The 72,089-nt window shown below is 37.5% G+C and overlaps 1 protein-coding gene, 1 long non-coding RNA gene and 1 pseudogene across 5 annotated transcripts; 1 reads left to right on the top strand and 2 right to left on the bottom strand.

The window, feature by feature from the left end:
- Positions 1-6,201: 6,201 nt before the first annotated feature.
- On the top strand, positions 6,202-9,133 carry LOC120076231 (PKS-NRPS hybrid synthetase cheA-like). Its single transcript, XM_039029995.2, has 3 exons — positions 6,202-7,086; positions 7,230-7,358; positions 9,095-9,133. The coding sequence occupies exons 1-3, from the start codon at positions 6,202-6,204 to the stop codon at positions 9,131-9,133; spliced, it is 1,053 nt and encodes a 350-aa protein (XP_038885923.2).
- A 10,760-nt stretch (positions 9,134-19,893) lies between these two features.
- LOC150036776 (uncharacterized) lies at positions 19,894-27,761 on the bottom strand. Of its 4 annotated transcripts, none has more exons than XR_016528915.1 (3): positions 27,500-27,760; positions 26,054-26,667; positions 19,894-25,756 (listed from the first exon to the last, which is right to left on the bottom strand). It is a non-coding gene; the product is annotated as an uncharacterized LOC150036776 (long non-coding RNA). The 4 variants fall into 4 exon arrangements; XR_016528914.1 differs by having other exon boundaries at positions 26,054-26,659; XR_016528916.1 differs by having other exon boundaries at positions 26,054-26,441; positions 26,530-27,754.
- A 2,833-nt stretch (positions 27,762-30,594) lies between these two features.
- LOC150036775 (uncharacterized) lies at positions 30,595-63,688 on the bottom strand (annotated as a pseudogene).
- Positions 63,689-72,089: the final 8,401 nt, after the last annotated feature.

The following is a 72,089-nucleotide window of genomic DNA, read 5'->3' as shown; positions in this document are numbered from 1 at the left end:
TTTTAGCCCGATGGTGGATCTGACCGGGTGGACCACTAGGCCAAAAAACAGAATCATGTTTTTTTTTTGTTTTTTTTTATTTTGATTTTTTATTGCATTATATTAATACATTTTCTATATAAAATGTAGGGGCAAGCCTCGTGTTTGGATTTGTTTCGGTGGCGTTTGGAATGAAAGGGAAAAGATTACGATGGAGGAGAGTTGCGGGGGTTTGACATTGAGTTGGGCACGACCTATAATGAATTGCTGACCGAAGTTTATAGGATAAGTGGTATAATGTCAGATGAGTATGATCTTGTTATAAGATGTATACTTCAATTGAGATCCAAACCCCCTGCATTTGTAATTCGGAATGATGAAGATCTACACACATTCCTTCCATGAGAAGAGGTCTCAGTAATACCTCTTTACGTATCCACGCTTCCAAAGTGTTCAACAAATCAAGGATTTCATCCAAATAATTCATATGTTCGACGAACTGAAGAAATCCCTTCAACATCTAGGCCAGTACTGTGGAAGATGGAGTCGGATAGTCAATTTTCTCCCACATATTTTAACCCATCACTTACTTCATCGCCTAGTAATTTGGTGACTCATAACTTAGTTAATGATGCAGACCATGGTTAATATTTCAATGATTGGTCTTGGAGGGAGAATGTCACACCCCGTCCCAGATTACCCTTTGAGCCTAGGAAAGGACATGACTGCAGTAGTTATCAACCCTTTTGTTGACACTTATTGCCTAATAACTCTTGCGAAAATAAATCTGATACCAATGAACAAATTCAACAACCAACTGATTAAGTCAAGGAGGAAAACAACAACTGATTAAGTATGCCCATTTTATTACAACAATGTAATATTTATACAACTCTAAGACTTAACTACAAAATTTACTACAACAACTGTAAAACCCTCTAGAAGTGTAACTGTGGCATGTGGCAGACCTTGACCTTAGCAGCACCCTGGAACTTCTCACCTTTCGCTACCTAGGAAGAAAAACATGAAATAACAGAATGAGCTTCACAAAGCTCAGTGAGTGGTAAGGATCTTCTAGAGTCTATTTCAACTCGTAAATACCAAGCATATCATAAATACGAGGTTAGTACCCAAACCTTCTCCTTGAATGAGTCTGATCAAAACTTCTATTTACATATACGGTAGGTAGCTAAACTGATCACTATTTAGAATGAGTATGCTGTCTACCTACACACACGGTAGATAGATAATTGTTATTAAATACAACACTTACTCTAATGCGTTTCCTTTTGTTCTCTATGTCTCCTATGTGCACATAGCTCCCCGCTCATGGGCTCAGAAGCTAGGCCCGTCGGTCCTCTGATCATCCCATACGAGGATCCTCCCACAAGCTCAGGAACTAGACTTCTCGGTCCCCTGACCATCCCATGAGGTTTTGCTTACGACTCAGGAACTAGGTCTATTGATTCCCTGACCATCCCGATCACATAATCTCATTCTCATGCTAGATACTCATTCATAACATAAACATATACAATTTACTCTAAAATATATGTTTTAAGACTTAAAGGAAAGTACCACTCACCTTGATCATTTAGAACCTCTCTCTAGAAGTTCCTTGATCACCTCAGGCTCCCTTTTGAACCTTACGATCCAGATTCAACTTAAAGCTCAGATTACTTATAGTTATAAGCATTATCTCGAGATACTTACTTCTACAAACATTCTCTAAAATGTCTCAGGAAGATTACCTCAAAATCTTAGCTCATAACTTCTCGTGGTTTGGCTGGAATCTTAAAAAAATCAAGGCTGGCTCAAGCTTACCTAACAGCTCAACTCTTCTATATTTTCCTCATTCTTCAGTTCGATTCCTTGGAGCTTCTTCTTCCGTAGCCCTACCCTAAAAATTAGACTCTTTTATCTTTCATATGGCTTTAAAATCACATAAAACACACAAATATTCTGGGAGAACTTCTCGTCCCAATTTGATGCTACTTCTTGTCTGACGACATCTCCTTCTCTTGGAACTTCATGACCAACGCATGGTCTTGCTACTAATGCGTAGTCTCCTCCCAATACACTCTTCTTTATGTCCTTTGAAGAGATTTTGAGTTCTCATCTGAAGTCCTTGGCCCTATTTATAGGCATCCAAGATTGCTCTAAGGCTGACACCTTCTACTTGATCGTATGTCCAAGTGTCTTTGCCTTACACTATTACCGAAATCTTGCATCAGCGCAACCTATGGTGTCTTGCTCCCCTTTTACCAATGCATAGCCCTCAACTTTGCATGTCTTCTTATGCATCCACCTCATTTGCTTAAAGCTTAAGATTTCTTCCCAATAAGTCACATGTTCAGATGACGTCCTTGAATGCGTCCATCCTTCATATGCGTTCATCCTTCATATGCGTTCATCCAATTTCATATGTGTTCAACTAGGATAATGACCAACACTCTTTCAACGCATACTACTAGCTTGCCCTATGCACCCATATGCCTTCGGATGTCCAATGCATAGCACATGTCCAACGCATAGCACATCACCAACGCATAGCACATCACCAACGTACAGCAACCTTTGGGTCAACTTGGTTCTCAACTTAACACCTTAAGGCATAGCTCAACTTCACCTAGGTTCTTGCTAACACATCCCTTATGACCAACGCAACCAACCTCATGAACCTTGTTACCGCAAGCCTTAGCAACACAAGGGCAAATCACTATGCATCCACCTTAGCTCGTTCCATCGCATAGCTTATACCTTAGCAAGGCCGCCGCATCCATCGTATCCATCACATCCATCGCCGCATGCCATCGCGTAGCACTGCTGCATCCATTGTATCCATCTCATCCATCGCTGCATGCCCTCGCATATTACCAACGCATTCCTTCGGCCGCATATGCGCACACCATCGACCGTATACCTTCGACCGCATACCGTAGGTCGCATACCATAGGCCACTCCACTGCATGCCCTCAGCCGCCCACTCTCGCGTAGCAAGGTCCCCGCAGACTATCAACGCATAGGATCGCACGCATGTCATCAATGCATAGCACTGTCATATGATATCAATGCATAGCACTGGGTGTATATCATCAATGTATAGCACTGTCGCATGACATCAATGCATAACATTGCTGCATAGCATCGACGCATAGCATCACTGTGTGACACCAACACATAGTGCTACCATATACCGTTGACGCATACCTTTGGCCGCACAACAACACATAGCACCGTCGCATGATGCCAACGCATCCCTTCGGCCCCAAACCATCAACCACATACTCTCGCGTCCAACGCATCCATCGCACCTGCCTCCATCGCTCCATGCCTCTATCCATCGCATCCATCGCGTCCATCACATCCATTGCACCGCATGCGCACGTAGTACTGCCGCATCCATCGCAACCATCGCATCCATCGCATCCATCGCGCTGCATGCGTTGTTCTAACCTCCCCAAGCATTGGCTGCCGCATGTGTTTTCTAACCTCTTCAAGACCTTGGCTGCTGCATGCACTACTAACCTTTCAAATAACCTCTCAAAGTCTAATGGCTAACGCATGGCACACATTAACACATTTGTCAAATACTTAGTCATATTTCTCCATGGCTTCCAACGCATGGTTACTCTTGGCAATGCCTCTTGCCAATACTTCGGCCAATCATGCGTCCAACCTTACAAATGCATGGTTGCCTTTTCAACTTATGTGTTAATGTCCCCTAACTGTTAACGTATAGGTCCTTTTTGACCTTACACTTAGCCAATATTTCATCAATTAAAGCTTAACTCAAAACTACTCAAGGAAAATCTATTCAACACTTAGAAATTTCCTTCTCTTCAACATCGGATTTAACTTTCACTTAGTTAATTTCCTTAACCACCTGCTTAAGTAGGAAAAATAGAAATTCGAGTTCCACAGAGAATGACGATGAAGTGGAACCCAAGATTAACACCCATCAAACACCTCATGCAGAAGAACGAACAATCGAAGACTACGGAGGCTCGTTACATGCAACGGGTCGTGACTTGTCACATCCTTCTAGTAGAACAATCACCATGCCAGGTCAGTCTTATTCTTCTGAAGATGTGCATGTTGGGAATTTCCTAGAACTCGCAGTTCGTGTTAAGTATTCTATTTTATCAATAACAATGATTTGTTGATTTTTCATCTTATTATGAAAATCGAATAAACGCATCCTTAGCTATAGTTTGAATGCTGTAACTTAATGTAGTGACATAAATAGGATCAAGTTGACAGTATATAGCCTAAATGGTCTAATAAGTATATGGATGAAATTGGATATCTCATCCTGGTAACACTATTGGATGTGACCTACTCTATAGTTATTACAATAAGTTGTAAGGTGCTACAAATGATGTGATCCACAAATCATTCATGTTGAGACATGAGAGTGGGGGCATCCTATACAATGAGTTTGTATATAGACTGGACCACGAAAATAGCCACTTTTCTTTATAACGACCGTTTACTGTTAAAACTGACTATTTCATTTATTATATAACTAGGTTAACTCGATCTTAATCCTGAGCTAGCTATGATCTCCTATTTGTTCGGAATTATCCTTTGATCTGCAAACAGTGAGAGTAGTCCAACATCACTACTCAATAAGTTTACCATTTTGGTGATAAGACCGGACGAATAGCTGGGGACATAGCCTTGCAAGATGGAATTCACTCTTACCCTATTTAGGTTAGCAGATAGGTTGTTCTCTTAAGTATTGACTCCAGGTCTTGAACAATCGGGGCCCCGCCTTCTCATGATAGAGAAAGGATTTGATTCATAGTGATTATGAATTAGAATTGTTCATTAGAGGATCAGTAGGCACTTAAGGAACAAGATGTAGTCACAGAGGTAAAAAAGTATTTTTGACCTAGTTGTGATTATGAACAACCTGTGAAGGATCGACTTACTGATTATGGTTATTAAGTGGACATAATATATCACAGTGACGGGAGTTCAACTATGGGCTATAGTGAAGTGTCCCATTAGTTATCGAATGGGGGTTAGATCGGACTAAAGAGTTTAGCCGACTAATCTCGAATCATTGGAGCCCATAATCTGTAGGTCCGCGAGGTCCCCCTACTAGCTCGTAAATGGATAAGCTTGAGGGTAGCTTGAGAAATTAATTTGAAACGTTCAAATTAAATGGAACAAGAGAATAAATATTTAAATATGATTTAAATATATAAAAATGATTATTGTGCAAAAATTAATTTATGAAATTAATTTAAGAAAATAAAATTTTGAATTAAAATTATTTAATATCATTTTTATTTTAAAAAGAAAATGGAATTTCGTTTCCATGTTGCACAAAAATGGAAAATGGGTTTTTTCCATTACCATCATCTTTATGCTCACACAAAAAGCATTATCTTCTCTACTTTGATTCTCCAAGCATGAGTTGCAAGTCATGCACTCCATCTCTTTGCATGTTCATCAAATATATATAAAGAAGATTGGAGTTGTTGGAGAAGGAATAAAACATAATTTCGAGAGAATTTTTTCTGAAGAAGAAGCTATCTTCTTCAGTTGTGCTACTGTGAGTTTCTCTGGTTTCTTCACATCTTGAAGCTATTCTTGAGTCCCACAACCTTGCCTAAAGCTCCAAGAACATAGTAGGGAAGGCTTTGAGGTGGTTCACGTTGATAACAAGTGAAGACAGCAGCTGATCAGCCGTTTTCTTCAAGAGTTCATCACAGGTATGTTCAGAAAACCCACTTTTTGAGAAGAACATGCTTTAGTTTTTGCTAAAATTAGTGAATTAGAAAGCTTATGGATCCTTGATACTTCCGTTGTATGTTGTTTTACTCTTTCAGTTCAAGTTGGTGACATATTTATATCTAAGAAGGAGTTAAAGATGCGGTTATCTATGTTAGCAATTAGAGGTAATTTTCAGTTTAGGGTGAAGAAGTCGACCACAACATTATACAAAGTTATATGCTTAGTTGAAGAATGCAAATGGAGACTTCAAGCCGTTAAATTGAAAAATTGTGAAATATTTAAGATCTCTAAGTATGACAATGTCCACACATGTAGAAATGAAATATTGACTAACGATCATAGACAAGCTTCTGGTTGGGTTCTCGGACATCTAATTTCGTCGAAGTTTGAAGATGTTAGTCATTCATATAGACCGAAAGACATTGTCAAGGATATAAAACAAGAGTATGGTGTGAGTTTAAGTTATGACAAGGCATGGAAGCCAAGGAAGAAGCGTTAGTGCTTGTTTGGGTGTCACCAGAAGAATCGTACAAGAAGTTACCTAAATTTGGTGAGGCCTTACAAATTGAAAATCCTGGTTCAACCTTGAAATATGATTTGCAAGAAGATAAATATTTAAAGCACGTCTTTATGGCTTTTGGTGCTACCATAAGGGGGTTTCTGAACTGCATTCGTCCTGTTTTAATTGTAGATGTAACACATTTAAGGGATAAATACAGTGGTAAACTCCTGCTTGCGACTAGGGTCGATGGAAATAATCAAATATACCAAGTCGCATTCGATATATCTAGTGGAGAAACTGATGAATCTTGGGTGTGGTTCCTTCAACAATTAAGATGTGCAATTGGGCAAGTTCATGATTTGGTTATAGTATCAGATAGACACCCTAGCATAAAAAAGGCAATTATCACGGTCTTCCCAGAAGCTTTTTATGGTATCTGCATCCATCATTTGAAAGCTAATTTATTAGTTAATTTTAAGAATAAAGATATTTTCGATATTTTCGATAAATCAGCGAAGGCAAGTCGTGAGTCTGTGTTCAAGTACCATTGGAGTCAATTTGCAGGGTATCCAGGTGCATGCAAATACCTAGAGGATATCGGTCTTGAGCGGTGGGCTAGGGTGTACCAATGTAATAGAAGATACAATCAGATGACAAAAAATCTCGCCGAATGCATAAACGGAGTGTTAAAAGATGCACGACGGTTGCCAATAACTTCATTTCTAGACCATATTAGAGGTTGGTTACAAGATTTGTATTACAGACGTCGAACGGAAGCATCAAACAGTACATCAAGACTGTCGGACTATGTGATGACAATAATTCGTGACGCGGTGGACAAAGCGAGCAGATATGAAGTTTGATCAATTGACCAATATGAGTTCGAGGTGACGTAAGAACATGCACTTGTCGCAAGTTTGATTATTATGAAATCTTTTATTCACACGCCATTGCTGCATGCAGGGTTCAGAATATTGATCTTATCTCTCTTTGTTCATAGGTATACTCTATTGATGCAATATTGGCTGCGTATGCTGAACCTGTACGACCACTTGGATACTTTTCGGAGTGGAAACAATCATCGGCCTTCGTCGATGTTGAAACATTTCCTCCGAAAAGAGTTCCAAGAGTAGGTCACCCACGAACAACAAGATTTCCTTCTACAGGTGAATTTTATCAAGTTTACAGGTATTCTAGATGTGGTCAACGGGGTCACAACAAAACAACATGCAATCAACCTCTTAATACTACCAAGTGAAGTATGGATTTTTTTTTGAACTTGGATGATATTTTTGTGAATTTGGATGATATTCTTGTGAACTTGAATGATATTTTTGTGAATTTGGATGAGATTCTTGTTTTTTTTGTATGCGCCCGACCGAGAATTGGTGCCAATTTGTAAGTGCCCGGCCGAGAATTTGTATGATTTTTTCATTTTTACATGCTCTTGGCCGGGAATTGGTGCCAATTTGCATGTGCCCGACCAGGAATTTATATGATTTTTTTTTCATTTTTGCATGCGCCCTGTCGGGAATTTGCATAATTTTTTTCCTTTTTGCATGCGCCCCGCCGGGAATTGGCGCCAATTTGCATGTGCCCGGCCAGACATTTGTATGATTTTTTCATTTTTTTATGCGCCCGGCCAGGAATTAACGCCAATTTGTTGCGTCCGGCCGGGAATTTATATACTTTTATGAATAACAATAAATTATTACTAGCAAACCACTCCCAACTATAAACTTTAAGTATAAATTTTCATTTATCACTTCAACTATTAATTACGAAAAAAGTTTACAAAGTTCTAAAACAATGCTCTATTGCCCATATCTGATTGACATATTGTCTACGAAAATATTACATTCTATCTTGTGTTAAGTTGTCCATTTTGGACCCTATTACATCATATTAAAAAAATTTACATGTGAACATACCACAGTTACCACTCTCATGTTGTTGAGGCACGAAAGGTTCTCGACGTAGAGTTCAACAGTCAATAAGAAGATTATGAGATTCCATTACCGCACCAGTAATAAGTAGACTGGGAAAATTTTCGCACACTGATCTTATTTCATGTTCCAAGTCTGCATTCGAATGTAATGCGATCAATGAATCGAACACGCCTGGTTGGGCTTGCATTTTCGTTTTTATGAACATATATAGAAAATGGCCTAATATATAGCGTAACTACAATGTCAGATAATATATCGTAACTACAATGTTAGCTATAGCAAATTTTCGACGACACAAGCCTAGTTGACTTGCATTTTCGTTTTTATGAACTTAAACAATATGTCTATTACTTGCACGATAAGAGTGTTGAAGTAAATAAGGACACATATACACACAAGAGAATCTAAATTAAGGTTATATACCTCGTCATTCATCCATTGGGACGGTGTTAACAGACTATTAAATTAATTTTTATCCATTTGAGCGTATGCATTCCTCCGAATCAACGCAGCAGGGACTACATTGTCCATCCACTTTTGAAATTTAATGTTAAGATCCTCAGGTATGTCAACGAGGGGATTGTATTTCTGAAGCATTTTTTGCCTCTTCCCATACTTGTATCCTTCCACGGTGTAGTTAATTTCCAAGAAATTTTCCTCATTCGGCCACTACGACCTTCTATTACATTTACATTTTTCATGTCTTGTGAACTTATATCGACAACCTACACAATAAAATTTGTAGTGAACTTATAAGAATAGTTGTGTTCGATCGACCTTCACAAGGATGGCTACACTTCTATGTCAATTGTAGGGTTGATTAATCAAATAAAAAATAAAATAATTATTACAACAATAGGAGGTCATAGCATGGTCATGACGAAATATCCTAACTTCCAAATTTCATACTAAATAGGAAGATATAGATGATAAGAACAGACAACAAGGATCATGACAAAATATCCTAAATTTTGAATGACAATATTACATCAATAGTTTTGGTCGTTAACTTCTCAATGAGGTCATACTTCGTCCTTCCGTCCATCAATGGTGGACCCTTCATCTACAACATCATCACCTGGAACCGCCACAGGTACAATATCACCAACTACAACACCTACAAGAATATAACATACAAGAAGTATCATAATGGCACATCCTTACTTTTAATAATCGTCACAAGTACTTTTTGTTGATTATCACTGTCATTGACCTCCTTAATGTTCGAAGGTCCAGCAACATCGCCATCATTTGTGGGTTTTGGTTGTACAGGTGGTGCAATTGGTACAAGTGGAGGGATGGGTGCTTCCATAACAAGATTCATAAACTGAATCTCTTCCTCAGAAGGAACGAGTTCCAATGTAATTCTCGCCTACAAAAAAATGTAATCATGAATAAATAAACTAAGAAGCTATAATCATCAAGATAATTCTAACCCAAAAAAATTAAGAAGAAACATACTACATCTGACCCAAAGACTTCGTCTCTAATCACTCCATATGGAGGAGAATGTGAGCACGACCATCTCAAAATGCGTGGTATCGCATTGTCATTCAATCTGTTTGCAATGCGTCTGGATAATGATGAAACCATTTCATTTGCCCATACCTATATGAAATGTAAGTGTATATTAGTGGTGTACTTTTATGAATATTCATTAAATCAAACTAATTAAGTTACCTGTAAAGCATGGGGAAATCCGTAAAGACTGTACGTCTGTTGTTTTTCATCTGTATTGTCTTTATAAGCCCGTGCTTTATCTTTCAATCCTTGTTTGAATCGTTTAATTGTATTAGCAAAAATTTTCTTACTCCAATCCTCATTACAAAATCTATTCCAATCGTCTATGATCGCTAAATTTTCAAAATCCATTTGCCTTTTTCTCTCTCTACCCATCATAGTAAACTCAATAAAATAAAACAATGCAATTTTCACTGCATCAAAATCGTTTTCAAACTCAGGACTTGGAAAAATAGAGTCCAACTCATATGCCTTCATGCCCTCATTATCGTTCAGATACTTGGCTCTAATTCTAGCAAAAGAATTTTCTCCCCTCACATTTCTAGTTTGATGTTTTAGTCCTGTGATAAGGTTAAACTCTACTTGGCTGAAGGATATTTTATTTTCCATAAGATTAAAGCTAATAACATCTCTCATAGGTTCCTCTACCTCCCGAAGAAAAATATAATGAATTAGTAGTCCATTGAATATGATGTTTGTGTCAAGGAGATGACCAAAACATATTTGTTTGTGTCGGAGATAATTTTTTCTTAATTTTAGGGATAGCCTTTCCTACGTGGAAACAACATGAAAGGGGCCGTAAGAAAATGGTCATTAGGATGTACCTTCATATCTTAGTTCCATTATAACCTACATAACACATCATGATCATCAATGCATACTTAAATAATATAAAAAATTATATATAAATATAAATAAATAAATAAATAAAATGACCCGGCCCATACCCGGCCAAGTATGAGGTTGGGTGAAAAAAAGAATACCCCTACCCGGTCCAATACCCGGCCGGGCCGGGCCGGGCCAAATTCCAGAAGCATCCCCACGGCCTGCCCCCCTCTACTCAGTTCCCTTCCCCCTACACAACTATCGTCTAGTGTTTGCTACAGCTAAATGATCATATAGTGCCATCGTTTAGAAAATCCAACATATCGTTTAGTTCCCACACCACGATCGCTTAGCTCTACATCTAAACGATCGCTCAGTTCTATTGCGTAACACTTCATCGCATCGCTTAGCGCGCATCGTAGCTAAACGATCGTGTAGTGCCATCGTTTAGAAAATCCAACATATTGTTTAGTTCCCACCGATCGCTTAGCTCTACATCTAAATGATCGCTTAGCTCTACATCTAAATGATCGCTTAGCTCTACATCTAAACGATCGCTTAGCTCTATATCTAAACGATCACTTAGTTCTATCGCGTAGCATTTCATTGTATTGCTTAGCATGCGTTGTAGCTAAATGATCGTGTAGTGCCATTGTTTGAAAAATTCAACGTATCGTTTAGTTCCCACGCCACAATCGCTTAACTCTACATCTAAACGATCACTCAGTTCTATCACGTAGCATTTCATCGAATCGCTTAGTGCACGTCATAGCTAAACGATCGTGTAGTGCCGTCGTTTAGAAAATCCAACGTATCGTTTAGTTCCCATCGATCAAAGCTAAGCGATCGTTTAATACTAGACGATGGTACTAAGTGATCGTTTAGTCCCAATACCCATACCCTCTCTGCGCGCACCCTCTCTGCACGCCCCCTCTCTACCCAGTGCCATCCCTCTACCCAGTTCAATACTCGGCCGGGCCGAGACCGGGCGCCACCTACTCCTACCCGATTTTACCCCTTCCCCCTCGTCCTTTCCTATCTTTCCTGCCCATACTTGGTCGAAATACACTTACGGCTCGACCGGTCTACCACCGGGCACAATCCGTCTTCCCCAAATCTATCCCCAAGCAACCTCAAACTTGCTCACCCGATCACATACCAGGTCACAATGTTATGAAGTCCGGCCGGGTAAGTCTGATTTCCAGAAACACATTTTAGGCTTAAACTTATTCAAAAAATACCGAACATAATGTTTTTAGGGAAAAAAATAACATTTAACATAGATTTAACATAGATTTCAAATATTCACTCAAGAACATCTAACATAAATGAACACATTGAGTGAAACAAAATGAAAATTCATACCTTAGTTGAAAATGTAGAATGGGAAGAGTGAAATAGAGTGAGATTGAGGACTTTTGAAATGAAGAAGAGTGAAAGTGGAAAAAAAAAAATGAGGGTTTGGAGGGATTGAGTGAGTTTTGAAATGTGAAGGGTATTAGGGTAATTTTCATTCATTTTCAAAATTGTGGGATCATGAAAACATATTTTTTTAAAATGGTCAAAAAATCAAAATCAAAACTTGAAAAAAGTAATTTTTATCAATTGTAGTGAAGTCATGCCAAATGAGGAGGCAGTATTAGCACGGGCAAATGATCATTAACTTTCCACCATCAAAGCTACTCTGGTTGGTCTCAACTTCAAACCACCACAAAAAGAAACCTTTGCATCCTAGAAGGCAATTTTTCATCAAAGGCTGTCAGCATCCCTTTTATCTTCTCAATGATGTCTGAAATGACTTCCTCCATGTCCAGTTCTTTCATGCGAGTAAATGGTCGCTTCATGTCCAGAAGACTGATAAACTTCTTGCCATCTTCACTCCAGATTTCAAAGTAACCCCTTCTTGGTTTATCAAGATTAAGCAACACAGTGGTTCTAGGAACATCATTTTCTAAACCATTTTGCACCTGGATGGCCCTTTTCTTGAATGATTGGCACTGGTTGCAATGTTCAATCACAACCCTTCTGTTCTTCCCATCCTTGTTGAGTTTCTCCAAAGCAGCATCAACTTCCACCCCTTCATTTCATCCTCCTCCACCTTCCCATTCTCCTTCGGAGCACGTTTCCCCTTCTTACTCTTTGGCAACTCCGTCATAACCTCATCCACCGCCGTATCAGCCTTGGAGTACTCTACTAACCAAAAGAGCTTTGAGTCACCCTCGACGACACGAGGCCGACTTCTCCGCCACTGGCTCATCTTCTTGGTTCTTGCTTCGCTTCCTCGGCACCATGAAAAGCAAACCTGAAACCTTAGAAAGGATTACATCAGCTAAATCAATCAAAACTTGGTGTCTTTTGAAACAAAACCAAAAAGAAAACAAAATAAAATAAAACCCTTTAAATATTTTTCGAAAAAGAAACACGAAGATTCACCTAATCACCACAGAACAATAGAGAAAGCACATAACAATAAAATGATAATAAAAAACTCACTGATTCACTATTTGGACTGACGCCGAAAAGAAGAAACCACCGAGAGAGGAAAGAACGTTGAAAGAGAGAATTGCCGAGAAGAGAGACAGACACAGGGAGATGAATCACTAAGACAATGCGTTGGAGAAATTGGAAGAAAAAATAAAAAGAAGGGAAATGGGGGAAATCGGAAGATGAAACCAAAAGAAGCCAAAGAGAGGAAATCAAAATGGTGAAAGAGGAATAGAAATGGGGAGTTAATGAAAGAGAGTAAGGGGAAGAAGGGGTAAAAGAAATCTGGGGAAAAAGGGGTAAAAGAAATCTGGGGAAAATGGGAGGGAAAATGAAACCAAAGAATAATGAAATGAAAAGAGGCAAAAAAAAAAAAAAAATTCTGAAATATTGTCTACCTTCGGTGACATTGTAATACGTTGTTGAAAATTTGCAATGTTTAGTGGCACTGATTAAAACACCACATATGGTTTATTGTTAATAATGATATTCTGTGACATAATTTTTAATGTGGTTCTATAAATTATCTTTAAGCAACCAAATTTGTCTGTGATACTAAAGTTTTGTTGCTAAAAATTTTTTTTTTTTTTTTTTTTTTTTTTTTTTTTTTTTTTTTTTTTTTTTTTTAGTGTTAAGATGTGTTCTATATGTGTATTTTTGGGTTTGACATATAGTCTTGACTTAGAGGTTGAGCAGATGCATATTAAGATTGAAGGAAATCGAATTCGCGATTTCCATGAACAGTAGAAGAAAGATAATTCCAAATCACAATCATGAATGAACATAACATTTACAGTCGACTTCTAACAAGCGGTTATACAAAAAATATTGAAATTACAGCATGAAAAACTCAAATGAACAAAGAGAGAAACTCTACGAACATTTGAAGATGCGTCTCCACGCTCCGTTGCGCACGACCTCTCGAACAATAGAAACCTCGAATGCTCGATCTACATGACCGCAACACAGCACGAACTCTTCGTGCTCATCCACAACGATCGCCTCGGTCATGAACTCCTCAGCAATAGCACGAATGGCCTCCAGAAAACCTCAACGGTGTCGAGTTGAGTATGACACCACCAACAAGGCTACCTTGATATTCTCGGTGTGAGAATCCAGAGGGTGGGCTCTATTCAGACTTGGAATGAGGCAGACGAAGGAGGAAACACCAATCTCATATACGACTGGGCAAGTGGGAGATGGCGGAGAGCTATTGTATAGGTCGATGCCCAATCGTTTAGATAAATCTAAATGATCGTCTAGCAAAAACTATGCGATCGTTTAGCTCGGTCTGTCGCCTACAGACACTACACAATCGTTTACTTAGGGCAAGCGATCATCTAGCAAAACTATACAATCATTTGGTAAAGATTGCACGATTTTTTAGCTCGCCACTGCACGATCGTTTAGCTCACCCAGCCTTCGTTTAGTAAATCTGTATTTACTTGACGACTACCATGAGATCTCTTTTTTCGCCGAGAGAAATCTCAAAAACTTTTATCAACCTTTTGTAAAAACCTCTTTTCAAAATAGTAAAACCACTTTTCTTTTAAACTCACGGTTACCATGAATCTAATAACCACTCACTCATTTAGTTATTAAAGAAAAAGAATTAATTATCCAATAATTAATATTATTATAAATATAAATGATAACCAATTTATCATACTATATTTATAATTTATATTTTTAATATTTCATCTCATGAAACATATAAACCATAGTTCTTTTTCTATTCCATGGTACTTAATGTAAATCTCATTTAATCAATCCTCCACTAGATGTATCTCATATATCATACCGATTATATCATATATAATCAAAATACCTCTTGTCAATTTGAACATTTCAAATCAACATCAAGAACTGATCCTCAATTGAATCCATTGAGCTACCAAGAGGATCTCATGGACCTGTAGCTCGAAGCTTCAATGGTACGTGAATAACTGACTAAATTCTTTAGTCATAGAATCCACCATCCGTTAACTGCCAGGCACTCCACTAAAGACCGACAGTTGAATTCTCCTTACCACAGATATATTATGTGTCCATCTTAACCAATGAGCAGTGCGAAAACCTTTCATAGATCGCTCGTAAGTACAACTGGGCCAATAACCGTTATGCCCTTGTAGTTATACCTGTCTCCTTAAGTACGACTGATCCCTCTAATGAACATAAGTCATAGTTCTACTATGAATGAGTCTTCTCTTCCAAAGAGAAGTTGTGGCCACTTCAAGCCCCGGAATCAACCCTTAAGGGAGCAATCTCTCTACTTATCCCTGCTTCGGAAAAAGAGTGAATTCTATCTTGTGGATTGAGTTCTCAGCTCCCTGATGCATGGAAAATGGAGTAAATAAATATGTGTTCATTGTTCGTTCTCCATGCGCCGTTGGTCATGCGTTGGACTAAAGGATATACAATATGTGTCTGATGACCATGCATTCCTGCCACAAGTTTTCTTGCTCTCTTGCCAAGTATAACGGGATCGCAAGTTTCTCGGGGTGATCCGAGGTCGAACTCAAGAACTTGTAGCTAAATGTTATGAGGTAATATGTTTACAGCGAAGAATAAAAGAATATTGAAGTTTAGGACTATGCGCTACTCCTACTCCTAACTAACAGATTAAGCAATAGAAGTATGACTATAAGAGTTAGAAACACTGCAACTGTTAATGCGAATAAGATGCATGGGAAAATAGATAAAATGGTGGGGATGACTTCACCACATCAATAAGCTTGATCGCAAGGGTAACCCCAGCCAGCGCAAGCTATGCGATTATGCTATACACACTTGACGAAGACGCATGCAATGAATATGCGATAGTGTCGATAGAACTTATGTCTAAGTCTCTATTGTTGCTTACGTGCTCTCGTACATAAACAAGGTGACTGTATACCACCGTATCCTACTTCTGGATGCATGCGATGTGACTGCATACTTTCATATCCTATCTATAGGATACATACGATGTGTAATAGCAAACAAAACTTATTCTCAAGCTTCTATTCTTGCTTATGCATTCTAATCTGACTCTCTCAAGCCTAGATTTTATTTTTAGACTACTCTCCCAAATATGCCCAAATGATGAATGATGCACTCATAAGATAAGGTAGTCACATAAAACATTGTTGACATAAGATTATTCCTATCTCTAGGAACACTGCTTACTTTGCTTAATGCATTCCACTACTTATCCTCTCAGGCAGTTAGTCGCCGCTAATTAGCTCATAGACAAGCATTGCGTCCGCTCACAGACAAGCGTTGCCTCAGTCTCGCACTAAGCAAATAGGATTTTCTCACAATACCCATGTAACACATACCTCTCGGTGGTCTGCTACATGCTTCATATGTCTATGCCGTATGATTAAGTATGCGATAGTCTAGCAATCTTACTTAGTCGTTACAATGAAAGTAAGGATGATAAGAAGAAGTAAATGAAGATGGATTGAAAGAAGTAGAAAAATGCATTGATCACAAAATGTATTAATCTCTTAAGCCACAATATAATACAATACAGAGATAGAAGAGATATAGAGGGCCAGATGGGCAATGTCTTGCTTCCATCAGATGTGTGTCAAGGCTGCCGGTGGTGCCATAGATGGGTGGTGGAGTAGTCTCTCTCGAAATCTATCTCCGGCAGAGCTCTGGTCATCAGTCGGAATGGTAGGAGGAATGAAGAATTCTCAAGAATATCTCCTCACGCTTTCGTCTGGATCACAAGGATCTGCCCTAAGGCAGAAGCTCAGATTATTTAAAGTTATGCTCTAAGGCTTCTATTTATAGAGCTCGATGCCCGACAATATTAATGGTCCTTTTCTGAAATTTTGTAGCTAACGGTGTGATAGACCTACTCTGAATATCTGCTGCTAACGGTGTGGTAGGTGAAATATCAACATCACCTTTTGATACTCCCGAGGTATGCGTTCATGTTTGGTTTTTGGAGTATCATTGCATTCCACCACCCTTGCGGCCATCCCTTTATTATGGATATACTCTGTAGCCGCAACCTCTATGCGATGGACACATGTGGTTAATGGCTGTAACATCCATGTGTCAAACGTATGCGATCACCTTTTGCGATGGTGAGATTCACCGCATGCGATCGATTCTTGCGTTAGCTACAAAAATAAACATTTGGACGCAAAATCACGCATAATAGTGGGTTAGCCGAGATTTTCAATGCCGATCGACGCAAGTTCATTTTCTCATGAATTCTTAGTATAATCGCCGCACATTCTACTTAATAGCCCTCATAATTTTAAATAAAAGGCCTATAATAATGTACATTTCTGCCCATCATCACTCCCAAATCAGACAAGTCCCCATAAAGGTAGGCATATTGAGTTGGCAATTTGGCCACTCTCAACCATACTAATCAAAGGACCACCCTCAAAAGCAGGAGTTTCCAAAACACTCAGGATTGAGGTCGTGTCACCTATAGTCGTTTAGATGAGATGTAAGTCTCTAGTATCAACAGCGTTATATACAGAGTCTAATCATCTTGTGGTCCAGGTCTTATACAAACTCTTTGTATAGGACACCCTCGCTCGCACGTCTTCACATGAATGATTAGGATCAACCATCTGTAGTAGTTTATAACACTTGCAAACCTCTACAAAGCGGGCCGTATCTGTAGTGTCACCAGGATCAGATATCCCACCTTAATCCTTATACTACAAATCGATTTAGGTTATCACTTAAGGCATGATCCACTTGTATATCACATATACATGCTTAAGTTCACATAAGATAACCAAGGAGCTTTGTTTATTGAATATGAGTAAATGCCAGAATTAAATAACAATTATTTTATTCATTAAACAATGTGTATCTTTACAAAACAGCGAGACTCCAGGAGAATTAGGACACCAATCCCAACAAAGACTACATTTCTTCATGGGATTTTAGATAAAGAAATCTACATGGAACAACTAGAGGGTCTTGAGGAGAAAGGCAAAGAGCATTTAGTGGGTAAATGAAATAGGTCTTTATGAGTTCAAACATACACCAAGGCAGTGGTCTACAAGAAGTTTGAGTCAGTTATGAGGGAGCAAGGCTACAAAAAAACTACTTCTGATTATCATGTTTTTGTTAAAAATTTTTCGAATGATGATTTTATTATATTATTGCTTTATGTTGATGACATTTTGATTGTTCGGCAGGAATATTTTGAGAATTGATATTTTGAAGAAATAATTGAGTAAATCATTTGTCATGAATGATTTAAGGCCATCAAAGAAAATTCTTAGAATTCAAATAGTATGAGAGTGAGTATCCAAGAAGTTGTACATGTCATAGGAGCAATACTTGGAGAAGGTGTTGAGCGATTCAAAATGAGTAAAGCAAAGCTGATCAGTTCCCTTAATTCAGTCACTTCAAATTGAGTAGCTAATACATGTCATGAAATGCATGTTTTTGGATAATATTTATATACTTTTACTTAGTAAAAATGAGCATTTACATGTGTTTTATCCCATCATATAGTCTTAAATGGATAAAATGGTCTTATGAAGGTCCTATTAGTCTCAAAAGTTGATTTTTAATGTTTTTTTTTGTTGATTTTATGAACTTTGATATGAAATTTTGACTGATTTGAAGAAATTGTGTCAATGTGCCCACATCAAAACTCTAAAATTCAAAATTTCCCTCAATCGTCTACAAATGTTATTCTCACGGTCTAGTGCCATTCTTTTGTGTTGAAATTTCCTGATAAAATTTTGGAGTACCAAATTTGGCCTTCTATAACCGATATGGGCATATAAAAGGATGAGAAGCTTCCAATTTCAACCATCCACAATCCATCCACAACATTCAACCAAGCATCCACAATCCATCCATAACATTCAACCACCCTTGGATGAAATCTTACTTTCTAGTCAGAAAGCTTCAAGAACGAAAGTTCCTTTGAAATTTGAGAGTCTAGGTCATTCCTACCCCATGAAAACATGTGGAGGGATAAAATTCATCTTTGAAAAAAGGAGAATCACCTTGGAGAAAAATTAGGAGAGTGAGAAATTGCCTTGAGGCATCATCACATTGTATTTTTCAACATTTCTTAGGTCATTTCTAAACTTTTCTATTTTCTTTTCTTTTCATTTGTTGAACATTCATCGTGTAATCATGGTTATTGATAAAATGAAATCCATTCATTTGTTTGTAATCATCAGCTAAGTTCTTAAAGGGGTTCAGTTATGTGAATACCCTAAGGCTTTATGGCTTGACACACTGCTTATGCTTTATATCTATTTGATTTATGTATTTCCTTTATTGAGTTTATGGATAAATATCGTTAAGTTAAATTGGCCACTTAATTTATCCATCTAGTGGAGGTTAGGATAGAAACGGATTTCACAAAGGAATATAGGACTAAGAACCTAGAAATAGGACTATCATTTAGCCTTAGAAATAAGGGATACTATAGGATAAAGAAATTGCATGAAATTAACCTAAGATCCACCTAATCATAGAAATATAGGCATTAGCTGCTTAGAACTCCTAAAGGAACTTGACACAAGACCGAATGGGAGTAATCAATCTTAGATGCTTCAATTAATTAGGTGTGCTAGCGTCCATATCAATCATGCAACCACATTATGTAAAGGAAATTTAGCTAAGTTGAATTAATGGTATGGAAAGCCTTGATTAATAATTCAATGGTTCTTGAAAACAATTATCATGCAATGTTGTAAAAAGGTTATCTTAATAACCTAATTTACCTACAAGCATACTTAAGTCTCGCTCTTTGATATTAAACATACATAAATGCACAATTAAACTTAAGCAATCAAAGAATTAAAGATAATTGACCAAAAACTCTAAAATTCAATGCATAGAAATTGAATAACCATTCAAGAATGAAAACTACAACAAACATTCATCAAGAAATTCAGAAAATCAAAGTCTCATAACCAAGAAAATTAAGGTTCAATCCAAACCTAGACTAGAAAGACTTACCTTAGCCTTGCATTCTTAAAAGAATCTTCAAGAAATTACAAGCAAATTGAATGAATGAGAAAAAGAAGAAAAACTAAGGTAGAGAGATCTGGAAATTTTGGGTGAAAAATTGAGTGAAATATCCTCTCCTTTCTGCTGAAAATTGAAATTCATATTTATATCAGCTGCACAGCGTTGCGGCACCTCTGCCCAAGCGTAGGTTTTGTGTGTAAAGGTAATGTTGCAACACTGCTTTCCATCAAAGTACGCAATGCAGTGGCACCACAACGTTGTCTTCATTTTCTAAAAAATAACGCTTCTGCCTTTGAGTGTAGAGCTATGCTCTCCATAGCGTTGCAACTTTTTGTAACGACGACATCAAAGGCCGATTGAAAATCTTCTGACAGATCAGTTACCATATGAATTATTGCTTTCTGGTAGTCATCCAAATCTTTTACGTGCTCCTCTATGTGGGCAACAGAGCCCGTTGAGCTATCCCCACGCTCAAAACTGCCGAATCGTGAAACCTTTGTCTCTAGGGTCTCCACCCTTATCATCAGTTCTTTGACGGGTAACCCATCTAGGCAGGCAACAACCGCATCAATTCCGTCGACTTTCTCGGTAACTTCTTGCAATCGAGTTTCCAAGAAACAAATACTATCAGGGAGTTCCCTCAAGTAGAGCATTTGTTTTTCCATCTCTACCAGCCTATCCACATGGGACTTGTTCAAGTTCTTTGTCGCCGACATGTTTACTGATTTTTCCCTCTGTGAGCCGACTTGGCTCTGATACCAACTATCACAATCGCACTTTTGGAAGCTTCTCTTAGCGATTGTGCGACACTTGTTCCTAATATCGATAGACAATTTTGTAATTTCTTTCTTTTCTTATTGATGCTAATAAGGTCGTTTTCATCTCGTTTTTTATCCACTTAACCATTTTATCCCTTGGATGATTATTTCCTACAAAATATAACAATAAACACATAAAATTCATGAACAAGGGTAAATTAAACTAATAATTATAGCACTTTTATGGTGCTATCAAACACCTCCAACTTAATTCTTGATCATCCTAAGCAAGGTAGAAACATGCAATCATGCATAAAAGTTTTTGTTCACTTTTATTTTATGGTTCAAGACTCGAGTTTTAATAGTCTCCGAGATATACTTGTAATCACTACAGCAATTAAAAAAATAATTAATTGAGATGAAATTTTATAAGAACTTTTTCAAAGAAAATCATGAATGAATGAGTACAAAGCTTTACAATTTTAGGTCTAAGCATACTCGAAAATTACTTATCTAACTCCCAATTTTTTTCCCACTGCTCTCGGCTCATTTATTGGTTTTCGACATACTTTTCTTGCAAAAAAGGGTAATACTCTGATTAGGGATGCCTGATACGCAATTGAAAAGTATAGGACATTTATTTTATCTAGAGATGCTAGTTCTCACACACCCATTATAGGGACTTATACCCACTATTTTCTCATGAACGTCCTAACTGAGCACAATGAGGGTAGCTTGTTTCATCTCTATCCATACACTCACTCCATTTTTTTTATGTTAGCAAGCTTGCTTTTTCTTTTCTTTTCTTGTATTTTTTTCTAATTTTATACTTGAACTTACTTCTTCTTCTTCTGTTTTTAATATCACACACATAGGCTCTTTTATTCTCTTAATCTAGTATTAACCTAAAACAAGAGAGGTTACACTTAAAGCGAAAGTGGATTTTTTGAGGTGATAACAAAAATTCGAGTAAGATAATCCATTTCTAAGAATCAAAGATTCAAAATTATTCAAACAAAGTACTAAAATATGCATGAAATGACAATTTTTTTTAATACAGGCTCAAAATTATGAATGTTTTTTTCATACTAAGATTATGCAACTATAAACAAGTAAAGTGTATCATTAACTGTCATTGAAATGAACTGAAGAGACATAGCAAACAATCATGCATTTGTTCAGTCAGTTGATGAATCATTCATGCAAAATCCGAGTTTAGATGCTCAAGGGTTAACCATATACGCATCACGAATATATCATCAAATCATGAACAAAAAATTTCATCAACCAAATTTAGAAAGAATAATATGCGAACATGCGAAACTACACCAACTTTTAAATCATGAATTGTCCTTAATGTATGAAAAATAAAAATTAAAGCACATGGACAAATAAATGGAGGGAAACATAGAAGTCCTCTGATTTGGGAATGTTGGGATGTATGTCCTAAAACTTCGTGTTATATGTTATTGGAAATAATGGTTGATTGTTTTATATATGAAATAATCAATTAAAAAAAGATCCAATGTTATTTTATGTAACTTGAACATGTATATGGCTGAGATACAGGTGATGTTTAGGTAATAACCTAAATGGTCTAGGTGCCTTATCCTGGTGGCACTACGGATATGACCCACTTTGTAATTGTTACAATAGTTATAAAATGTTATAAAGGATTTGATCCTAGTCGTTCATGTGGAGACATGTAAGTGGAGATATACTATACAAAGAGTTTGTATAAGATCGAACCGAAAAATGATTAGTCTCTCATTATAACATCGTTGATTGAAGAGATTAACATTTCCTAGAATGACCATAGGTGACTTGACCTTAATCCTGAGTGAGTTGTGAACTCCGGTAGATGAAGGCAATCCTTTGATTTGTATGGATGAGAGTCGCCAGATTTGTCGACTCAACAAGCTTACCATTTTTGGAATTTGTTCGAGTAGGGATCTGGGAATAAAACTACACAAGATGAAATTCACTCATTCTCATCTTTAGGGTAAATAGATGAATTGCTCCCTTAATAGCTCATTCTGAGTCTTAAACAATGAGGTGTCACCCTCTCAGTGGTCCAAAAGGGATAAACTTATAGTTGGACTATAAATTGTTTGTTCATTAGAGGGACCAGTGGTATTAAAGTAGTTAGATGTAACTATAGGGCTAAAACGGTAGTTTCATCCAACTGTAGTTACGAGTAATTCGTGAAGGATCAAATTACTATTGATTGGGTATATCCATGGACATAAAAATATATCTACAATGCGAAAAGTGCAACTGTGGATTTTTAGTGAAGTGACCCACAGTTAATGAATGTTGATTAATTTAATTAAAGAGTTTAATTAATTAATCTCGAATCATTAGAGCTTCTAATCTGTAGGTCCGTTAGGTTCACTTGCTAGCTTACAAAAGGTAAAAATGAGAATCAGTTAATTTTGGATTAATTTGAATTGTTTAAAATAAATAAGGGAATTAATTGTATAAGATACAATTAGTAGAATGTATATCGATACATTTTAATATATAGTTAATTATAAATATGGTTTATAATTTATAGTATATATGAGAGAAATAAATATTTGAATAAGATTCAAATATTATTTATATGAATGAGATTCATATAAAACTATACGTTAAAATTAATGTGGATGAGATTCTTATTAATTCTATAAGTTATATAAGAGAATAGATTATTTGAATAAGATGCAAACATTAAAAATATTATGAATGAGATTCATATTATAACTATAGGTTACATTAATAAGAATGAGATGCATATTTAAACTATATGTTTAATTTAATATGAAAGTATGAGGAATAAAATGAACATTTTAAAAGTACATAGATAAAAATGAACCAAAACCAAAATTATAGGATCAAAATAGTATTTGAACTTTATTTATATAATTTAGTTACTGTTGTTTTAATTATTAATTTTATACTAATTCCTATTTTATTACTTAGTTATCTTTTTTTAGCCTACAAATGGTCACTTTAAGCTTTTAGTATAAAGTTTTTTTTTTTTTTTTTTTTTTTTTTTTCATATTTTGAAAAGAATTATGTTTTAAAGAGTGTGTTATCTCCCTTAGCATGATGAATTTTTTTTGTTTGACTATAGATTTCATTTTATAACCACTCGTTGCATCAATGTTCACATCTCCTTAATTCTAGATTTAAATAAAATAGACAAATTCTTGTAAATACAATGGTCATCCTTTTTTTTTTTTCCAACAAAATAAATGCTCATGTCTTTTTTCTCTTGTAGTAAAATAATAATAATAATGATAATAATAATAATAATTAAGGAGATTAAAGAGATTTTCTCAATGCCCTTAATTCAATTATTTAATTTAGGAAAATCAACGTCATTTCATCGATTAAAATTATAGGTTAACTTTAATGTAAATGAGATTCATATTAAAAATATAGTATATGAGACGAAATACATTTGAATATGATTCAAATATAATATTAACTAAATATCATATATTTAATTAATATTAATTAAATATATGATTTTAAGAAATTATATTAATTAATATGAATTAAACTAAATTAAATTAAATTAAATGAAATTTAATGTAATATTAAATTAAATGTTAACGTTAACTCCTCAGTCGTTAGCAAGGGAGTTAACGTGAAGTTGATAGGAGTTATCTCCTCTCACATGAGTGATGCACAAAAGAGTTTTATAATGTTAAAATATAGTAAAATGGTTATGTTGTAGAAGGTACTCACTCTTCTTCCTCTCTATAGAACAAAAGTTCTCTCCGTCTCTCAAATTCTCTTCCCTTACCCAAATCAATGATGTCACACATCCTTGATTCTTATTCTAGAGAATAGTAAAGAAAACCCGCTGGTGGTGTTCCTGTACGTTATAATCGAGGGAGAAATCTATGTGGAGAAGTTTATGGTTGTTTGTGAGTTGCAGAGAAGAATTGCTTGAAGACGGTCTTCAAGGGTTAGTTAATCTAATCTCTTTATCCTCTGTACGACATGGTTATGAGTTTTGTTTATTCTATTTTTTTTTTATGTTTCTCTGTTTCTTCTTGATTTTCGAAATGAATTTTGAAAGTACACGTGTCCATGTCCTTCCTCTGAGAAATTCTATTCCTTCGAGGCATGTGCGTAGGTTGAAGCATGCGATATCACTTATCAAGAATAAGATCATCTACGAAAAAAAAAAAAAATCATTCAAAATTTTCTCAATCAATTCAAAACTCTAACTACGAAAAGGAAAAACAAAGAAAAAGGAAGAAAGCATTAAAATTTTGACGCTTTGCTTCCTCTAGGAAGCACAACTTTTTAAGGTCGTTGCTTGACCGTATTAGCTTGATCATTCAGGATCGAATTTGATTTGCTCTTCCTTTCCATCCATCTCAACTTCTCTTTCTTTTCCATTATTCTGCGGTATAGTAATTCACTAGAAGCAAACGGATTAATGGAAGCATTTTTATCCAAGATAAAGACTTTCTAACAATTCCATTGGTTCTACAGATAGAAACCCTTCTTCTACATCAATTTTTGCAAGAGCGGTTATTAAGAAAGGTCTACCTAAAATAACAGTGTTCCAAAGTGGGTGAGCATTTTGGTCATAGTTTAGGATGTAAAAATTAGCGGGGAAGATTAAACCATTAACATTAACGGATACATCATGCACTACCCCAAGTGATTTAGTGAAATTACGACCGACCAATTGAATTACTACATTAGTACTATGAAGATCTAACAGTCAAAGCTCATAAAATAGAGATGCAGGGATAATACTTACAGTTGCTCCTAGGTCAATCAAAGCATGCTGCAGCTTCTTCTTATCTACTTTACAGTGTTGGCAGAACATACCTGGATGGTCGTGTTTGATAGGTAGATTATTGGGAATGATCATTGTTGCTTGAGCACCAAACATTTTTCTTCCTTCTTGACCCACTACTTTTAGCTCGTTTTAGAGGAGTTAGCAGTCACCATTGCAGGGTTCTCAGTAGATTTACCTGTTTCTTCATACTTCATAGGATCGAGAAGTCTTTCTGGACAAGGACCAATAGTTATATAAGTATTCAAATCAGATTTATTCAAAGAATTAGAACTAACCTGCTTAAATATCCTAGGTGCTCGGGGTCTCGTCCGTTTTCATTGAAACCAAACAATTCATTAAATTCTTTTTCAAAAATAAAATTGACAGATTCAAATTTCATAAATTCAACTTTCAAAGAGTTAAAAGATTGAGGGGTTAGGATTTCAAAAGGTCAAATTCAGAATTCACAGAGTTAGAGGATTCAGGGCTCACAAATTTAGAAGATTTAGGGGAGATTAGAGACACTTACAGTAGTCAAGGCAGTTACATCCTTCATGTGTGGTTCAGGTTGAGCTAGGAGCTTACCATATTGAACCTCAAGTCTGTTTATCGTGGTGGCCAACTGAGTGATTTGGTTGGCTAAATGTTACATACGTTGTCTTGTCTCTTTTTGGAATATGCCATTTTTTTCATGGATCTTTGTTTCTTGTCGGAAAGTACTCACTTCCTTCTAGAATGACAACATATTGGTTGTTAATGATTTTATATATCTTCCAATGGTGAGCTAGGGTTGCTGGATGTACTCCCTTATTAATCTCCTTGGCATATCCAACTAATGTTAGGATAGTCTCGCCATCCGGGGTTGTAAGTGTTATTGTAGGGATCGCGCCTTTGCCATCCAATATAGTTGACTTCCTCTATAGGGGTATGAGCCTTCAATTGAGTTTTGGCCATCTGTACCATAGGAGTAGTAAGGTTATAAATTTGAGAACATAATTCTTTTACCTCAAGTGAGTCGGATGGGTCATTCCATTTGCTCTTGTAGTAAACTATCGAGCATTCTCAACCATTCTCGAGATCAACTCCTTTGCTTCAAAAGGTGTTTTATCAACTAGGGCTCCTCAAGCTGCGGCATCTATGGAGCTCCGGTCATTTGAGAGAAGTTTAGAATAAAAGTACGGGTCATACACGATAAGAAATACACAAAAAAAATCGATATAAAAAATCAGCTAAACACTTGCTAAGATTCCCTGACAACAACGGCAATTTATTAGCTCAAATTTGTTGTCACCTACGAACCCTTACTAAGAAAATAATATTTATAAATTCACTGATCCTACATCTTATACTATTATGTAGCACAAATAGTAAGTATGGGGTCGAACCTCAGAGAATCTTGAGATATTTAGCCTATTTATGAATCCGTATGATAAGCATTGGGTGGGGAATGTTGGTGATTAATTTGTTGCAATGAATATTTAAAAGCGAAATTGAAAAAGAATTAACTCCATTTAAAACAATCTGGTCTAGGTATTAGAAATCCTCCCAATTTTCTTAGTATCTTAGCTCATGCACACTAAAATCTAGAAATGCATTCCTTAATTTCATGATTAATTTATTAATCAATCCTAGATACTTCAATTAATTGGGTTCAATAGCGTCCATATCAATCAAGCAACCGCATTACGTAAAGAAAATTTAGCTAAGTTAAATTAATAGTTTGGAAAGCCTAGATTATTAATACAATGCTTAAGTCTTGCTCTTTGAGATAAAATATATATAAATGCACAATTAAACTCAAGCAATCAAATAATTAAAGAGAATTGGCCAAAAACTCTAAAATTCAACGCATAGAAATTCAATTACCATTTAAGAATGAAAATTACAGCAAGCATTCATTAAGAAATTTGAAAAATAAAATTCTCAATACTAAGAAAATTAGGGTCCAATCCAAACCTAGACTAGAAAGACTTACCTTAGCCTCGCCGAACAAGAATCTTCAAGAAATTACACACAAATTGAATGAAAGAGAGAAAAAGATGAAGAATTAATGTAGAGATCTAGAAATTTCAAGTGAAAAATCGAGTGAAATGTCCTCCCCTCTCTGCTAAAAACTGAAATTCGTATTCATATCAGTTGCGTAGCATGCGACACTAGGGACAACATCGCGACGCCTTTGCCAAAGCGTTAGACCCGCGCGTAAAGGTAGCATTGTGAGTCATGTCATCAAATGCATAAATTTGAGCTTCTATTTGGGCACTTTTGCTATGGAAAAAAAATGAATCTGTGCACGAGTTTTCTTAACATTTTAGTCATATTTTTTTAAACCAAGTTTTCTAGAAGGTAATTAAATTTAAAAATTGTTATTTTCTTATTTGGAGCTAATTTGGTGATTTTTGGCAGGGTTTGAGGCCGTTTCTGCAAACTTTACATTTGGTTCTCGTAGTAGAAGTGTTGCGCCCGCATCATTGAGCTCTAAAATTTCAGAAATCGAACTTGTCAAAGGCAGTTCTGATTCTCACGATTTGATCAGTTATTTAGCTTTGATTTTGCCTGGAAATCGTTCAGAGCTTGAAATCTGACATTCCTCAACCATTTTTGTGCCTATAAAAAGGTTGGAAACCTGTTCCCTTAAAGACGTAACTTACCATAGCTGCCCCCACCCCCCATCTTCTTCTTCACCGATTCTGCCATCTTTTACTGCAACCCCTTGGGTTCCTTCTCAGTATTTCAAGTAAGTAACCTTAAGAACGGAAGTTCCTATAAGACGTAGCGACTCTAGGATATCTATTCACATGGAAGTGTGTGTTGAAGAATGATTTCACCTTGGAAAATGGAAAATCATCCTAGGGAAAGACTTGAAGTTTGAAAATCTTCCTAAATTCTTTAGAGTTGTTATTTTCTAGCTTTATTTCCCATTTAGCTTTTGTAATTATTTTATTTTTCCATCTTTTTATCAATCGAACCACATTGCAATAATGATTCTTGATTTAATAAAAATGTTTATTTTGTCATCTATCATGAGCTAAATTCCTCAAGGGGTTGAACAATGTAGATGCCTAGGGTCTTTATGGCTTAAGTAATATTGCACTTTATACAAACTTGATTTATGCATTCTCTTTGGTTAAATTAAAGTTAATATTGGTAACTAGCCACTTAATTTAACAATCCAGTGGAGCTTTAGTGCTAAGAATGCTAGAGTGTAAATGAATCTCGCAAAAGGATATTAGACAAAGAGCATAGGAATAGAAGGGTCATGTCACCTTAAGAATGAGGGATACCATAAGGTATAGAAACTTAAATTATTTAGGGTTTAACTACCAATGGGCACATTCGATAGTAGCTGCAGAAAACTCCTATAGAAACTGGACACTAGATCGAATAGGTGTAGATTTCTGCCCAAGCATTTTCATTGTCCTAGTGTGATGCGACCCCATCACTTCTAACATAGAGTCCGAAAGGTTGGAGCACTGTTAGCACTTTTCGATTACCATTGTTTACTATTTTTAACTTCAATTTCTACTCATTCACATAACACTTCATCCTAGTTCGTTCGGTTGCATTAGAATTACTATCTTGATCAAATTAAAAATACTGCTAGTCATATGGGTTTGATACACAGAATACTTCGAGATTATTACTTCTTCAATAGTGTATGCTTGCACTTAGACCTTATTGATTTTAAATATTTTACATTTCATACATTTGGTCGATCAAGTTTTCGTTGCTGTTGTCGGGCACTAGCGGAATTTTTATTTCATTATTGATTGTGAATGATCAATGCGACCACATTGACTTTTTTCAGAAAATCTAACTTTTTTTCGTTGCTGTTTGTTTTGCAAGGAAGACTCAGTGCATGAGAAGAAGGCCTTGCTTTTTTCAACTAGATCCTGAAATAGAAAGGATGCTGTTGGAGACAAGAACAAAGGCGAAAGTGTCAAGAGTAGAAAGAGTTGAGCACACAAGAGAGTCTCGCTGAAGCTGAATTCGTGCGACAAATTCAAATGGACCCACCTTTTGGAGTCGATCCTCCAAACCCTCCCATGAATGGGGTACAATAGAATGACAATCAATAGCCACTACAACAACCTGAACGCTAAAATCCTATCTTCATTGCCGAAGATAGAGACAATGCCATCAGGGATTATGCAGCTCCTACATTCTAGACCTTAGACACTGGCATTTTAGATCCACCAATAGATGCACCCACATTCGAGATCAAGCGTTTGATGTCTCAGATGCTAAACTCATTTGGACAATTTGTTGGGCTACCTAACGAGGTTCCCCATAAACATCTGAAACACTTTATGAGAATTTGTCGTTCTTTCAAAGTTAATGGTATTTCTAAAGATGCATTTTGACTAAAACTATTTCCTTATTCTTTGTAGGGAGATATCTAAGCGTGGCTCAATTCATTGCCTCCACCATATAGGACAACCTAGTAGATAAGTTGCTAGGAAAATATTTTCTACCTGACAAGAATGCAAAATATAGAGGAGACATCATTACATTTAGGCAATCTCCATCTAAATCTGTTGATGGGGCATGTATTAGATTTTAGAAGTTGGTGAGGAAATGCTTATTTCACGAACTTTCAGCTTGCATTGTGATAGAGCAATACTATAATGTGATGAACCAAGCATCAAAGACAATGAGCAATGCATCTGCGGGAGGATCTTTGCTTAAAAAGTCCATAAATGAAGCTCAAGAGATCATGGACATGTTTGCAAACAACAATCAGAATTGGGGTGATGGAGAATATACTTCAATCACACAAACTATTATTGAAATACAAGAAGTGGATACACTCGCATCCATGAGCCAACAGTTAACAACTATAAAAAATATGATTCAAAATTTTATGATAGGACCACAAAAACTGACAGTTGTCCAGGCTGAACCTAAAACCTGTGAATTTTCTACTGCTAACCGTTTATCTATTGAATGTATATATAACCCCTATTCAATGTGCTATGTAGGTTTTCCAAAAGGCACAAGAGCACTAGGATTCTTATTCCAATACCTACAACCTAGGATGGAGGTCACACCCAAATTTTGCATAAGCAAAATCTAACAACAGTGCAAGTACATCTTAGCAGCAGAGAAGGACAATTCCATCAGGATTCCCTCAAGTGTCGCAACAGCAGTCACAAGCATAGCCACTAGCACCTCCCCCTGAGAAGAGCCATACAATGGTAGATTTACTAAAATAATATATGGCAAGAAATGATGTCGCTCTTCGTAACTTGGAGATGCAGGTGAGACAACTGTCCAAAGAGATTCAGAGTAGACCTTCAGAGACACTACCTAGTAGCACAGAGGCCCCAAAGTCAAAGGGTTAAGAACACTGCAAAGCTATCACCTTAAGAAGTGGGCTAGAATATGAAGGACCAAAAATACCAAGAGAGCAAGAACATAGTTGTAAGATAGGATCAACAATGTTAAGTCTAAGGAAGGTATGGCCTCAATAGCTGAAGAAAAGAAAAAAATGGTTGAAAAAGTCAAAAAGAAAGACGAAGAAGGGTTGTCAGTATTTACAAAAGAGAAGAATACAGTATATAAGCCACCAATACCTTTTTCTCAGAGATTGTAAAAGGTGAACCAAAATACACAAGTCAAGAAGTTATTGGACATTTTAAAGCAACTTCATATCAACATTCCACTCGTTGAGACATTAGAGGAAATTCCCAACTATGTGAAATTTTTAAAAGACATATTTGATGGAACATGAGACATATGCATTGGAAAAAGGACCTAATTACACTCTATTTGCTTTTAATTAAAAGGAAATTAGCATGCAATTGAAGGAAAAAATAGTAAAACAAAATGGATAGCATACAACCTTTGAAGCTCTCGAAAAACACTTTTCTTCACTGAACCTCGACCCGAACTCTTCTGGACCACCACTAGAGTTGACCTACTATCCTCTGGACTCAGAACCGGGTTGTGGGACCCGATGAATGAAGAAAACCGAGAGAGAGAAAGAGATGGAAAAAGAAATGGATTTTCTTTTGGTTTGGGTTTTCTTTTTTGAACTTCACTCAAAGAAAAAAGTTTTTTTTTTCAACCCAAATTTTGAAAACTATTTTGGCAAAAAATGACAAAAGTTTTTAATCCTAATTCAAAAGCCCATATTTATAGGAAAAGTCATGCCTAATTCAAAAGCCCACATTTGCATGAAACAAATCCATAAAAACCCAATACCTAGAATCTACTATCTAAGTGGGCTTAACATCTCCACTATAAGCCAATACCTAGCCCACTATTTTGTTAGTGGAATTATCCAACAAAAGTTTGGATTTTCCCACTAACTTTAGTCAAAGGACAAAATAGTCATTTTGTCAAAATCAAACTTTGACCAAAAAGTCAACATTTTGACTTTTTATGATTTTTTCCGTGTTGACTAATTTTGACCTCCTGAATATGAATCTGCATTCATTTTCTCGAAATTCAAATCACATTTGAATATAAAGTCGGTCAAATTTTGACTTTTCAAACTCAAAAGTCAACTCTTTGACTTTTTACATCTTTGACCATTTCCATTATTTTCGAGCTTCCGAATATGAACGTATTCATATTGTTGATATTTAAATCATATTTAAATATTAAAGTTGTATCTCTAAACTGAAAAATTCGACCACTATATCACATATGCTTGTCAGTTTCTTTCTCTTCACCTAATACGAATAATTCGAATCATTCTATCATACTGTTCTAAGTTAATTCCATATGAGCTAGTAGGGAAACCTAATGAACCTATAGATTATGGGCTCCAACGATCCGAGATTAGCTGGCTAAACTCTTTAGACGGAGCTAATCAACATTCGTTAACTAACGGGTCATTCCACTATAGTCCCATAGTTGCACTCCCCACACTATAGATATATTTGTGTCCATTTGATATAACCATGATTAGTAAGCTAATCCTTCATAGGTTGTTCGTAACCTTGGCTGGGTCATAAAAACCGTTTTACCCCTAAGACTACATCTTGTTCTTTAAGTTCCACTGATCCTCTAATGAACAATTGATTTAAGGTCCAACTTATAAACCGAACCCCTCTCGAGCCAAGGAGAGGGTGAGGCCCCTTGTTCAAGACCTGAATTCAGTACTAAAGGGAATAACCTATATACTATCTCTATAATGGGTAGGAGTGAATTCCATCCTGCACCCTATGTTCCCAACTATCCACCTAATCTTACCTCTGAAATGGGAGGCTTATTGAGCCAGCGATGATGAGCTACCCTCACCTATGCAGATCTAAGGATAATTCCGAGTGAACAGGAGTTCATAGTTAGCTCAAGATCAAGATTAAGTTACCCAGGTCATCAATTAACGAAATAGTCAATTTTATACATAAAACGACATTTAGAATGTAAAAAGTGACTATTTCATGGTTCAGTCTTATGAAAACTCATTGCATAGGATCCCCCACTCACATATCTCTATTGAACGATTCAGGATCACATCATTTGTACTAACTACAAAGTGGGCCACATCCATAGTGTCCTCAGAATAAGGTGCCCAATTTTATCCCTATACTATAGACCATTTTAAGCTATATATTTGAACTTGATCCATATTTATGTCACTACATAAAATTCAAACTACATTAAATTGCCTCAGGACCTTAGTTTATTGGATTCAAGATTACAATTTCAATAACAATTTTATCGAAAAACAAAACATAATATGTTTATTAATTTACAAACTACGAGTTTTAGGACATAAAATCCAACAATATTGTCCAAGAAGCGCAAGTTGCCAGAGTATGATGCAGTTGCGTAAACTAAATGTTGTAGCACCGTGGTTAGTAGCAAGATTCCCCCAAAGCTGAAAGACCCAGGAAGCTTTACCATCCCATGTTCGATTAGAGGACAAAGTCTAGGCAGAGCGCTATGCGATCTTGGAGCAAACATTAATCTGATGCTTTATTCAGTGTTTGCACAGTTAGAGATTAGGGAAGTAAAGTCGACTAGTTTGCCGATAGGTTCACAATTAAGCCAGTAGGAAGGATTGAAGATGTTTTAGTAAAGGTTGATAGTTTTTGTTCCTTGTAGACTTTATAATATTGGATTGTGAAGTAGATTGAGAAGTATTGATAATTTTGGGATGACCATTTTTAATGACAGGAATGACTTTAATTGATGTATAGAAGGGAGAGTTGACCATACAAGTCAATTATCATAAGATTACTTTAAATGTGTTAAAAGCATTAAAATTTTCAAGAGACATGGAAGAATGTTCTTTAATTAAAGTGTCTAACAGCCTAACCCCACGTGAGATACATGAGTTCATAAAAAAGGAAAGCTCGGGAGATGAGTTGGATGAGGAAATAAAGGATGTGGTAAAAGAAGTCAATTACTTGCAAAATGTAGCCAACACTACACAAGAAATGCTCTTCAAGGAAGACAACAACAAATCATCTAAGCTTACAGAGGAAAATATCTAATAACCAAAACAAGATGTAAACCTATCAATATGTAACTCAAATCAATAGTGTTCTCTCTTCTGAAAAATCCAGGTATTCCCTTTAAAAAGATGAAATACAAAAATAGGTCTTTAGAGGGAGAAGAAGAAAAGAGCTACAAGAGAAGGAGAGAATTTGTATCACAAGTTTAAAGGATGAGAGACAAATGCAACTATTAGCTCACGTGATAGAATAGTCAATTTTCAAGACAAGGAAATAAATGCTTTCAGAATGATCAGACAACAAGTGAAGGTATATTGGAAAGAGGTGTTGAGCAGAGAGAAAACAATTGTCTTGGTCTAAGAGTAAAATCGAGCTCGGAATATACAGACATGTTTTTGTTCTGTTTATTCTATTTTTGTTAAAAAAAAAAAAGGACTTCTGAGTTTTTATCTGCTTCAATAAATAAACTCTGTCTAGCCTGGTTTTGTCTAAGGAAGAGATATTTAAGATGACCGTAAGGAACACGTCAACTTGGAAACCTACCTGGGAGTTTGTTTAGTTGGCTGAACTTTCTAATATTTCACTTAAGTGTGTAGATAAGGAAAAGGGGAAAGAAAATATTGTGCACCCGCATCAATAAGATCATGCCCACTACCCACGACACCACCGTATCTTTGGAATGTGTGATACTTTTATATAGTATTAGGATGCAGATTCCTATTAATATGGGAGGCATCATCAATTAAGAGATGCTGAAGTGTGGCCCACGAACGAGAGGGCGTTTATTTTTTCCTTTTTTATTCCGTAAGTTGTGTGAAAGGGTTGGGGTGATGATTGATGCGGTTGAGAATATCTGCAAAGTTAAGCCTGCCATTGATGCCACTTTGATTAAGAAGCTGGAAGGGAATAGGGTGGCTTATAAGGACAAGTCAATAAAGACCCCATCCTCAGTACCTTCTTCTTCTGCCAGGGCAACTCCATTTGGGAGTTCTGTACGCCTTCTCTCGAGGAGGATACATTCAACACAGCTTTTCAGACTCTTGCTTCTGTACAATAGCCTTCAGTCTCAGTTCAAACTCCACTTAATCAAAAGGATGCAAAACCAAGAGTTTCATGTTTGTCTATTTGTGCAAAACCTTTGTAGGCTAGTCTCCCACATGCCCACTAGTTTTATGTACCAAGAGATCTTAGACATACATTTTATAACAAAGCCAAAACATTATTATCTCATTTTTCCCTTTTTGTAGGTTATCTATCTTAAGCAAGGAAGACATCGCTTATTTTATGGGGGGGGAGAGAACTTTCGCATTATGTTTATCAATGTCATATTTATTGTGAGAATGTGTATATGTATGTATGCTAGGCCTTTAAGAAAAAAAATAGAAGGGAAAGCTAGGATGATACTCCTTCTTTCTAAGTTGGCCACAAAAAGTAGCTAGAAGTGGAGCATGATATACTTGTGCTCTCTTTACGTGAAAAGTTTAGCTTGGGAAGTTAGTGTTTTGCCTCAAAGTGTGACTCTTGGTTTAAATCAGATGCTCCCAGGTAACTCATGGGAGCAAGCTGGAACGAAGGTGAGAATGATATTGAGGATTGTTCCTAGGCAAAAAAAAAAAAAAAAAAGGAGAAAAAAAAGAAAGAAAATTATGGAGGCTTGTAAGATGTCAGCCTTAAGGCCTAAGGCCTAACAAAAGTCTAAGTTTGGGGGGAGTAGGAAAAAGTTCCTTTTGTAATCCACGTTAGTTTGGTGTTAGGTGAGATTTTGGCATGTTTTGGATCTCTCTAAGGTCAATGATTGGTAGCTTAGCTAGTTTGGCATGTTTTGGGTGGCTAGTGGAAATGTTGAGCCATGGGCAAATAGAAACTCTTGGGAGGATTCTTAGGGAGTTTGTAGTTTGGCAGGGTATTGGATTGGAGACCCTTTTTGAAAGTTATTTTCTTTGCACTTATCAAACTGAGCATGCATATATGGGTTTTAGGTGTTGTTTATGATATTTTCTTGAGGATAAGAAAAGGCTTAAGTTCGGGGGTGTGATTCACGTCATAAAATGCATGAATTTGAGCTTCTATTTGGGCACTTTTATTATGAAAAAATAGATTTGTGCATGAGTTATCCTCAAAGTTCAGTCATATTTTGTTAAAGTTAGTTTTCTAGAAGTAATTCTGCTTAAACATTGTTTCTTTCTGATTTGGAGCTAATCTGTTGAATTTTGGTAGGTTTTAAGGTTGTTTTTGTGAAATTTACATCTGATGCGCCTACAGCAGAAGTGATACGCCCACATTAACGAGCCCTAAAATTCTAGAAATCGAACAAGTTAAAGGTAGTTTTGATTCTCATGATTTGATAAGTTATTTAGCTCCAATTTTTCTTGAAAATAGTTTACAGCTTGAAATCTGACCTTCCTCAACCATTTTTGTGCTTGTAAAAGGGTTGGAAACCCTTCCCCTCAAAGGTGCAACTCACCATAGCCACCCCCTCCATCTTTTTCTTCACTAATTATGCCATCTTTTACAACATTTCCTTAGGTTTCTTCTTAGTAATTCAAATCAGTAGACGTAAGAAAGGAAGTTTGTCAAAGGCGTAGTGGCTCTAGAATATCTCTTCCCATGGAAGTGTGTGTTGAGGAATGATTTTATCTTGGAAAAGGGGAAATCATCCTACGGAATGACTTGAAGCTTGAGAACCCTCCCATATTCTTTAGAGTTGTTATTTTTCTAGCTTTATTTTCCATCTGATTCTTATAATTATTTTATTTTTCTATCTTTCCATCAATCGAACTACATTGTAGCAATGATTCTTGATTTAATAAAAATGTTTACTTTGTCATCTATTGTGAACTAAATTTCTCAAGGGGTTCAACACGTAAAGAAAGGGCTTTTTGATCCCCGATCCGAGTCTCGTCTTTCGAAGGGTCTCGTTCCATTCATATGCCCTAGGGTCTTTATGGCTTAAGTAATATTGCACTTTGCACCAACTTGATTTATGGATTCTCTTTATTGAAATTAAAGATAATATTTGTAAATTAAATTGGCCATTTAATTTAACAATCCAGTGGAGCTTTAGTGCTAAGAAGGCTAGAGTCTAAACAAATTTCAGAAAGGGATATGGGACGAAGAGCATAGGAATAAAGGGTCACGTCACCTTAGGAATGAGGGGTACCATAGGGTAAAGAAACTAACTTAACTTAATCTAGGGTTCAGCTACCCATGGGAACATTTGGTAGTAGCTACTTAAAACTCCTAAAGAAATTGGACACCAGACCAAATAGGTGTGGATTTTTGCCCATGCATATTTCACTGTCCTAGTGTGATGCGGCCACATCACTTTTCACATAGAATTTGAAAGGTTGAAGCATTGTTAGCCCTATTCGATTACCATTGTTTACTATTTTTAACATCAATTCCTACTTATTCACATCGCACTTCATTCTGGTTATCTTTGGTTGCTTTAGAATTAGAGTCTTGATCAAATTAAAACTACTGCTAGTCTTGTGGGTTCGATACTCGGCATACTCTATGATTATTACTTCTTTGATAGTGTGCTTGCATTTCAACCTTGCTTATCTAAAATATTTTTCCTTTCATACATTGTGTCGATCACGTCGCAACACTGCTTCCGTCAAAGTATGTAACGCTGCGACGCCATAGGATAGCTCCATGACACTTTCATTTCTAAAAAACAATGCTTCTGCCTATGAGTATAGAGCTACTCTCTCCAAAGGGTTGCAACGCTGCTAGCGATGGAAATTTTGTAATTTCTTTCTGTTCTTTATTGTTGTTGCTAATATGCTCATTTTTGCTCAAATTGAGCATTTTACCCCTTGGGTGGTTGTTTCCTACAAAATATGACAATAAACACATAAAAATTCACGAACAAGGGTAAATTAAGCTAAGAATTATAACACTTTTATCATGCTACCAGGGAGGTGTTTTCTATCTATGAATAAGTCACTGTCCAAGTATGATGCGTGATCGATAGAATTTGCTGCCTAATTTTGGATCACATAATTAACCGTTTCTACATAATATGTAGTAGTGGTAGCATGGGTCAAACTTAGGGAACTGCTAGATTTCTCAATTAAATTGTTTACAACTCAAGGTATCCGGAGGGGAGAGGGGATTTGAGATTGAGTTGGAGATTGTGAGAAAAATAAATTGGAAGAACAATAAAAGAGAGATTGAATTCAAATGATTAAATGATCTAGTTTAAGCTTTCGAATTACTTCCCCAATTTTCAACTCGATCATAGGTTCATCGGATAATTACTATATTATCTAACCTTAGCCAACTCACCTGGAAAAGCTAGGTGAGAGTTCAAATCATCTATTTTGTGAATTTAATTAGATGAGATCCATCCTAATTAGTTGATTAACCGCATGGCGCATTGTAGCACTGCTACACCATGGCTCAAGGGGTAATTTGGTTATTTTCACCTCTTCTTTCTCGATTAATGCATTTGAGCTTCGTTTTGGTCCATTTTAGCTCTATTTAACTAAAGGGGTCAGATTCCGCAGTGGAAGTGTTTTGAACATCTTGCATCCCATAATTCGATTTTTACATAAACAAATTCAGTATATTAAAACAAAATATAAACATGTAATATAGTATGCTTTAGGGAAAAAGATTAGAACCATTCTTACTTTTGTAGATTCCCAAGCTTTACGAACAATTCTCTTTAAGTTCCAACGAACGGTTCCTCCAACTATCTTGATCACGAACGATTTCTTGAACAATCTCGAACACTACCACGAGAGTAACCTCGTTATTCTCTAGGATTCCAATAGAAGAATAGGTAGTATCTAACTATTGGGAGAGGGATAGGAGAAAAGGGTTTTGGAGAGTAGAGAGGATTCTCTTTGTGGCTTAGGAAAAATTCTGCACAATAACACTTTTCTGTTTTGTATTGTCAGTGTCTGTTGATCCCAAATGGGTCATAGGGAGGTCTTTATATAGAAAAGGGTCAAACCTTATCCTAATCATTTTTTCTATTTTCCTTTTCTACAATTAATTAATTAAATAATACTTATTTAATTAATTAACTCAATTAATTAAATAACACTTATTTAATTAATTTGCACAATTAGATAACACTTATTTAATTTAATTTGCACATTAATTAAATAACTATTTATACATTAAATTTAATTTAATGTATATATAAATTTAATGTATATATATTTAATTATCATAAACATCGTATGTATATGTGCAATACCTTTTTATTAATTACTTCTTTGTGAATCTAATTCACTTGAATTAATTAATTGAATCTTATTCAAATAGTAGTTTCTAATTTAATTTGAATTATAGATCATATCCATAATCAATTATATATTAGTCACATTAATGTATGGTTTCCTCAATCTAATTTGAACAATTCAAATCATCCCTCTTAAATATCCTCTAGTGAGCTAACAAGGGGACTTGGTGGACCTGTACATCAGAAGCTTCAATGATATGAGATTAATTGACTAAACTCATTAACCAAGTTAATCAATATTTGTTAACTGTGAGTATACTCCACTAAAGACCCATAACTGTACTCTTCTCACTACAGATATATTTCTGTGTCCATGGATATAGATCAATAACAATAAGTTAGTCCTTCACGAGTGACCGTAATTCCAATTAGGTCAATTTACCGTTTAACCCATGGGTTACCTTTGACTCCTTAAGCACCAGTGCTTCTCTAATGAACAACCTATTTATGGTCGAACCAATAAATAAAAATCCCTCTCGAGCCAATGAGAGAGTAGGGCCCTTTGTTCAAGTCTCCAAGATACCACTTATGGGAACAGCCATGTATTTACCCTTAAGATAGAAAAAAGTTAATTTCATCTTGTATTATTATGTTCCTAGCTCCTCACTCAGTCTAGTCCCCAAATGGATATGATTTCTTTGCTCATTAGTGGCCTCTAATGTTCGAAAATGGTGGGTCTACACTTACAGAATTATTAATTGTTAATAATGTCTGACCAAAAGCGGTACCTAAATGACTATCAGAATATGAGTTATTCTGGAGGTAGTATTTAGTCAAGAATGTCTTGATGTAGTATCGTTGAAAAAGAATAATCTTGGGTAAATTATTAAAATTGCTAAAACTTGATTGGATTTTTAGTTTCAGAATGACAAGTTCAATAATAAAAGTGTTGGCGTCAGATAAATTTATTAGGGATAACTATGTGAATTAGAAATCAAATTTGAACAAGATACTTGTGATAGACAATTTGCAGTTTGTCTTAACTGAGGATTGTCCTCCCATTCCTAGCTCTAACACAAATCGAAATGTTCAGGATGTATATGACAGATGGGTCAAGGATAATGATATAGCCTGTGCTTATATCCTTGCCAGCTTATTTGATGTGTTGACAAAAGAAGCATGAGGATATGAGTACTGCCAAAGAGATTATGGAATCTCTACGAGGGATGCCATTAAGCACGTTTACAACAGTCGCATTAAAGTGGGGACCAATGTTTGTGAACATGTCCTAGACATGATGGTCCACTTTAATATGGCAGAAGTAAACGGTACTGTCATGAACGAGAGAAATCAAGTTGGTTTTATTCTAGAATCTCTTCTGAAGAGTTTTCTGCAAATTTGAATGCATTAATGAATAAAATTTGACTACTCTGCTGAATGGGGTACAGGCTTACCAGACAATGTTGAGAACAAAGGGTCTGATGCCAGAAGTAAATGTTACTACTGCCGAGAAGTGAGGAATGTCCTCTAAGCCTGAAGTTGCTTCCTCTTCAAAGAGCAAGAGTATTCTTGTGAAGAAAGGCAAAAGGAAAAGGAAGAAGAAGCCTACTGGATTGAAAGGCAAGGATACCGCTTCGAAGGAAAATGTTTCCATTGCAATGATGAAGGACACTGGAGGAGACACTACCCTCAATATCTTGTCGAGAAGAGAGCAAAGAAAAGGTAACCAGGCTAATTTGACCCTGGGACCATTTGCTCAACTCATCCAGTGGGAGAAGTTGCTACTTGTTTTTAATTGTTAAAACTTGTATAAAACAAATTGTATATATTTTTGAGATAAATGAAATGTTCATTTTCAAAAATTATGTTTGGTCTAGCAACATCTGGTAAGAATCAAATTGTTAAATGCCATTTGTAGATATTCAGATATCTAAATGGCTAGATCAAAGTATAGAAAGTTTAAAGCTTTCTAAATCTGACTGTTAACAAAGAGTTGTTGAGACAGGTTAGATGCATCTTGCTCAAAGAGTTGAGAGTACCTCAATGTAGTGGGAGGAAAGTGTGCTTCTTGGCCATTAAATAGATTAAGATGCAATCCCGTTATAGTTTTATCAAAATCCTATTGTATACCTAACAATGTTTACAATAATTCTCTCAGCTAAAGTGTTTGAGAATTACCTAGTAGGACTAGGAATACCAGATAACCTAGGGCAAGTGGGAGAAACATCGGGTATAGAGATACTGAATGGTAAAAGATGGGTATGGAATGTCCTAGTTTATTGTATTTCTCTATAAAACTCAGAAACTCAGTCTTAGTCCAAGTGGGAGTTTGTTGGGTTTTATGTCCCAAAACTTATGGGATGTAAACAATGGAGCTTATTCTGTAAATTCAATAAAGGTGTAATGTAAAGATGTGTTGATAAAGTAAAATGCGTTGATAAAGTAAAAATGCGTTGTAAAGTAAAGATGCGTTGATAAAGTAGATTCCTAACTACTATGATACATGATACATGATACGTGATACAGGGGTCGAGGACTGACTGTGAAGTTATACAAAAGAATCAATGTGATGGCAAGTCTTATGAATGAGGCAGAAAGAGAAAGAATAAAGAGTAAACACATCGCAAGTTCGTCAATCGTGTTAAGGACGCAACTAAGGTTCCGCTTTCCCTTGGCGTACACCTTTCAGTGATCGACCGCGTTCCCATACGTCTATGGAGAAATAGAGATGAACGTGATGAACGCAAGGTTGTTTCCATCTCTAGAAATACTTCTCGCTTTAGTTAACGCATTCTTCCAACCTTCTCTCGATAGGCGGAATAACATCTTCACTTTTGCTCTCACAGGTGAAGATGCCATCGAGCATGCTTTAGCTAAACTTAATTGATTCCTTGACACAGATTAACTCACTTGCTTAATTCTTGCTATTTACCCCAGGGATTAAGAACACATCATGGAGAAAATGGATGATAAATGTATGGAAAGAGATAGAGAGATGATAACGATGACGATGTAACATTTGATTTTAAAATTAAGCATTTGGTACATGTTTGTGAATGAGGGATTAAAGAAGATGAATTAGAGAATAGAAACAAATACGGAAAGAGTGTCAACGTCTTGACATAGATCCCGATCAGAGACTTGCGCTTGTCGGCGTATGAATGTAGTGGAGAGGAAAGCTTCCCTTTCAGGCTTGCTATCCCAGTAGAATTGATCTTTTGCACAGAGCTTCAGCTTCGGGAATCGGAAGAATTCTTTGCTCGGAGACTCACCTCTTGGCCTTGTCTCATCGTTCTCCTAAATTTACTCTGTAAGTCGCTTCAGACCAGCCTCTCTCCCCGTATCAATATATGCTATGTATCAGTCTATGTATCCTATGTGTATATCCTCTGTATCTGTATCTATGGAAGCTATTTATAGGCGAGACCTTGGCTCTTTGAATTTGTGGTCCCCACTGTCTAATTATGGTAGTTCCTGAAATGGCGGAATGGAAAATTCCTTTCTATTTCACAATCATTCCGTCAGAATTGCACAACAAAAGCTGTAAACTTGTTAGAATCGCCCGCGAATGCGTTGGTCTTCACATCTTCGATCTATCGCCGCATGCGGTGTTTTTTTTTATTACCGCATGCAGTTGAAATGTGTTGATCGCTAAAGCTCTTGATCGATTGTTGCATGCGCTGTCATTGCGTTCATCATCTCTTTGTTCTTGATTGATGGGCGCATGCGATGTAGATGCATTGTACATTTTGTCTTCGAGCCATTAACGCATGCGGTGACCTATTTCCTACAAAACAGAGACTGAAACATTCTATTTCGCCATCACAATGGTGTTAGTGGGTGCGTTTACGACATTTCATAATTTTTGTATTTCTTAGCCAATTTTTATACTATCGATGCAACTTTCCTTTCTTTTTGCTGTAATATAAATAAAACAGCATAAATAACTTGTATTTCTACAAGTTATCACACCCTCAAATTTAGATATATGCTTGTCCTCAAGCATACTTCTACTAAGGTAATTTTGCTCAATTCCTATCCTAACTTTGCGTCGATTGGTTGCTCTGAGTGCTCCACCTCTACAACATTACTTAACAACGCAATTTCCTTCTATCCTTTAATAGTTCATCAACATGCTCTACTTTATTCTTTTATACAACAAACCTCTACCCAAAAATTTCCTTCTTGTTTTGAGAAGAATGTTTACCTCTTCTTGCAAAAACAACTAGGTGTGTCTTTATGCGGTGGTCTGGTTTGCGTCATTTTATTAGAGACGGTTGATCATGGTTACACCCTTCGTTTTGGCTTGCTCCCATGGGTGTCATGCGAGCATTCAACTATGGTTGTGTGCCAATCTCAACTTCAACTCTTGATTTTCAGCTAAGTTCAACTTTTGCTGGTCAGAGGAGTTGTCTCTTATATTTTTTTTTTTTTCTCTCATTTTTTTTCTCTTTTCATATTGCGTCGTTCTTGGAAACCCACCTTCGTTTTGGCTTGCTCCCACGGGTGTCATGCGAACATCCAACTAGGAGCAGGTTTCTTTCATGACTTAACTCTTATCAGGTTGGGATTTTCCCTTGCACTGACATTGGAGTTTTTATGAATTTTTTTTTATAAACGCATTTTCCTGATAATGACCGCTTCTGCTTGATCGCATCTGCTCAGACCTTCCCCACCCCCAAATTTAGAGATGCGCAAAGTCCTCATTGCCTTGTTTTGGACAGAAAAGACAAAACACTTAGTCAAAATTTTGAAAAGAAGGTTTGAGCAGAGTCTTGAAATAGAAAAGGTAAAGCAGTGCTATTGCTATGAATTATCTAAGTGTTAGTCAGAAAGTGCAAAGTATAAGAAATGCTGCTAAGGGTATGCATATTACTCATCATGGCAGTGCAATTAATAACGCAAAATATAAGATAAAGAACATCGCAATAATTGACAAATGATGATGAGTAAAAAGGCTAATGCATGGTGAAAGAATAGTTACTCAGTTGTATTAAAATTAACCAAGTATACAAAGAATTACAATTATCACAACACAACAATTTAAGCATTTACAAAAAAAATCAAGGTATAGCTTCTATATAAAAATAATGAAATGAATTTATCTTTTGTATTTCATTTAGACGGGCGCAAGGTTAAAGATTAATACAATGCATCCGTTACTGCAAATGCATATTTGCAGAGGACGGGCAACAACACATGCATTAGCGCAACACACCTCTCAACTCAGTGAATTTCTGGAGGACGGGCGCACGGTATTTCTACTGGTGCAACACTACCTCGACATAGTGCATTTTCACTAAGGACGGGCAAAAAATACATACGCGCGCAACACACCCCTCAGTGCAATGCATTTGTGTAAGATGGACGCAAAGTGTATCTTGTCAGCACAAGATGCACCCATCATCGCAATGCATACTGATTTTTATTTTTCTTTTTAATCCAACGCAAATCGAGAAGACTTTGCGGTATTCATTTTCTTTTTATTCGGTCATTCACAGAAATTTTAAGAACAGCGCTACTAATGCAGAAAAGTAAAGAAATTGAACAAGACATGGAAATAACGCAATTGAATTAAATTGAAAGTAAACTCACAAAGAAGTAAAGGCTAATTCTAGTAAACAGTAAATAATGCAATGCAGAAAACCGTAAAGGAAAGCTATAAAGAAAGCATTTTAACAGAGATGTAGGGATGCTGATTGAAAGAAATTTTCAGAGTTACCGCAATAGCATCCCGCAAGCAGTCAATCCTGCTTGCCTAAGTCGATGGTCTCCATGCGTTGTTTCACATTGCCCCCATAGTAGGGCTTAATTCGTTGACCATTGACTTTGAATGCGTTGCTTCAATCTTCAGTTGTTAGCTCCACTGTGCCATGGGGAAGATAGTCTTGATGCGGAATGGCCCAGACCAGCGGGACTTCAACTTTCTTGGAAACAATTGCAAACGCTAAATAGAAGTACCTGTTGACCCTCGAAGAACGTCTGGTTGCTTATGCAGTCGTCATGCCACTTCTTGGTTCGTTCTTTATAAAGCTTGGCATTTTCGTAGGCATTCATATGCTACTCGACCAGCTCGTTCAACTACAACTTCCAGACTTCCCCCGCGCTTGATAGATCAAAGTTTACCTTTTTGCTTGCCCACATTGCTTTGTGTTCCAACTCGAGAGGCAGATGACAAGCTTTTCCGAAGACCAGAGCATATGGGGACATGCCAATTAGAGTTTTGAAGGCATTCCTGTATGCCCATAATGCTTCACCGAGCTTGGGTGACCAATCCTTCCTGGAGGTATTGACAACCTTCTCCAAGATAGTCTTGATCTCTCTCTTAGAAATTTCTACCTGCCCATTGGTTTGTGGGTGATATGCGGTTGCAACCCTATGGCTGACATTAAATTTGGTCAATAGGGTCGTGATGATGTAGTTGATAAAATGTGAGCCTTCATCGCTGATTAAGGCACGGGGGGCGTTCCATCTCGGGTGAAGATATTTTTCTTGAGAAATTTCTCCACTGTGAGTGCATCGTTTTTAGCGCATGTGATGGCCTCAACCCACTTCGATACATAATCAACCGCGACCAGAATGTATTGATGACCTTTTGAAGGTGGAAATGGGCCCATAAAGTTGATTCCCCATACATCAAATAATTCAATTTCCAAGATTGAAGTCAAAGGCATTTCATTTCTTCAAGACATGTTCCCCATACTCTGGCATATGTCGCACTGCACAACATGGGCATGGGCGTTCTTAAATAGTGATGGCCAAAAATAGCCACTCTGTAGGACTTTTGCAGCGCCGCTGCCCCCCAAAATGTCCTCCATAAGGGGACTCATGACAAAGTTCCAAAATGTGCTTGGCTCATGCTCAGGAACGCATCGACGCAAAATATGATCAGGTCCAAGTCGATACAAGAAGGGGTCATCCCAGAAATAAAATTTGACTTCGTGTCTCAGCTTCTTCTTCTGCTGGTATGAGTAGTCTTCTGGTACTTGGCCGCAAACTATGAAGTTTACAATGTCCGCATACCATGGAACATTAACGCATACTGACATAAGTAGCTCATCAAGGAATCTTTCTTCAATGTCTTTTTCTTTCTTTTGAACCTCGCAATTTTCCAACCGTGACAGATGATCTGCAACTTGGTTCTCAGTGCCCTTCCGATCTTTAATCTCTTGTTCAAATTCTTGCAAGAGTAGTACCCACCTTATCAATCTTGGTTTTTCATCCTTCTTCGTCATAAGATATTTGATCGCAGAATGATCAGTATACACCACTACATTTTTTCCAATTAAGTACTGTTGAAATTTCTCCAGCGCAAACACCACTGCAAGCATTTCTTTTTCTGTGGTAGTATAATTTTCCTGTGAATCATTCAACATCTTGCTGGCATAATTGATAGGATACAAAACCTTGTCCTTGCGCTGACTCAAGACTGCGCCCACCGCATATCCACTAGCGTCACACATCAACGCAAATGGCTGCATCCAATCCAGTGCAATCAGAATATTTGCGATGATGAGCGCATTTTTCAGCGTGTGGAATGCTTCAGCGCATGCGTCATCAAAATCATATTCGCGGTCAATCTCGAGGAGCGCACTTAGGGGTCTTGTGATCTGAGAAAAGTTGCGGATGAATCTTCGATAGAACCCTGCATGTCCCAGAAAACTCCTAAGCATTTTCACATTGACTGGTGGTGGTAACTTGAAAATTGTGCAATGTTTGCTTGATCAACTTCCAATCCTGCCTTTGATATCTTGTGACCTAGCACGATTCCTTCTTCAACCATGAAATGGCATTTCTCTCAATTCAGAACAAGATTCATTTCAATGCATCTTGATAACTGACAGAAATGCCAGTTATTATAAGCATTTTATTTAGAATTATGAGGGCTAACAGGTAGAAAACGCAGCGATAATACTTAGAATTTGTGAAAAATTGAGTTTTTCGTCGATAAGCACCTAAAACCTCACTGACCCAATATTATGCGTTATTTCGTGCGAAAGTGTCTATTTTTGTAGCTATTGCAGAAATCAAACGCATGCATTTGTAATAAGCAAGCACAGACAAACGCATGTGCTGAAGCCAGGCGACCGCAAAAGACGAACGCAGACGGCAACCCCCTGCGTCCAACGCATGGAAGTTGTAGTAATCACATGTGTCCAACACATGGATAATGCGGTGAACAAATAGAAATTGCGGCCACGGATTGACAGCCATAATAGAAGATCGCAAGATGGGTAGAACGCGTTGATAACTTCAGCTAAATTTAGCTCAGACGCATACCTTGGGAGTATTAACAAGATAAGGCGATATGACAATGCCTATACCACGACAAAAGTAGCAGTGAGCCATACCTTCATCATTACAGCTGTTGGCGTCCAAATTCTATAAATAGCCCTTGAGACCTTCATTTTAAGACATCTGAGCTTCTGCCTCAAGGTAGAAGTTTGTGATCACAGATGAGAGCTTGAAAGAGATTTCCAGTGAGAATTCTTCATCTTCACAACCCAAACCGAGTGACGATCGGAGCATTCGTCGGAGATAGAGCTCGAGAGAGACATTTCCAACATTCAACCATGACATCACCGGCAGCCTTGACATAGAGTCCTTCATCTCCCTTCTAATCTCTATATTGTATTACATTTTAGCTTGAGATATTAAGATATTTTGTGATCAATGCAAATCTTAATTCCTTCATTACCGTCTTCTTCATCATCTTCATCTCTATCATAGTTTATCTTCAACGTTTATTTATCAAAGTCAATCGCATGCTTAATCGTGTAGCCTAGAGATAGGATGCATGTAGCAACCCACTGAGAGGTGTGCGTTGTGTGAGTATAATGAGTTAATCCTCTTTGCTTGGTGAAAGGCTGTGGCAACGCCTGTCTATGGGATGTTGCATTGCTTGTCTATAAGTTAAGTATCCGCGTCTAACTGCCTGAGAAGGTAAGGGATGGAACACACTAAGCAAGGTTCGTATTATTCCTAGAGATAGGTACAATCTTATGCTCGACACAACCATGCACTATAGAGATATAGTCATGCGGCTGACCATCGAGAGGTGTGATGTGTTAGTGCAACGAGCTGGGATTATTAGAGCGATTTAAGATAATAAACATTACTATGCGTTATTGGTTGTTGTGTCTCTATTTATTCTCATTGCAAGTCTTCTATTACTCAATCTGTTTAGTTAGGAGTAGGAGTAGTGTGTAAAACATTTAAACCTTCTTCGCTTTATTTTTATTCTTATTCATCGCCTCAAACACATCACCTCACAAATACTATTGAGTGACAAGTCCCCGTGTTCGACCTCGGATTACTCGAGAAACTTGTGTTTGTGTTATACTTGGCGCAAGCGTAAGAAAACTTGTGAGAGGAACGCGTGATCATTGCATGCTAAGATTTATGCATCATCATTCTGACGCATGACCTCAGACGCATGGGAGCAAATGCATCAGTTATATCTAACGCATGATTTCATGTTCAAACCCATCCTTCTTAAATGATAAAAATAAAACACAAAAAAAATGCGTCCCTAAATTATTCCAACACATCTCTTCATGACTTTTTCAAGATTTGATAAACAAGAGTCATAAGTGTTGCCAAAAACTGAAAAATCATCCATAAACACCTCGACTGACTCCTCCAAGAAATCCAAAAATATGGCCATCATACACCTTTGGAAGGTACCTAGCGCATTACAGAGTCCAAATGGCATGCGACGGAATACAAATGTGCCGAATGGGCACGTGAAAGTTGTTTTATCTTGATCTTCCGGTGCAATCGCAATTTGATTATACCCTAAATAGTCGTCAAGAAAGCAAAAGAATTCATTCCCAGCAAGTCGATCTAACATTTGATCAATAAACAGAAGTGAAAAGTGGTCCTTCTTTGTGGCCAGATTTAACTTGCGGTAGTCCATACATATTCTCTACCCCTTGTTGTCCTTGTAGGAATTAATTCATTTTTGCTGTTGGTGACGACTGTCATACCCCCTTTCTTTGGAATGCATTGCCTTGGGCTTACCCAGCTGCTATCAGATATGGGGTAAATGACGCCTACATCAAGCCACTTTACTATCTCTTTCTTCACAACCTCTCTCATGGCAGGGTTCAAACGGCGCTGCCTCTCTATAGATCATTTTCTTCCTTCTTCAAGACGAATCTTATGCATGCAATACGAGGGACTGATCCCTCGAATGTTCACTAAGGTCCATCCCAAGGCTTTTGCGTTGTTCTTAAGGATTTGAATAAGTGCTTCCTTCTTTTCTTTTCTTAGTGAAGTAGATATTATAACCGGTAAAGTGTTATTGCCTCCTAAATAAACATATTTGAGGTGCACTGGCAACGGCTTCAACTCTTACATGGGTGGTTCTTCTAAAGATGGCTTAGTATGTTGCGTTGTTCGTTCAGATAACTTGATCGTTTCAAAATCTGACTCAATTTATATTGCGGTGCAATTTTCCTCCCACATTGCACCAATCCCAAAATCTTCTTCCTCCGATTCTTCTTAAGGCTCATGCCAATGTTCTTCCTGCAATTCTCCAACATATTGACAATTTTCCATATCACCTGGGTATTTCAATGCATTGAGAATGTTGAACTTAACTTGCTGATCCTCGACACTTATGGTAAGTTCTCCATTCTGTACATCGATCAGTGCTCGCCCTGTTACGAGAAATGGGCAACCCAAGATGATAGGCACCTCAATGTCAGCTTCATAATCTAATATGATAAAGTCAGTAGGGAAGATGAACTTATCTACTTGCACAAGTACATCCTCTATTTTACCCTCTAGATGTGTTATTGATCTATCGGCCAACTGCAAAGTAACTGTGGTGGGTCTTGCATTGCCGATATTTAACTTTTTGAACATTGACAAGGGCATTAGATTTATACTTGCCCCCAAGTCACACAGCGCATTTCCGACTTCTTTTCCCCTATTGAGCATGGCAATGTGAAACTCCCAAGATCTTTCATTGTAGTAGGGATGTTGTTCTGAAAGAGTGCACTACACTCATATGTTAGTGTGATCGTTTCATTCTCCCCGATCTTCCACTTGTTGACAAGTATATCCTTGAGAAATTTCACATAACTTGGCATTTGTTCCAACGCTTCTATTAAGGGAATGTTGATATGTAATTGTCGGAGAACATCCAAGAACCTCTTGAATTGTTTGCTGTCATATTTCTTTCTCAACCTGGATGGAAAAGGTGGAGGATCCTGCCATACTAAGTTCAATTGGCTGTTCATTGAGGTCATTTGCTTCCCGTGTTTTAGGAGCTGGAGGTTGCAGTGACTTTGATGTTGAGTCTTGTTGAGATTCATTATGTATAGAGGTATTTTCTTCTGAACTGGTAGTTCTGTTGTTCGTGGTTGATTGGTCATCATTGATGATTGAGTCTACTGGCCTTATCACTGAATCCGGTACTGGTGGCACGGGGACCATTGTCTTGCCACTTCTCAATATCACTGCTTGACATTGTTCTTTTCCACGTGGTCCCGGTGCTCCCGAGCTGCTAGGCAGTGTACCAGATGCTCTATTCTTAAGTTCGATCGCAAGCTGTTCAATCTGCACCTCCAAATTTTTAAGGGAGGAAGCTTGTGATTGCTTGATTGCCTCGTTCTTCTCAATATATTGTTTCAATATTGTTTCCAAAGACGAGGTACTAGAAGAGGTGTTAGAGGAGGACGGTTGGTCATAGGGTTATATACTCTGAAAATTACCTTGGCTGTGATTCTGATTAATGAAAACCGGAGGATTACCTCGATTCCCAGGATAACTACTCTGATGATTACCATGGCCTCCCTAGTTGTGATTCCCTCCCCAATTGAAAGTTAGCTGATTCCACCAACCAGGGTTATAGGTGTTGCCGAATGATTCATTGTGCATAGAGTATACGGATTGTTGATTCAACGGGCAGACGTCCACTGAATGTCCCTCTCCACATTGAACGCAATTTATTGTGGCCACTTGCATCAACGCATTGGCTTGCACTAAACCTTGAGAGAAATGTCCTTGCTGAATAGCCATAGTCTAGATGAGCGAGGTCACTGTGGCCATCTGGGCGGCTAGGGTGTTCATTGTATCAGCTGGTACAATGGCACTTTCTACTCTTCTTTGTTTCAAACCTCTTTCCTCATACCCGTTATCCACCCAGTCATCTGTATTTCACGAAATGCGATCTAAGATGAGCTTTGCTTCCGTATACGTCTTGTAAATTAATTCTCCTGCCACGGAGGCATCAGCAACTGCTTGTGTTGATCGATCTAAGCCGTTATAAAAAGTCTCCATCAGAACGCAATTAGGAATCCCAATGTGCGGATAGTTCTTCACTAATTGTCTGAATCGCACCCAGGCGGTGCTCAAAGTTTCATAACCCTTCTTTTTGAAATTCAACACATCCCTCTGTCTCCTTGCGTTAACAACTGGAGGGAAGAATTTATTCATAAACCTTTCGATCAATTTATCCCATGCGTTGATCTCATTTGGCTCTAGTGACTGAGCCCACCTCCTTGCCTAATCTCGTAGTGTATACGGGAAGAGATACAATCTAAATCCTTCGGGAGTCACACCAGGTATGGAAAATGTGCTGCACATTTCTACTAAGCTGGTCAAATGAGCATGCGGGTCTTCTCCTTGTAGACCTCCGAATTGTCCTGCATTTTGGATTATTTGAAGCATGACCGGCCTTATCTCAAACCTTGCATTCTCCGCAACTATAGGTCTTGAAATTCTGAGCGAGAAGTTATAAAGATTCGATGCCACATACTTCCTCATGGGGATATTGCGGTCAGCAACAAGAAATACAGGGTCTTGCACTGGCCAATTTACCCCTTGATTCCCATCGGGCCTCTCATTATTATTTGCCAAGTTTCCTCATCATGTAATTTGGTTCTGATGTGCTCTTTCGCGAAAAATATACCTGATCTTGGGTCAGCTTAGAATTTTTGGATCAGTTCTAGTACTCATAAACCGTCAGCCTGCTCTTTGTGATAAACAGACAGTACAGCAGAGATCTGTCCTACAAAATACTACAAAAGTATTCAACACTAACTGTTACCAATCCTCGGCAACGGTGCCATAAACTTTTAAGGATATGAATGAAGTGTTATGCTGTGTTATGTTTTGTATCACTTATACACACTACTGATTGATGAATGATAATTTATTCTTTATCTAACTCTAACGCATGGCTTGTGAATGAAATGAATGATGTTTTATATAGGCTAAAGTGTTTTGCGATAAAGACATTTTATGCGATACTACGTTCTGAGTGTATGCATTGATAGTGATATGCTCGTAGTATGCGATGAAGTAGTGCGTGTCACAAGTTTCCTTGCATTGAAACCAAGTAAAATTCCAACACAAGTTTCTCAGAATGATCTAAGGTCGAACATGGGGATTGTTGTCGTTAAATGCGATACTAATGTGGTACATGCGACCGGTTTTAATAATGAATAAATAATTTTTGGTTTGTACAGAAATGTAAATTGCGTTGAAGTAAAAATGCGTTGATAAAGTAAAATGCATTGTAATGTAAAGATGCGTTGATAAAGTAAAATGCGTTGATAAAGTAAAAATGCGTTGATAAAGTAAAATGTCTTGTAAGCTTTTTACTCTTGACCTCGAGCTATGAACCCCTCGGGCTGAGACATAAAAATATTTTCTTGAAAATTACCATAAATCAGTCTTGACATCTATTTTCTATATCTCATAGTCATAATATGTGGCTATGGACAAGAGAATTCTTATAGACTTAATCATAGCAACAGGGAAAAAAATTTCCTCATAGTCAACCCCTTCCCTTTGGGTATAACCCTTTGCTACAAGTCTAGCTTTGAAGGTATGCACCTTTTCAGCTACATCTCTCTTTCTTTTATAGATCCATCTGCACCCTATGGGTTTTAACCCTCCAGGTGGATCTACAAGATCCCATACTGAATTGGAGGACTTAGACTCCATTTCCAGATCTATGACTTTAACCCATTAGTCCTTGTCTACGTCATTCATTGCATGTTTATATGACAATAGATCCTTAACATCATTTGGTATAACAACCTGAGTTTCTGTTAAACCCAAGTAACAGTCAGGTTGTTCATAGCCCTCCCACTACATCGAGGCACTCTCAACGATTGAGAAGGATGAGACTAACCTAAATTGCTGGTTTCTTCATTAATTTTTTATGAAGGACTAGCTGCATTAACATCCCTTGTTAATTATTCAGTAGCATCACTTAATACTATTTTGCTTCATGGTTTATGATCTTTCATGTGGTCTTCCTAAAAATATGTAGCGTTTGTCATACAAACACCTTATTTTCTTGGGGGTCATAGAATAGATCACCTTTCGTTTCCTTTGGGTAACCAACAAATTGGCATAATCTTAAACGAGGTTCCAACATCTTAGGATTTGTCACTAAAACATGTGCAGGACAATGCCAGATTTTGAAGTAACGTAGACTTGTTTTATGCCCTCTCCATATCTCGAAAGGTGTTTTTGAAACACTCTTCAAGGGAACATCATTCAAGATGTGAACTGCAGTCTCTACTGCATACCTCCAAAACGAGTTAGGCAATTAAGCATAGGTCATCACAAAATGAACCATATCTAATAAGGTTCTATTTCTCCTTTTTGATACACCGTTCGGCTAAGGTGTACTAGGTGCTGAGAGAAGGGATTGAATGCCATGTTTTATCATATAGTCATGAAATTCTAAATCTATGTACTCTCCACCCCAATCAGATCGAAGTGTTTTAATTGTTTTACCTAATAGATTTTCAACTTCAACTTTATACTCTTTGAACTTTTCAAAGGCTTCAGACTTATGTTCCATTAGGTATAAGAAACCATACCTCGAATAATCATCTATGAAAGAAATTAAGTATTTGTACCCTCTTCTAGCCTTTACAATCATTGGACCACAAAGATCTGAATGTATGAGCTCTAAGGGCTCTTTGGCTCTATAACCTTTTCCACTAAAAGATATTTTAGTCATTTTTTCTTCGAGATAGGATTCATATGAAGGCAATGAATCATCTTCTAACTTGTCTAGAAGTTAATTCTTTACCAATCTCTCGATCCCATCGAGATTTATGTGGCCAAATCTCAAATATCAAAGATACGTATTATTCTTACTTGGAGAAATTCTTTGCCTTTTTATATGAGTATTAGCAGTCTTAAACATCTCATGATTTAAAAGTGCTTTTGATTCAGTTGGTCTTAACACATATAAGTTGCTTCTAGTTTAGTTGAACAAATCATCACACCATTTTTCATAATGATGAATCATCTTTTAACTTGTCTAGAAGTTAATTCTTTACCAATCTCCCGATCCTATTGAGATTGGCCAAATCTCAAATATCAAAGATACGTATTATTGTTACTTGAAAAAATTATTTGCCCTTTTATTTCAGTATTAGCAGTTTTAAACATCTCATAATTTAAAAGTGCTTTTGATTCAATTAATCTTAACACATATAAGTTGTCTTCTAGTTTAGTTGAACAAATCATCACACCATTTTTCATAATGAACGTTTCATTTGAATTAAAAGAAACAAAGTACGATTGTTCAATTAAATAGAAAATAGAAATAAGGTTGCTTTTCATTTTGGGAACAATGTATAAGTTTTCTAAAACCAGAAATCTACTTCCAAAAAATAACTTAGCAGCACCCACTGCACGAACTGAAATGACGTCTCTTGTTCCAACCTTGAGCGTCATTTCACCCTCTTCGAGCTGCTGGAAGAAACTAATTCCATGTAAAGAAGAACAACCATGATTAGTAGCTCCTGAATCAAGTATTCAGGCATCATGGTGATTTTGCACTAAATAAGTTTCCAGAACAAGTAAATCATATTTAACTTCTTTTTCTTTCTTCTTCTCAGCAAGGTACTTGGGGTAATTACGTTTCCAGTGACCATTCACATTACGATGGAAGCATTTTCCCTTATTAGCCTTCGCTTTTCCCTTTCCTTTCCCAACAGCGGGAGCCTTCCCCTTTCCTCCTTTCTTTTTCTGAATCATTTTAGAACCAAATGTTGAAGGAATAGACTTAGTTCCAAAGGATGAACTCTGATGGAACTTTTTGGAATGGGCAACATTTGCCTCTCCTTCTACTGGTCCCTTACCTTTCATAAGGGACTCAAATGTCTGTAACTCATTTAGAAGGGTAGTTAGATTATACTGTATTTTTTTTCATAACCACATTGTTGTGAAATTGGAGAAAACTCTTTGGAAGATATTCTAAATTAAAACACATCTGACTCTGCTCGTTGATGACCGCATCGTTCATTTCGACAACATTGAACTAGACCATCAAGTCGAGAACATGTTCTCTCAATGATTGGTTGTCTTTCATGCACACGTTGTAAATGTACTTGAGGGCCTCGTGCTAGATCTGAATGGACGGTTGTCCAAACATCTTCTAGAGGGACTCCATGATTTGACGTGCAGACATCATGACCTCATGCTTCTTGGTAAGAACATTAGACAGACTTGCCAAGATGTAGACTTGAGCCTTATCATTGCTTTCATCGAACAGTTATAAGCATCCTTCAACCCTTGCTATAAATACTCTTTCCATTCACCTTGATATTGACCCATGCAAATACCATCCGAAAGGGGACACTCTCAGGGCACCTCAAGGCCAAGCATGAGTCTCACGGTGTGAATATTAAGGGAGAAACGTGAGTGCAAAAATGACATATCATATACATCTTTCCTCCCACTAAGTATTTTAACAACCTAGGTTTTAATTTACTTAGGAAAAATACGGCTAATTATTTTTACTAAGTGATTGTTTAAGTTTGCCCAATAGTAACACTTACTTTCGAAAGTTAAACAATTTTGATTAACATTCATTAAACACTTTAACAAATATTGATCAACAATTGCATGCTTGTAGCAAATCTATCTAATTCACCTTTCCAGGTAGGTTCCCAGGTAGGGGTGTTCCATTTCTGTCAACTGAAATGCCCTAGCCTAGCCAGAACCCACCTTAGACAAAAGGTCTCTTATAGATATATTTGCTACAAATTTAATCTTTTATTGAAATCAATTTAATCCTATTAAATCGATTTAAAAGATTAATCTAATTTCAAATCTCATTAGAAATTTATGAACTTAGGTCTATCTCAATCATATTTTAAAACTATTTAAAAAAATGATTTTATCTAAGTTTGCATGCAACTCTTGGTTATTGATTTTAATTTCTAATTTCATTTATTTATAACTCTTATAAATTAAATGAAACAAATTAAAACCGACATTGCAAGCATTGACATACTTTATAAAATTATAACGTTTATAAGATTATCTAAAGTGATGTCATGCATCATGCAATGTTCATTCATTACTAATATATAACATTTATATAATTAAGTAATGAACCATGCTAGAGCATACATTCCATACAACCATTAAACCTTATATTATAACACTTATAATATAAATGATGCATGGATATACTATAATGCATGCATACATATACTATAACTCTTATAATATATGATGCATGAGCGTGCTTTATGTAATTTAAATCATGCATATTTATATATTATAACACTTATAATATAAAATTATGCATGAATATAAATACATAATCTAAGGTGGATTTTAAAACTATATGGCATACATTATGACATCTAATAAAAACATACATCACATGTATATTTATACTAAAAGTTGATGGACCGTGATAGAAACTCTCTAAACAAGAAAATAAAAGGCTAACTATTACATATTTGAGTCCATCGATTCAAAATAGTTGAACCGGGTCTGGAACCGCTCGCCTCGAACCGCTCCTCAAAGAACCATTGTAGTTGTCGTGTAGCAAGCACCTATGCGTCGAGCGGCTATACAATGAGCTTGCAACACTATGCGATCATGTAGTTAATGATTATGCGATGAGTGTGATAGTCTACACAATCATATAGCACAAAAGCATGCATCGAGTATCAAATACTATGCGATCGTGTAGTATGACTATGCGATGAGCAAGATAGTCTACATGATCATGTAGCACGCAAGCATACATCGAATATCAAATACTATGCGATCGCATAGCTAATGACTATGTGATGAGCAGGATAGTCTACGCAATCGTGTAGCACGCAAGCTTGCATCGAGTATCCAATGCCGCATGATCATTTAGCAAGCGAGCGCCTATGCGATCATGCAGCCAATGCAACACGATTGTGTAGCAAACTCTAAACGGTCGTGTAGAAAACTCTACACAATCGCGTAGCATTAGTTATGCGATCGTTTAGTAAATGCTACATTTCACCTACCACGCCGTTAGCAACAGAGATTCAAAAAAGGACCAACGCATCGCAAATGTCAGAATCAGAGCAGGTCTATTAATGTTGTCGGCGATTAACCTCTATAAATAGAAGTCGATGAGCAGAATTTCATTTTATCCAAGTTTCGGCTTTTGGGTGGATCCTTGTGATCCAGACGAAAGCGTGAGAGGAAAGCTCGAGAGTTCTTCATCTCCTTCATCCATTCCGAGTGACGACTGGAGCCTTCGCCGGAGTTAGATTTTGAGAGAGTCAACTCCACTACCTTTCCATGGCAACACCGGCAGCCTTGACACACATCTGCTAGAAGCAAGACATTGCTTCCAGCTAGCCTTTTCCATTTCTCTTCTTTTCTTATATTGTATTATATTACATTTTGGCTTAAGAAATTAATACATTTTGTGATCAATGCATTTCTGTATTTCCTTCAATTCCATCTCCATCTTCATTACTTAGCATCCTTAACTTTCATCGCATCACTTAGTGAGATTGTTAGAGTATCGCACACTTAATCATGCGGCATAGGAATATGAAGCATGTAGCAAACCATCGAGAGGTGTGCATTATGTGAGTGTGTGAGAAAACCTCATTTTCTTAGTGTGAAGCTGTAGCGTTATTGAAACTAGTTTATTGCTTGCATTGATTTAGTTTCCTGCCTATTTGAAGTTATTTCCATTTCAATCTCAGCTTGTGTAGATCTTACTCTGTTGAATGAATGATGTAAGTGAACATCACAATGTCTTATCGATATGGTTTCGGGATAAGCGTTGCGATGTTGGTGATACATTGAAACATCAGGTATGCATTGCATCGACGGGTGTATCTTAAGTTAATGGATACACTTTGTGTTTATCTTCTAAAAATGTATTGCGTTGACAGATGTGTTGCGCTGGTAGAAATACCTTGCGCCCGTCCTCCTAAGTTACGTTGAGTTGATGGATGTGTTACGCTAGTATATACATTGCGCCCATCCTCCACAAATATGCATTTGTGGAACGGACGTATTGTATTAACAACTAAACATTGTGCCTGTCTTAAAAAATAAAAAAGAAAAAAAGAAATGATGATAAAATATTCGCAGAAATGGTATTCGAACGATCGCTTCAGCTCCCGAGGAAATTATTACATAGCAGACGAAAGGACGTCCTTTCCTGCTATGTCATAATGGGAGGGGCGTGGCAGGCTTTTTGGATTACCAAAGCCTGCCAACGTAGCAATTGCGTTGGGCCCATCATGGCCCAAACTTTAAATCGCCCCTCCTCAACCCGTTGGAGTTTACTTTCATTCTTTTTGCGAAAACCCTAAGAAAAAACTCTCTGGATATCTTGACTGCCATTCGCATTTTCTTTCGAAGAACGAAAAATTTTCAACTTCTTTCCCTTAACCAAACCCATGGCCGAACAATCATCTCATTCCTCTTCCCAATCATCATCCCCTTCCCACGCCCCTATCACCTCGCGGGAGGCGGCTTTCCTTGTCGCTAGCCGCCCAGCCCAAGCCAACCCCTAGAATTACCGAAAAACCCAAGGGGCCGAGCACGGAGAGTGCCCCTACCATCGAACCTGAGGTGGTGCTCCCAATACCTTCAACCGAAAGTTCACGAAATTTAGTGAACGTAATTGTGCGATGCATGTCTTAAGCTATGCGTTAATTCTTATGCATCGGTGGTCATGCGTTGGAATGAAAATATGCGTTACTCTTATATGCGATGACCATGCATTCCTGTCACAAGTTTTCTTACGCTCGCGCCAAGTATAACGCGAACGCAACTTTCTTGAGTGATCCGAGGTCGAACTCAGGGACTTGTAGCTAGACGTATGCAGTAATGTGTTTGTGGTAGATGAATAAAAGAATGATGGGGGGCTTTAAGCTAATAACTACTCCTACTCCTAACTAACAGACAAAGCATTGGAAGTATTAATGAGAGGTAGAGACACAACAACTGTTGATGCGTAGTAAATGCATGGAAAAATAGATAAAATGTGAAGATGTCTTCATCGCAACCCTAAGTTTAACCACAAGGGGAACCTCAGCCAACGCAGGCTATTGGATCATGCTACACACACTTGCACCTAACTTTAGGACGCATGCGATATATATGCGAAGTGTCAAGAGGCCTTATTCCCAAGTCTCTATTCCTACTCATGTGCTCCCACACATAAACAAGATGACCACATACCACCGTATCCTACTTCTTGGACACATGCAACATCTTCTCCGTAGGGTACATACACTGTGTAATAGCAAACGGAGCTTATTCCTAAGTTCCCCATTCTTGCTTATGTGTTCCAATCTGCTCTCTCGAGTCTTAGATTTGGTTTTTAGACTACTCTCTCAAGTATGCCTAAATGATGAATGATGTGCTCATAAGACAAGGTAACCGCATAAACTTGGCTAACATAAGATTATTCCTATCTTTAGTGAATACTTGCTTACACTGCTTAATGCGACCAACCACTTACCCTCCCGGGCAGTTAGTTGTTGCTAACTTTACTCATAGATAAGCACTGCGTCCGATTATAGACAAGCATTGCTACAGGTTCACACTAAGCAAATGAGGTTTTCTCACACACTCACGCAACGAGCACCTCCCGGTGGTTTGCTACATGCTTCATATTCCTATGTCGCATGATTAAGTGTGCGATACTCTAACAATCTCACTAAGTGATGCGATGAAAGTTAAGGATACTAAGTAATGAAGATGGAGATGGAATTGAAGGAAATACATAAATGCATTGGTCACAAAATGTATTAATTTCTTAAGCTAAAATGTAATACAATACAATATAAGAAAAGAAGAGAAATGGAAAAGGCTAGCTGAAAGCAATGTCTTGCTTCTAGCAGATGTGTGTCAAGGCTGCCGGTGGTGCCATGGAAGGGCGGTGGAGCTGACTCTCTCAAGATCTAACTACGGCGAAGGCTCTGGTCGTCACTCAGAATGGATGAAGGAGATGAAGAACTCTCAAGCTTTCCTCTCACGCTTTCGTCTGAATCACAAGGATTTGCCCGAAGGCCGAAACTTGGATAAAATGAAATTCTGCTCATCGACTTCTATTTATAGAGATAGATCGCCAATAGCATTAATGGACCTGCTCTGATTCTGAAATTTGCGACGCGTTGATCCTTTTTTGAATCTCTACTGCTAATGGCATGGTAGGTGAAATGTCATCATCATCTTTTGGTTTTCCCGAGATATGCGTTAATGTTTCCATCCACCAACCTTGCGTTCATCCCACTATTGTGGTTATCATCGTGTAGCCGCAATCTTGCAATGACCGCATTCGTTTGATTATCGCAACTTCTACATGATGATCGCAATCGCTTGACGATCACAACTCCTATGCGTTGGACGCATGCGGTTGATTACCGCAACACCCATGCGTTGAACGTATGTGTTCACCTTTGCGATGGAGAATTTCTCCGCATGCGGTTGTCTTTGCGATAGCCCGGCTTCTGCGTCTGCGTCTGCTTTCTGCGTTAGCTACAAAGATAGACAATTGAACGCATAATAACGCATAATAATGGGTTAGCCGAGATTCTTAATGCTGAATGACGCAAACTCATTTTCTCATGAATTCCTAACATAATTGTTGCATATTCTGCTTAACAGCCTTCATAATTCTAAATAAAAGGCCTAAGATGATGTGCATTTCTGCCCATCATCACACCCCCTTACTTAGAATCATGTTTGTCCTCAAGCATGCATTATACTCAAGAAATTCTTAAATCACCCTCCGGCATTCCCTTGCGATGACCAGCCTCTCAGAATATAATTACTCATACCACTGACCATGGCCGCAACGCTCTCCTCAACTTCGGCTGCTTCTTCAAAAAGATATTTTCTAAGTTTAAATCTGGCAAGCCTTTGCTCAAAAACATTTTATTCATTCACCGCAACTTTGCGTTTAGCTTTTGAGAATTTGTTCGTTCAAAACTATGCGATTAATTATTAGGATGCAACATTGAACCTGGTTAAGCTCTTCGTTTTGGCTTCCCCCACGTGTGTCATGCGGGCATCCAACTTCGGTTGCGTTCCATATTCAACTCAACTCTTGTCTCGCTTAATTTTGTTTGCGCCCAACAGAGGAGTTGCACTTATGCGTTGATCTTGGTGACTTACTTTCATTTTGGCTTACCCCCACGTGTGTCATGTGGACATCCAACTACGGGTAAGTGCCTTTCACAACTTAACTCTTATCAACATAGGTTTCCCCATTGCGTTGACAATGGAGTTGTTATTCTCAATTTTTTTTTTTTTTGGAATGATTGCAATGTAATGAACGCAATTCTCCGGGATCGCTACCACCCCCAAACTTAGAGGTTGGCAGCGCTCTCACCGCAAAGCTAAAACACACTCAACAGGAATGCGGTAATAAATGTTTGAGCAAAGGTTTGCACATAATAAAACTTAAGACTTTCAAAATTTGAAGAAGCTATTAAAATTAGGGAGCGCCTTGCGATGCTTAGTTAGTAGATGTGGTGAATTATACGTACCATCATAGATGCATCGCAAAAGAACGCAATTAAACAAGGAGAATTTCAAAAGGATAATAAGATAACAAGAAAAGAACCTTAAGCAGAATAACGCATACGATCATACGTTGAAATTCATGCGATCGAAGCCATGCGTTGAAGGATGAAAGGAATTCTTCCATTGTAACTGCGCATCGAGGAGAATTATTTTCGCACCTACAAGGAGCAAACGCACCACAACCAAGAAGCAGCCGCATATCCAAAATAACAAGAAAAATAAACTAAACTAGAAAAGTAAGGTAAAGATAGAGTAGAAGACGTCCCTGGAGAAATTGGAGTGTTATCACTGCAAGGAGTCTCCCATGCAGGAGATTGCTCTCAACTGCTTAGGTCAAGAGCTTGCCCTGACCATTGGAACTTCCGGAAATTGTTGGGCGCATGTTGGCCACCATGTGCTTAGAACTGCCTTCAGCTCATGCGATTGATTGCCTTTCTATCTTAGGGTCAATACTGGCTTTTGGCACATCGCCTACTCTTCAATATTGGTTGCAACTTGGTCACACAAGCTGCAATACTCCCAAGATAAAAAGGCTGCCTGCGAAAACACAAAACTCAACAAACAATTACCTGCCAAGTTCCCTGGCAACGACGCCAAAAACTTGTTCGCTTGGAATTTAATCGCCAAAAACTTGTAAGGTTGATGACGTATGCGTTTTGCGATAATAAATGCGAGTCTGCTAGTTTCCATCCGATTGCTTTTATATACTTTTTCAGGATGCTGAGCAGCGCATTTTCTTGTTTTTCCAGTAGCGTAGAGGATATTATCACCGGCAAGGTTTCATTTTTCCCAAGGAAAACATACTTCAAATGACTTGGCAGAGTTTTCAGCTCCAAGGTAGGTGGCTGTTCTAAGGAAGGTTTTTGTGTTTTTCTCTCTTCATTCAAATTCAATTTTTCTTCATTGTTGACTGTCTCCGTGATTACATGGCTAAGGATGTTGTCGCATCCTTTCTTTCTTCTTCTTCTTCTTCGGACTCCACTTCTTCATCGCAACTGTGTTCATTGTCAAATTCTGATAGGTATTCATCTTCTAGATACTTCATCGCTTTGATGATGTTAAACCTGAGATTCTTCCCATTTATACTCATCGTGATCTCTCCTTTGTGCACATCAATTTGGGCATGACCAGTAGATAGAAATGGTCGTCCCAATATGATAGGCACATCTTTGTCCGCCTCATAGTCTAGAATGATGAAGTCTAGTGGTAGAATGAATTTATCGATTGTGACCAAGACATCCTTCAACTTTTCCTCAGGGTGAAATAGGGACCTGTCTGCAAGCTGGAGAGTCACTGTCGTGGGCGTCAGCTACCCCACATTCAATTCTTTGAAGATTGAAAGTGGCATTAAATTTATACTCGCCCCAAGATCACATAGCGCTTGGCCGATGTAGATCCTGCCAATTGAGCAAGGTATCGTAAAGCTTCCTAGGTCGCGCATCTTTAATGGGATTATAGTGTTAGATTTTTGCATCAATGCCACCATAGCAAACTTTCCTATGCTTCTTTTCTTTGACACCATATTCTTTAAAAACTTGGCATATTTTGGCAACTACTCTATCGCTTCTATAAAAGGAACGTTGATGTGTAGTTGTTTTAATATTTCCAGAAAGCGATGATACTGACCTTCATCATTTTGCTTCTTCATCAGTCTTTGCGGGTATGGTGGTAGTTGTACTTTCACTGTTCCATGTTCTAGAGGCTTCGCAACTTCAGGTTCCATCATTTCGGGCTCTTCTGATTCATTTTGCGTCAACGGTTTCTTTGATTCCATCGCATTCGGATTGGTCCTACTAGGATCCTTCCTTTCTTCCGCTGTCGTCTTTCCACTTCGCAGGGTGATTGCTTGCCAGTGCTCTTTCCTTGTGTTCCCTGGGTTGCGAGGGAGCTCAATTGACTCAGCAACGTCCTTTGCGGTCTATTTTTCAGCTCTCCCGTAATCTGTCCTATTTGGATTTCTAGATTTCGGATGGAAGTTGCCTAGTTCTGGAGGACCATCTCATTCTTTTCAATGTATTGTTTTAATAGGTTCTCTAGAGAGGATGATGGCGGTGCTTGTGAGCTACTGGCTTGTTGTTGCTGTTGACCGTTAGTTCGTTGGAAAAATCCTGGTGGTCCTTCTTTATGCGCCATAGGTTGGTAACCTTGTTGTTGGTTATTTTTTCAAGTAAAATTAGGGTGGTTTCTCCACCTGTGGTTGTATGTATTTGAGAAAGGGTTGTTCTTGACAAAATAGATTGACTGCAGGTTCCATGGACACTCTTCAATCGAACGCGATTCTCCAGAGAGGGTGGAAAATGGAGTAAATATGCGTGCGTCTTATGATATCCATTGATCTCCATGCGTCGATGGTCATGCATTGGACTAAGAAATATGCAAGATGCGTTTAAGAATGTATGCTATGACCATGCATTCCTGGCACAAGTTTTCTTGCTCTTTCGCCAAGTATAACGAGATTGCAAGTTTCTCGGGGTGATTCAAGGTCGAACTCAGGGACTTGTAACTAAATGTTGCGAAGTAATGTGTTTGCAGTGATGAATAAAAGAATAATGAAGTTAAAAGGCTATGCACTACTTCTACTCCTAACTAAACAGATTAAGTAATGGAAGTATGACTATGAAAGTTGGTAGAGATGCAGCAACTGTTAACGCGTAATAAGATGCATGGAAAAATAGATAAAATAATGGAGGGGATAAATTCACTGCATCATTAAGCCTGATCGCAAGGGTAACCCCAGCCAGCACAAGTTATGCGATCATGCTATTCACAAATATATGATTCCTATTTCTAGGACGCATGCGATGCATATGCGAAAATGTCGATAGAACTTATGTCTAAGTCTCTATTCTTGCTTATGAGTTCTAACACACATAAGACAAGGTGACCGCATACCACCATATCCTATTTCTAGGGCGCATGCGCTGTGTAAATAGCAAATAGGACTTATTCCTAAGCTTTTACTCTTACTTATGCGATCCAATCTGACTCTCTCAAGCCTATATTTGGTTTTTAAACTACTCTCCCGAGTATGTCCAAATGATGATTGATGCACTCATAAGACAAGATGATCACATAAAGCATGGTTGAACATAAGATTATTCCTATCTCTAGGAACACTGCTTAATGAGCCGCTGATCAGCTCATAGACAAGCATTACGACCGCTCATAGACAAGCGTTGCTATAGCCTCACACTAAGCAAACAGGATTTACTCACTATACTCACGCATGATTGAGTATGTGATACTTTTGCAATCTTACTTAGTTTGTTGCAATGAAAGTAAGGGGCGATAAAGAAGAAGTAAATGAAGATGGAGTCGAAGGAAATAAAGAGATGCATTGATTACAAAATGTATTAATGTCTTAAGCCAAAATGTAATACAATACAGAGATAGAAGAGAGATGGAGGGTTAGATGTAGGCAATCTCTTGCTTCCATCAGATGTGTGTCAAGGCTGCTGGTGGTGCCATAGAAGGGCAGTGGAGTAGTCTCTCTTGAGATCTATCTCCGACAAAGCTCCGGTCGTCACTCGAAATGGGTGAAGGAATGAAAAACTCTCAAAGAATATCTTCTCACACTCTCATCTATGATCACAAGGATCTGCCTTAAGGCAGAAGCTCGGATGCTTTGAATTTGAGCTTTAAGGCTCTATTTATAGAGCTCAATCGCCGACAACATTAATGGTCCCACTCTGAGTCTCTGTCACTAACGGTGCGATGGACCTGCTCTGAATCTCTGCTACTAACGGCATGGTAGATGAAATGTCAACATCATCTTTTTTTATACTCCCAAAGTATCTGTTCATGCTTGTTTCCGAAGTACCATCGCATTCCACCAACCTTGAGATCACCCTTCTATCATGGTTATTACTCTGTAGCCGCAACCTTCATGCAATGGACGCATGCGATTAATAGTCACAACATCCATGCAATGAGCATACACGATCACCCTTGCAATGGTCTGGGATTCACCGTATGCAATCGGTTCTTACAATAGCTATAAAAGATAGACATTTTGACGTAGAATAACACAAAATATTGGGTTAGCCGAGATTTTCAATGATGATCGCCACAAGCTCACTCTTCACATGAATTCTTAGTATAATCACCGCATATTCTACTTGTTAGCCCTCATAATTCTAAATAAAAGGCTACAATAACTTGCATTTCTACCAATTATCACCCCCTCAAACTTAGAATCTTGTTTGTCCTCAAGCATGCTTTATACTTAGGAAATTCATAATTCACCCTTTAGCTTTCCTTTACGATGACCAACCTTTCAAAATATAATTCACCCATATCTCTAACCTTGGCAGTAATGCTCTTCTCAACTTTGGCTACTTCTTCAAAGAGATCTTTTCTAAGTTTAACTCTGGCAAGCCTCTGCTCAAAAAATTTTTACTCATTTCAAGCAACTTTGCTTTTAGCTTTTAACAATGCGTTCGTTTAAAACAATTCAAAGCCTTGCGATTCATTATTAGAGTGCGGCATTGAACCTGGTTACGCTCTTTGTTTTGGCTTGCCCCCACGGGTGTCATGCAGACATCCAACTTCGGTTGTGTGCCATATTCAACTCAACTCTTGTCTTAGCTTAATTTGGGCTTGTGCCAGACAGATGATTCGTTCTTATGCGTTGATCTTGGCCACTTACTTTCGTTTTGGCTTACCTGCACGGGTGTCATGCAAAGTATCCAACTACGGGTAAGTGCCTTTCACAACTTCAACTCTTATCAACTTGGGTTTCCCCTTTGCGCTACTAGTGGAGTTATTATTACCATTTTTTTTCTTTTATATTATATTTTTTTTCTTTTTTTCTTTTTCTTTTTAAACATCACAATGTGATGAACGTATTTGCCCGGAGCACTACCACCCCCAAACTTAGGAAGTGGCAGTACTCTTGCTAAAAAGCTAAAAACAAACTCATCCGGAATGCGGTAACAAATGTTTGAGCAGAGGTTTACACATAACAAAACTTAGACTGTCAAACCTTGAAGAAGCTATTAAAGTGAGGTGAGCCTTGTGATGTTAAGTTAGTGGATGTAGTGAATTATAAGTATCATCATGGATGCTAATTTATCAACGCAAAGGTAGGCAAGCGGACAAAAGAGAATTTCAAAAGGATAATGCATAAAAGATAACAAGAAAAGAAACTTCGAGTAGAATAACACTTGCGACCATGCTTTAAAATTAATGCGATCAAAGCCATGGGTTGAATGATGGAGAGGATTCTTCCGTTGTAACTGTGCACGAGGAGAATTATTATCGCACCTACAAGGAGCAAACGCACACCACATCCAAGAAAGCAACTGCAAATCCAAAACAATAATAATCAAAATAAACTAAACTAGGAAAGCAAGGTTAAGATAGAGTAGAAGATGTCTCTGGAGAAATTGGAGTGAAGCCACCGCAAGGAGTCTTCCATGCAAAAGATTGATCTCAACTGCTTAGGTCAAGAGGCTCGTCCTGACCATTGGAACTTTCGACAATTGTTGGACACATGTTGGTCGACACGCACTTATAACTGCTTTCAGCTCATGCGACAGATAGCCTTTCTATCTCGGGTCAATACTGGCTTTCGGCGCATCGCCTACACTTCAAATATTGTTTGCAACTTGGTCGTACAAGCTATAATATGCCTAAGGTAAAAAGGGTGCCTGCGAAAACACAAAACTCAACAAACTATTAGCTGCCAAGTCCCCAGCAACAACGCCAAAAACTTGATGCGTGCTTTTATGATGTGATTTTGTGATTATGTGTGTTATGCGGTGATCATGTAAGTTTTCCTAACAAGACCCAAGTATAAGCCTTATTAGGTTTCCTGGTAAGTCCAGGGTCGAACACAGGGACTACTAAGTAAATATGCGACAGTCACTTTGATTCTCTTGCGGTAGTAAAAACAAATGAAGTGAATGGTGTTTTGATTAAGGTTTTTCCTATGCGATGGAGTTTGAACGCAAAGTTGATGAATGCGTAGAGTTACAATGAGTATGCGATGAAGGGGTTGAGAATGGGTTTAGCTAGCATTTCCTTAAGATTATGCATAAGTTATGCGATCATGCTACACACAAATAACATCATGTCATCTCTCAATGCATAATGACATAACTCCTACTTCTAGAATGCATGCGATGTGTATACGATAAAGTCGATAGGACTTATGTCTAAGCCTCTATTCTTGTCTATGCGATGATGAATAATGCACATATAAAACAAGGTGACCGCATACAATCATTCCTATTTCTAGGGTGCATGCGATGTGTTAATAGCAATAGAACTTATATCTAAGTTTCTATTTCTTACTTATGCGGTTCTAATCTGACTCTCTCAAGCCTAGATTCTAATCTGGCTCTCTCAAGTCTAGATTCTATCTTTAGACTACTCTCTTAGGTATCTCTAAAGGGTGAATGACGCTTACATAAGACAAGATGATCGCATAAAATGTAAATCTTAAGCCATGCTAGCTAAGGACTTCACAACCCATTCAGAAATTTAGCTACTCATGCGCAGTATGGAGAGATTGAATATAGATTGAAATGAGATTTCAATTTTCTGTAAATAAAGTACTGAGTACAAAATAACAAATGGAATTGAGAGATAAGAAGCCTAGTAAGCAATGTCTTGCTTTCCGTGGCCTTTTACACTGTTCTTTCTCACTCCAACTTTGTTCCAGATGTATATTCTTGCTTTCGCAAGTGTTGGCCCTCTCTTCTTTGTAGCGCTTTCCGGTAGTCTCTCGATCTATCCAGGAATGTTCTCTTGGCTTCCTCATCTCCTTGCTCTTCTCTATCCTTTTAAGTATATGTACGAGTAAGTGCGTGAACAGGCTACTAACTCTCTAACTTCTTCCTTGTTCTCAGCTCTCAAACTTGTTACTTGTCAAACCTTGTACACTAGTGGCCTTCGGTGTTTATAGAGCTCAAGGTGAAGCAGCCTTTCTCTCTAATGATTACAATGATGGGCGGTCATTAATTCCTCTACTCTTATGTGTCGATTAATAGTCACCGAAAGTTGAGTATCGCTTTAACGGCTTGTCAACTAAATTCGATTCGACCATTATCAGCTTTCCGTCCCATCATGATTTATTATGTTGTCACCTTGATGCGCAGTCTTTATGCGGCCACCTTTGTAAGAAACTTCTAACAATCACATATGATTGCATGACTTGCGATCGCATTGAGGCCGAACCTAAACCTGTGCTCGAGGGATAATTGTCCATATACTGATAAGGGATGTATGGATTCTCGAGAAGAGAAGAGCCAAAGTGGTCCCCCCCGAACCGCCCGGATCCCTCGAATGAATAGAAAGTTGGATCTACCTTCAAGCGCACTGACGCCTTGTTCCTTTGGATCGCAATTTCCCTTGTGCCATCACATTTTTTCTGCCCAAAATAAGTAAATTAACTGCTTTTATGCGATGGGGTCTTGCGATCACAATTTCTTTCAGTTTAGCACTTTTCGACATGATATTGTTTATTTTACCGTCGCATTCTCTCATTGTTTTACTTATTTTAGCTGTAATAACTTGTATTTCTACCCGTTATCATTATCTCGAGAAACTTGTAATCTTGTTATAATTGGCTTGATGTCAAGAAAACTCGTGATTAGTGCATGATTACTACAACTAAACATATGATATTGATATTGCATCTTCAATCTAGTGTAGCTCACAATAGACGCATCATTAAAAACGCAACAATAACTTTAGCAAATCTTATAAAACATTCATATTTTACTTTGTACTTTTTTGGCTTAGTTGAAGTAGAGCCCCCTTTTTCTCATACTCCAAACGTCGATGACCTTAGCTGATGTATTGTAGTTGTAATACCATCAATGTCAAATATAATCATATGTGTACGTAGATATGCCCCAAAGGCAAATATAACACTTTCACAGTGTATTCCCTAGATACCTTCATCTTCTTCAGTATTGGGTTTCATCATTAGAGTACTAAAACATGCTTTAATACTAAACTTACATAATACTTTGATTCTTTAGAAATCCTTAGAAAACTTAAGCATTCCAGTAGATAAAAACACGTAAAACACTTAGAACATGGGAATGCTTATGCTAATCAAATCATGTTTAAAACATTGCATAGCTTATGATTTATAAACTTTCCCTTAAAATCATTCATACTTTTGAATATACTTGGAAACATTAGAGCATCTAGCTCAACTAAGTAACATTTGTACATAAACATACTTTGAAGATATTGAAGCACATAGCTCAAGAAAACTAACTCATTGTTTAGTGTACTTTGGAAACATCAAACTCATATAAAGTCAAACCTTGCATTGATATACATGGTATTTAATACTAAGCCATGCGTTTGAGTAACACATCATTTAGCCTTGTTAAGAAATTCATGCTTTAGCTTTCTTTTTAAAACCTTGATGCTTAGATAAAATGTGGGTTCAACACTTAGTTTTCATGGGACCTACTATGTGTCCACCTCTAAACTTTTAAGAAAACTTAACATTGAGTAGCTAAACTCATCTAAAGCATGCTTTGAGCTTATTTATAAAACATACTATACATAGGCATGTTTCAAACATGCTTAACTTATAAACTAGTAAAAGCATATACTTTGAAATACTTTTAGAGTTAGAAGCCACTCACTCTTGGTTAGCTTCCTACCTATCCCTTTAAGCCTTGCGAAATCCTTAAGCCAATGCTCACTCCTTCATTATATAGCATAGCTGGCTACATGGTCTCCTTTTGGATGCATGGGATGAGTTGGGTACATGGTATGCGGCCACAACTTACTCAATGCCAGCCTCTTCTGACTTCCTTCATTTTCTAGCACTTATAGCCTCAATTCCGGCTCACATCAAACAAAAATTCCTTCATGAAATGTGTTAAGAATTGTCTTAGGAAGCTTACCTCTAAATTTGAGCTTCTAATTCTTCAAGAGCTCAGAATGCTCTAAAAACCCCAACCTACTTTGATTGCTTCGAATTCATATCTTCATTGCGTTTCCTTCATGTTTGGGAATTCTTTTGGCCAAATCTCATCCTGACAACCCAAGGTTATCTTTTACACTTAAGGAGCTTCAACTTGGCTGAAATCTCTTTCTTTACATGAGCCAAATGATTCACTACTTCCTTCTTTCAACCCTTAGTCAGTTGTTTGCTTCTTCATTACCTAAATCCCAGGTTCAAATTTCAGAACCTCTAACTTGAAATCTATTCATTCAAATTCATTACTTCCTTCTATGAACTTTTTAGACATCCTTTTAACAACTTACCACGAAATTAGAGCTCTTAATTCGCCTTGGAAGGCTCAAAAATCACCAAACATCACAAGCTACCTGATGGAACTGAGAATCTACACTATCTTGGAATTCCTTTGATTCAGCATCAATTCATTGGAGTTTTCTTTCAGCAGCTCTATAGCTTCATCTTCACTCATCAGGCTTTCAATAGCTATAGAAAATCCCCCTTTTACTGAGTAAAAATGGTCAAACCGAGCTTCTTCTTCAAGCTCAAATATATATAGAAAATTATACATGTCAACAAGCCTTCATAGCTTGCCATCTGGCCACCCAGTTGATCCTTCCTCTTTATTTGGCCAACTATCCTTAAGTCGCCTCATCCTTCAGGAAAATTATGTGCCTTGCACCGACCAACTCTTCACCCTCAATGCATGGAAACTTGTCCAACACATAGGGTGCATCTTGTCTTCCAACGCATGACATGCTTCCAAGCCAAACTAACCTCCATTGAAAGCCTAACCCAATGCATGGGTTATTCCTCTTCAAGCCAAGTTTTCCTCGGACATGAACCCGTCGAACCACGAATCGAACCAGGCACAAACCGCGTCATTGTTTTAGTCTCGGAGTGTTGCAATGTTGTGACCTAGCGTTGCAATGCTACGGAACAAATTTCCATCCATCTCTTTGCATCTGATGAATAGAGATACCTCAGTATCCATTTGACTGCTTCCCAATGTCTTTTACCAGAATTTTCCATGTACCTACTGACCATACTTATAGTGTAGGAAAATCTGGTCTAGTTGAAGTCATTAGGTACATCAGAGATCTCACTGCTTGGGGATAGGGAACAACCTTCATATGGTTTATGTGATCTTCATATGAACTTTTAGGACTGTTTACAGCTGAGAGCTTGAAAT

The sequence above is a fragment of the Benincasa hispida genome, chromosome 4 (genome assembly GCF_027475165.1).
Source record: "Benincasa hispida cultivar pf3 chromosome 4, pf3_genome.v1.1, whole genome shotgun sequence".
Lineage (NCBI taxonomy): Eukaryota > Viridiplantae > Streptophyta > Magnoliopsida > Cucurbitales > Cucurbitaceae > Benincasa > Benincasa hispida.
This window is presented reverse-complemented; position numbering and strand designations above follow the sequence as displayed.

Coding starts and splice junctions, on each gene's coding strand:
- LOC120076231 (XM_039029995.2), top strand. CDS start 6,202: ATGGAAGCCAAGGAAGAAGCGTTAGTGCTTGTTTGGGTGTCACCAGAA. Junction 7,087..7,229: donor ACAAAGCGAGCAGATATGAA/GTTTGATCAATT, acceptor CTTTGTTCATAG/GTATACTCTATTGATGCAAT. Junction 7,359..9,094: donor CTCCGAAAAGAGTTCCAAGA/GTAGGTCACCCA, acceptor CATACTAAATAG/GAAGATATAGATGATAAGAA.